The sequence below is a fragment of the Impatiens glandulifera genome, chromosome 4 (genome assembly GCF_907164915.1).
Source record: "Impatiens glandulifera chromosome 4, dImpGla2.1, whole genome shotgun sequence".
Lineage (NCBI taxonomy): Eukaryota > Viridiplantae > Streptophyta > Magnoliopsida > Ericales > Balsaminaceae > Impatiens > Impatiens glandulifera.
In genome coordinates, this window is record NC_061865.1 from 56,371,228 (window position 1) to 56,432,175 (window position 60,948).

Below are 60,948 nucleotides of genomic sequence, written 5' to 3' on the forward strand. Positions count from 1 at the left end.
TTCTTACTTCTCCATGAAATGAGAGATGTGCCAAAAAAGAAACAATAACCAATAATGGATCGATGATTAGTTGGATCACCTGCCCAATCAACATTAGAGGATGCTCGTAACCCTAGAGAAGAAGAGTGAACAAAATGTAGTCCATGAAATAAAGTTCCTCTAATGTATCGTAATATCCGAAGAACGATAAAGAAATGAGTTGTACGAGGTGATGACATAAATTGACTCACGATATGGACAACATATGCAATATCTGGTCGAGTGATAATAAGATATATAAGACTACCAACTAGTTGTCGATAAAGTGTTTCATCACTTAGTGGAGTACCATCAGTAGTAGTCAAATGTTATGTGGAGTCAAAGGGTGTGTTAACAACTTTTGTGTTATTAATACTAACCCGAGATATGAGATCAGTTGCGTACTTAGCTTGTGATAAATAGTAACCGGATTGGTCGGAAGTTATTTCAAGTCCCAAGAAATAACTTAAATGTCCAAGATCTTTCATTTCAAATTCTTGATGTAGAAAATGCTTGAGATCGCGAATTCCATTTGTGTCATCACCAGTAATTATCATGTCATCCACATAAAATAAAAGTAAGGTACAACCTTAATCTATTTTGCGCAAAAAAATGCATGATCATAAGAGCTGGATTTGATACCAAGATTACCAATGGTGTAGCTAAATTTGGCGAACCACTCCATAGGAGTTTGTTTGAGACCATAAAGAGCTTTGCGGAGTCTACAAACTTTATTTAGAGGATGATCATACCCTGGTGGAGGTTGCATATACACTTCTTCTGTTAGTTCACTATTAAGGAATGAATTTTTAACATCCATTTGAAATAGTTTCCATCTTTTGCTAGCAGCTACTACAATGAGGCTACGAACCGAGGTCAATCGAGCGATAGGAGCAAACGTTTTATAATAATCAATACCATATTCTTGAGTATATCCCTTAGCAACAAGATGCGCTTTATATCGTTCAACTGAACCATCTGCTCATGTCTTAATTTTAAAAACTCATTTACAACCAACGACTGACTTATGTGAAGGTAAATCAACAAAGTCCCAAGTTTTTGTATTGATAAATGCTTGCAATTCTTCTGTCATTGTTTGCTGCTATAAATGGTTAGAGTTGGCCTCGCGAAAAGTACGAGGTTCATAGAGAGAGACAATAGCTGAGTACACATGAAAGTTACGAAGACGAACAGAAGGTTGACTTACACGATTAGTACGGCGATGAGGTGGTGGTGGTGATGGTGATATTGGTAGTGGTGGAAAATAAGAAGATTCTTGAATGATATGATCAGATGAGGTATGTGTCGGATTTTGAGATGGAGAAGATGTCGATGTAGGAAATGTAGATGGAGTTGAGTCACATGAGTTGTTAAATGGTCTTACACAAGAAATGTCAAGAAATAGAGGTATGGTGGGATCACGAAAAAAATTGAGTAGGAGGTTCATTGACTCTAAATTTAGATATAGTTGAAAACATCTTATGTTCCTAAAATGATACATGACGAGAGATACAAAGACGTTGAGACAATGGATCCCAACACCTGTATCATTTGTGTTCGATTCCATAACTTAAGAAATAACATAACTGAATTTGAGGTTCTAATTTATTGTATTCATGAGGTTGTAGTAAAACAAAACAAACACATCCAAAAATTTTGAGAGTTTGATAATTCAGAGTTCGATTAAAAAGACGTTCAAAATGAGAGATGTTACCTATAACAGGAGAAGGAATGCAATTGATAGTATAAACAGCGGTGAAGCTGCTTCTCCCCAAAAGTTATCGGGACAAGAAGACGGGATGAGAAGGGCTCGAACAACATTAAGAATGTGTCTATGTTTTCGTTCTGCCCGACCATTTTGTTGAGAAGTTCTAGGACAAGATCTTTGAATAATTGTTTCCTCTTGTGCTAGAAATTATATGAATTTTGTGTCTTTGTATTCCATTACATTATCAGTGTGCAAGATTTTAATTTTGGAGGAAAATTGAGTTTGAATCATATTAGCAAACCGAATGTAATTGAGGACAATTCATACCTATTACACATCAAATAGATCCATGTATAACGAGAAAAATCGTCAATAAATATAACATAATATTTTAAACCACCCATAGTATTATTTGGTGCAGGACCCCAAATATCAGAGTGAATCATATCAAAATGTGCTAAGGAATTAGAATAATTAGGAAAAAAAGGTAAAGCGTGTACTTTAAAAAGCTAATAAGAAACACAATCAAAAGTTTCAGTCTTAATAGGGCCTAAAGAACCACTAGAAATTAAAGAACTCAAACGATCTTTAGAAGGGTGACCTAATCGAGAGTGCCAAATTTGAGAAGTGATAGCTCGAACAAAATATTGTGATGGAAGAGATAGAGAAGTGAATTCAAACAATCGTCCAACCTTACGTCTCGTTCCAATGATTTTATTTGTTTGAGGATCTTGCATAACACAACCATTACTCGAAAAAATTATGTTAAAACCGAGATCACATAATTGTCCAACAGAAATAAGATTTAATGAAAGTTTTGGAACAAAAAATATTTCAGGTAAGGACAATATAAAAGTTTGAGCGGTACCAATAATTTGAACATTCAAAGTAGTATTATCTATAGTATGAACAACATACGGAATAATAGGTTTTCTAGTGGATGTGAGAAAAGTTAATTGAGAAGTCATATGATTACAACATTCTGAATCAAAAACCATGAGGTAGAAGTACCTGGTGTGGTAAATAACACTGAAGAAGATGGGAATGGATAAGATGTTGTACCATGATTTGATTGAAGTTTTTGTAAGAGTGATTGAATGTTTGTAAGAGAAAATTTGGGAAAAGTGTTCTCTAATGAAGTACCCGTGACAGTAGCAACGGTAGAGAATGAAAATTTGGAAAACTTATCCATTAAAATTGAATTAATGTAAACATCAATATTCAGAAATAAATACACAAACCTTGAACGACCATAAAACCTAGAGCCTAAGCTCTGATACCATGTAAGAAGATTAAGAGAAAGAGAATAATAGTGTGCATCTTTATTCAATATAGTAAAGATATTTATACTTAAGTTACATTAACCATATAAGGAAAATATAATATAACATAGAATATGTCATATAAGGAAAATATAATATAATATATTATAGAATATAATATAATATAATAATACATCAATATAATATATTATTATATTATATACTAATATAACAAATCTAAAATGAGTTAAAGACAATGAATGTTAAGTTAAATGTTTTAAATCACAACAAAACTTATACATTAACAAAATTGCCTAAAGAAAAAAATGCAATTGGATGTCGATGAATTTATAAAATAAAATTAAATGCAAATGAAAGTATTGATAAGTACAAAGCTAGATTACCAATTGTTCTTCATTGTGACAACAAAGCTGCAATGCATATAACGCAGAATCTGATATTTCATGAAAGATTAAAGCATATTAACATTGATTGTCATGTGTTAAAAAATAAGTACAAAGAATGTTTTATTTTTTTAACACATATTGCTTCTAATTTACAAAATGCAAATATATTTATCAAAGCACTTGAAGTCAAGCAATTTCAAGAATTGAGATTCAAGTTATTTTTACAAGATTTTTATCTTGAGGATGAGTGAAGAAATAATTGATGAATATTGTTGAGTATAAGTCATTGATTTATAATTGTTAAATATATTGTTTGTAATTTGTTAGATGGTTTATAACAATTAATTAAATACTAAGTTGTTGTTAAAAGCAATTTATTAACTGCTAAGTATTGTTAGAGGTATTGTTAAGAATAGTAAAATAACTGTAATTGAATTGAAAGTTTATGGACCACTTTGTGTAAGTATAAATACATGAATAAAAGAATGAAAAGATTATCAAGTTATTTTTTTTTAACAAGAATCCCAAATTGATAAATTGGTAAGGTTAGAAAATATTATTTGAAATCCTAGATAATCCAAAAAAGAAGTCCCAATTTGGCATTTGGTTTGGTCATTTTAATAAGAGGTTTGATCAATTATATTCTGGTTTTTGTATTATAGAAGTGTTATTAAATGTTGTAACTATTAAAATTTGATTACAAATGTCTTTTATTCCACATTTTTTTTATCCAAAATAAATAAAATTATGTTATTCATTTACTCCATATAATTAGAAAAAAATTCGTCAACAGCAGGGTTCGAACCTGCGCGGGCGAAGCCCAACAGATTTCAAGTCTGTCTCCTTGACCACTCGGACATATTGACTTTTTGAAACAATTTTAACCTTGTACATTAATATACTATTATATATTTAATACCAAAACAATAATTGAATATAGATTTATAAGTATTTTTTTAAATATATTTTATAATTATATATTTTAACTTATCTATCCCCACCACCTTATTATCATTCTCATGGGCTGAAACTTGGTCACCGAATAATCTCTTGTCCCATGTAACACTAGTCTAGATTGTCACAATACTAGTTAGTTAATGTTTTAAAAGATGTAAAAAGAATGAATACTTTTAGAAAGAAAGAGAGCTCGGAGAATATTGCTTGTGTATCACAAGTGTATAAGGTGCTTGGTTTATGACCAAGACTTGTTTATATAAAAGTGGATGGATCATTCTAGATCTTTTTAACATAGGGTTTTCTAAACTCTTTTATAACCTATCGACCTAAGAACTCTTATAGACTTACTCAGAGTTTTACTAACTATATACTTTAGAACTCCTAGAGAATTTTGAAAGTTCTATCATCTAGATAATATTAAAAAATTCTTAGAGAATTTTAGAGAGTTCTATAATATTAGCTTGAATTATTAATCCTTATAAAGTTTTAGAGTTTCACACAAAAAAAAAAAATAAATAAATAAATAAATAAATATTACAAAAATTCTAGAACTTTTTTGAAGAATCTCTTTATTGTGTGCTTAACATATTCACCTATTTGAATGGGCTTGTGATATCATATTCACCTATTGACTCTTATTAAAATAAACTATTAATATTATCTAAATAAACATTTTTATTATATATTACATTTAACTTAAACTTATTAGAATATTAATTTAATTATTTTATTTTAATTGAAAAGAAAAGTATTTAATAAAAAAGATGACACATAATCATTTATAAAAGAATGTCATTCATAATTTATTTTCTTATTAGAACGTTAGTATGATTCTATATTTATTGTTCTTATTTTTATTTTTGGTATTTTTACAAAAATTGAATATGAGATATTAAATCTATATTATATATGACTTTTTTTTTAAAGAAATATAGTAAGTTAAGCATGTTAATGGTAAATGTCAAGAATAACAAATCAATTTAAATCCTAAAAATATCAAATGTATATATATATTTTTTTAAATGAGAGTATATTATCTTATATATGTTAACAAAATACTTGACAACAAGTATAGATTCATTTTTGTAAAAGATTGTACATAGGTAAATAATAAATAATAGTTTGTACATAAAAAAATAAAATAAACTTAAAACACAATTATTTTAATAAGATCAAATTGTAAGGGCTTTTTATTTATGATAAATTAAGATTTCAAAGGCTAGTTATTATTAAAATTATACGAGACTACATTCCATCCTAACCGTTTCAAACGCAATTAACTTATTATTTACGTGATATTTATAAATAAATAAATTAATTAAAATATCAGTAGTCAAAATTCTTAATTTTCTAAAATTTGGTAGAACAAAATATCATTTTTGTATAACTTTACTAATAAATAATCTTATTTATTAAGGTTCAACAAAATATAATTCAAAATCCTAAATAATCCTAAAAATAAAATCCCAATTTGGCATTTGGTTTGGTCATTTTAATAAGAGGTTTGATCAATAATATTCTTATTTTTACATTATAGAAGTCTTATTAAATTTTGTAACTAATATGTATTAAAATTTGATTACAAATGTCTTATTATGCCTCATCCTTTTTCTTTTATTTCACATTTTTTATGATCTAGAATAAATAAAATTATCTTCTTCTTTTCTCAATTTCATTTAGATTATTGAAATAACTACCCATCTAATGCTTGTTTGTGTATTTTTGTTCCCTTTCATTATCCAAATAACATAACATCTTATAAATCTATTTATTTTTTTATTCAATAAAAATATAAAAATAACTTTATAATCTTAATAAAATATCAAATATTAATGATGGTTAGATCACCACAATTTTTAGTATTAAAGTTTAGGTAATTGAATTTAATCCTATTACCTAAATTTTTAATTAGATTATTGATTTTAGGTAAAAAAAAATATTAACAAAAACTAAATTATAACGCGTGTCTGTGGTGGCTATAAATGCGGTGAAAGCCCGACTCCTGGCCGTAGCTGGGTCTTGGCACGTTTCCATCTTCTCACCGGAGAAGTAGATTATCAAAGGAGGAGGATTCGAAGTTCTTGAGCATTCTACACTACAGATCTCGATTTCACGATCATGGTAACCTAAAATTCCCCATTTTTGCCTCTATTTCTACCGATCTGTGCTCGAGAAGCTCTTCTTGTATAAGATCTGCTTCCGATAATTGATTTTGATACGTTTATTGCTGAATTTCGGTGTTATTTATGCGTCTAATGGGAACTAATCGGATCTAGATTATGTGGTCTTTGGTTATTGTGTGAATTAGTAATTAGATGTGTTGTTTCTATCGATTATTTGTTCTATTTGGCTTTGGTGTATGGAAAATTCCAAGTGTTGGGATGATCCATGAAGAGGGTTATTAATAGATTATTTCCCTTGTTTCATTTAACATTGCATGTGGCTGAATTGTTTCAGATTTACTTGAACTTTGAATATTAGATATCTGCATGTTCAAATTGTGTTGCTTAGCTATAAGATCAAAAGAGTCTATTGAGTAAGGATTTCTTTTTGTTTGAAAACTGCAACAATTTTCCCAAATTTGGTTTCTTCAATGTTATTTAATCTCATTTACTTGCCTCTGGATGTTCTTCTGGCTTAATCTCGTAATTTGCAAACTGTTTTCGTGTCTTCAAAGTTGTGTTGTTTAGCTATAAGATCAAAAGATTCTATTAAGTATATGTATGTTGCAAGTTAAATGTGAAGGCTTTCTTCTTGTTTGAAAACTGCAACAATTTCCCAAATTTTGTTTCTGCAATGTTAATGGATCTCATTCTCTAGATTTCCTTCTGACTTTCAAACTTTCAAACTGTTTTTGTTTTTTTTTTCTTTGTAGACTACTTCAAAGCGTCTTGCAGATAGGAAGGTGGAGAAGTTTGACAAGAACATCAAGAGGAGGGGTGCAGTGCCCGAATCAACAAAGAAAGGAAACAATTACCCTGTTGGACCTATTGTTCTTGGATTCTTCGTATTTGTGGTCATTGGATCTTGTAAGTTGTCTCTTTAGCTTGTGAGATCTATACATATTCTACCACTTGTTCAATGCCATATATCTTTAGGAAGATTTTCGATACATTTTAGTTTGCTGTTTAGGGTTGGTTTACAATATGAAGATAATCGAAATTCTTATATAGGTATGTCTTCACTAACTTGAATCATTCCATTTGTTGTTTCCTACACCAGCTTTGTTTCAGATAATCAGGACAGCAACAAGTGGGGGAAAGGCCTAGGATGAACTTCCTTACCCGTTTAGGATTGGAAGACAATGCTAGGTTCATGTTTGCTGAGTGTTTGTTAGGATCTAAGTTATACCACCTGGTACAAAACTAATATGGTAATGTTGTTTTTATTTTAACTTTCATCTTAGAAAACTTTAATCAACTATTGAATGCAATCTTCTCTGTTTTAATCTTCAAGTTACCATGGTTTATATTAGTATGGTGCAATGTTTTTTTCAATGATGTTTTAGTTATTTCAATGATTAATGAAAGTATAAGACTCTAAATAGGTTAGTTGTATAATAAATACAATTTAGTATAAGCTAAAAGGGTGAACTTTGGGATAGAGCTATAAGAAAAAACAATTATATAAAGGAGTTTGATTATGTGAAAATAAGTGCTCCAAAAAAAAATTAGAAACATAATTATGTTTTATTCACTTCTAGGAAGATTTAAATTTGTACCAATTAAATCTACATGGTTGCATGATTTTATTTTATAATAAATTGTGTTAGTAAATATATTTGTGAAGATCCTAAATTTACAGTGAAAATTTAGATAAAAATATTTAAGTATATATCAGTTCTAAATTATAAACATAATTTAACAATAGTAAGTTGGGAAATTTGAGCATGTGACCTTAAAAATAGGGGGAGTGAGGGTGAATAATTTAAATAGCGCTGGTGACTCTTTTTTTTAATGACAATTATACCCTTGCGTAACGCAACTCCAGTTGCGTGACGTAATCGATTTTTTTTTTTTTTTTTTTTTCCAAATTTTTTTTTTCGTCTCGCGGTTGCGTGACGCGGTTGCGTGCCGCGATTGCGTAACGCAACTGGCACATTTTCGTCCAAAAAATTTCATAATTAAAATTTTTTGAAAAATAAAAAATTGCGTCACGCAAGGATGCGTGACGCAATAGGGACATTTTCGTTATTTAATTTACTCACCTATTTAATTTACTCACCAAAAGCAATTCACCCTATTTTTAGGGTCATTTGTTCAAATTTCCTTTTAAGTTTAAAGATTGCAAATAAAATGTAATAATAAACAACATTAAATATTTTGTCCTTCATTTAACATTGATTCAAATCTTAAGTGAAGTTTTACTAAAGTCAAAATATATTATTATGGCTTAACTCTTAACTTATTATTACTTTTAATTTTATATAAGTTTTGCAGAAATAAATTATTTATAATATTTTAATAGTTATTAAAATTTTGTTTGTGATATGATATAATATTTATAATGTTTTTGTTTAGATATTAACATAAAAAAATAAAAAAATAATATATATATTAGTAAGTTTTTTAGTTTATATATATATTTTTTAATTTATACCATTTGCATGATACATTTTATTATATATTGTATTAGTGTAAATGATTAAATTAGTGTTAAAAACTTTATTAATATTAATACATTTCCATTGCTTTTAACTAAATTTTTATATCAATTAAATATTCTAATATTTATAAAGTTTGGTATATGACTTCACTTGGTAGGTGCCTTTTGTGATTTAGCACGACACAATGCGGTGTTGATCATTCATATTTTTTCAGTTTTTTCATATTTGTGTGCCGGCCTTAAAACTTGATTTTTATTTTATTTTTTAAATATAATAACTTAATATATTTTTAATATTTTAATTAATTTTATATAATATATATACATATATTATATATTATATACTTAAAATAACTTGTTTTCTGAGTAAATAAAATATAAGTTTAGTAATTTTAACTTTAACAAATTATTAATTTATATATGTAACCAAAGATATTATATTTTATTGTATTTTATTAAACGATTAAATAATCAAACTTATTAAAATCTTTTAAAAATTTATATTAAATTCATTTGGAAACTAGAGCTAAAATTGAGAAACTCATAAATAATATTTAAATATAGTTTTTATTTTATAAATATGATTAAAATATAATTTATTTTTAAATATATATATATATATATAAACTTTAATACATATTTATTATTATTAAATGTTTAAATACACATCTTTAATTTATTTCATTAACTTATAAGTTATTTACATTAACTTTTAGATTAAATATAAAAATAAACACATTATATAAACAATCAACTTTAATGGCCTCACAGAGCAAAAAGAAACTTAATTCCCAAAAGTGTAAATCCCATTCAAATGAATAATAAATTTTGTATTTATTCAAAATTATCAAACTCGATAAAAGCATTACCAATGTAATATTTAACACCAAATATTCATATATTTAAAAATAAAATTAATGTAAGAAAACCTTAAACTCCACATTAAATATTTAAAAATATTAAATTTTACATAATATCATAACATAAGAATATTTGAGAATAATTTAATAAATAAATTGTGCCAATGTTAAAATTTAATTTAATTAATATTTATATATAATTAAATTTAAAAAATTCTAAAAAACTAACTAACCAATTTAAAGAATGTTGTTTCGTCTTCACTAGTCTCTCTTTTCTCTGTATTTATTTTAATTTAGTCCTCTCTCCCCTTCTCATTAAAGTTATGTATTTATAATTATGATAAATACTCACTACACTTATTATCTATATTAATATATATATATATATATATATAAATAATAAATATTTATATTTATTATATTTTGTTATATTTAATTTATTACAATAAACTTTGGCCTCTTAATTAGACATAACAAGACCACTAGTGAAATTTGACAAACTGTGAGCTTTATTTTAAAAACTAAAAAAAAAAAGTATTTGCTTTTTTATTATAATTTCATCTTTGTTTTTTTAGAGTTTTTACAATAATTTTATTTAAAAAATATATTTAATAATAAAAATATGTTATTTGAGTTAATAGATTTATTATTAAAATATTATTTTATATTTAAAATTTAATTTAATAAAACTAATTTAATAATTAAAATAAATTATTTAATAATGTTATAATAACAAAAATATTGTTTAAAATTTCCAAAAAAAATCCAAAATAAAAACAAATCAAACCAAATTTTAACAAATTACCTTGAAGCTCTCCACTTTAACCTTTTCATCAATCATATTAAGGATTTTAAAAATGTTACTGATTAAATGTGTATTTTAAGGAGGTTTATGTTTCAAATAAGGTTATATATTTTTATAATTATATTATATATACAAATTTAACTAAATAATAAAAATACAATTATTATATTAAGAAAAAAAAGATTTTTTTATGACAAGAACAATACCAATTCCCACTTGTGCCAAAATTGAAAAATAAGAAAAATAGGCACATCACATAATGACCCGCATTGAGTCTTGTTAAGGCACAAAAGGACCTCTAATTAATAGTTGTTATAATTCAGACTTGTTTAATTTAATCACATTAATAATATCTAAATAGAACTAATTTTTCATTTTATTTCTGATATTTATTAAAAGTTGTGATATGTTATATACACTCTAATTTAAGTATGTGGCAGTTCAAATAAAATAATTACTACATTAAACTAATTTTATTACAAATTTATATTGATTTTTAACTTAATTAGTTTTTTATAATCTATCTATACCTTTTAATATAATTATGCATTTTATTTTTAAAAATTAAAAATTTTAATTAAAATTTTATTTTAATCAAATTAGATTTCATTTAATAATTTTGAATTTTTGTAATTTGATATTGTTGATAAATAAAACAAAATTTGTTATATTCAAAATGATTTGTTACCTCATTTGTAAGAGGGAAGGAGAAGAATTTGATGATAAATGTGATTCATTTAAAACTCTTTCTTCATAATAAGTGAGTCTTATATTATGGTGTTTGTTTATTTAATTTGTTATGGGCAATTTAATAAAACATGCACATAGAGGATTAGGAGTATAGGATAATAAGATAAAAAATAAAACAATGGGGTTGATGTCCAAACATTTTATTTCTCTTTAAAATCAAACTATTTTCATTCTAAAATCATTACAGTTAGTATTTTTATAATTCATTTTTATAAGTTAGTTTAGATTGTTAAGTTTAATATGTTTTTTTAATTCATTTTTATAAGTTTAATTTAAATGGTTAAGTATAATATGTTTACCAATATTTATGATGATATTTTGTCTATAGAAAAGGGTAATTATAGTCATAATGATTGTATTGTAACTCGCATGTCTTATCACATATTCATCACATATTTTTTATTGTAATAATGTGATAAATATTTGAATTTTTTTTTTGGAATTTGATTAAGAATGAATCAATTTTGTAAAGGATTTTTGGTGATTACTCAAATGTGGGGATAATTGAGACGGCTAGAGGTAATAACTAAACATATGAGTTTTTATATTGATTAGCTATATATTTTGGAAGAATCAAATGAACATTTAATAACTAATATAAATAAGTAACCATCATTCACATCATTTTATAATGATAATATTATAAGTTAATTTCAGAAAATTCGAGATAATGTCTGATACTTAATTTTTAAATTGTCTGGATTGTTGGGTCGAGAGTTGTGGTTAATTTGGATATATATATGAAAGTAAATGGATACTTGAGTCGGATTGTGGGTTGACCCACCCATAAACTTAAAATTGTTAAAAATATTATAGATATGATTCAAACTTGTAACCTAACAAAAACAAGTACAATCATTTAACCAACTAGGCTAATAATACTTTATATTATAAATTCAACACCAAATTTGATGAACACATTACATTTTAACAATATAAGTTCAACTTTTAAACTAACTAATCTATATATATAATGATGCTTAATTTTTAAAATGTTCGGATTGTCGGGTCGAGAGCTGTGGTTAATTTGAATATATATGTGGGAGTAAATGGATACTTGAGTCGGATTGTGGGTTGACCAGCTCATAAATTTAAAATGGTTAAAAATAAAATAAAAATTGTTATAGGTATTTCTACCGTAATAAATTTTCACGATTTTTTATATTATTACTCATACAAATGCATAATATTAAGTTAATAATTTTTTATTAATTTAAAAACTTTTGAGTAAGTTCTTTGAATAAGTTATCTTTTTGTTTTTTGTGTGCATTTTAATTTACTGCTTTTGTACTAATTTGTATGATATTTTTAATTATTTTTTTCTTGAAATGATTATGAAGGGTCAATTACAGTGAAACTTTATTTTTTAAAAGTTTTGTTTTATTACATGATAGCTTGTGGAGAACCATTCATTTAGATCATAGCATGATGAGACATGATGACTTAGGTTGTATATATTCATTAGGTCAAAAGTTGAACTAAATATAGCTTCTCTTCTTGTTTGAAATCTCTTATATAAATAAATAATTTATTTGAAAATATTTATATAAATCTCAAAAGTTGGGTTAAATTAAGAATGTGTCAAATATATATAAACCCACGTATATACAATTATGCAAAAAAACAAATCAAACCGCCCACACTAATGTTGTCGGGTCACTCTCAAAATAATGCCACCCACATCAATTTCCACTCACTTTTCATTTAATTATATCTTATATATTTCACTGCATACATTTTATCATGTTAAAAATTAGAACAGAATAGTTAAAAATAAAACAATTAATTCTACCTTATATTTCATTACATATATTTTACTATGTTAAAAAAAAAAAAAAATTAAATTGCACCAGACGGGAATTAATCTGGGCCTGTACCGTGACAAGATACTATTCTACCACTAGACCACGGTGCTAATTGATAAATTTTATATACTGTAATGTAATGATCTCTACGTTTTATTACTTAAATTTTGATCTTCAAATCTTCAAATCAATAAATATAAAATAGACGAAAACTCAAATTATGCACATATTTAATTGATATTAATGAAAGACATATAATTATTAAACTTAATAATGAAAAGTTTTGAAATGCATAACAAAATATACAATTTTTATTAAATTTATAACAAATAATAATTTATATTTGTGTAAAAAAAAATAGTAAATTCAAAAATTTAGTGCAATTATAATACACTAAAATCAACATTTATAATTCACAAGTATGCTTAATTATATTATTTAAATAATTTTATAATTAACTTCGTATTTTAAATTTTGTATCAAAAAATAATTTTAATAATATATAGTTACTTACAAATTATTAAAATTAAATTATTTAAAATTAATGTGTTCAAACAAATAATAATATTATATTAACTGTCAAAAACAAAGATTATATCAAATCTATTCCAAAAAAATATCAAACAATATTATAACATCATTAGAATTAAAATAATTTCTCTATGAAGTAACAAAAGAATTAAATAAACCTGTCAAAATATGATTTAAATAAAATAAGAGTTTTTTTTCTATATTACTTGCTAAAAATGTCATAAAATTATGAGTATTCAAAAAATAATGGTATTCAATTTCTCATATACCATTCAAGTAATAATTTAATAATTTATTGTTATTATTCACTAACTAATCACCCTTTTAAATACTTTGTATGAATCTACTTGTCATTTTATATATATATATATATATATATATATATATATATATATATATATATATATATATATATATATATATATATATATATATATATATATATATATATATATATATATATATATTTATTTATTTATTTATTTATTTATTTATTTATGTGGAAACTATAATGTTAGCTGAATTTTAAAATGAATAATATCTAATTTTGTCATTTAAACTATCTCAGTGAATTAATTGATAAAAATAATTAAATAATTAAATATTAAAATATATAAATTTTATGAATCTTATCATTTATTATAATAATTTTATAATTATTAAAGTTAATTTTTTTTATTTAATTTAATATAATATTTATGTTGTATATATAAATGTATTACATTTTTTAATACGTAAAATGTTATATATATATTAATTATATATATTAATTTGATTATTATGCAAATTGAGAAAAGATCCGATGGGAATTGGGATAGAAGATAGATAAACGGAACTCAAAAGGAAAAATAATTATGAATAAAGGTTATATATTTTATTTTTTCCACGTGTTGAATGATTATGAATAAAGGTTATATATTTTGTTTTCCACGTGTCGAATCATTGAGGAGATTGAAGGATCACGGGCTTCTAACAATTAGGTTATTTGAAGATTTTTTTGGGGATTTTGTAAAAAAAAAATATATTGATGAAAAAGTAGTTTGAGTTTTTATTTGTTAAATTAACTAATGTCTTTTTATATTTTAAATATATATTTTGAATAAATTAAAGGTATTTTAGTTGATGACAAAGGTAGTCTCATTTTCAATTCAACTTTCCAAACTAGTCTCATTTGTTTAATCTTTCTCAAGCTAGTCTCTTTTTTTTATAAATGATTCATACAAAATATAAAAATAAAAGTCATTTAAAATAACGATAAAATAATATAAAATGAGTGAAACAAGTACAACAACTTAATAATATAAAACATATTAAAATAATCTTATTTTAAAATTGACGATTTTGTTGAAAACGTCATTTACTACGTCTCGTATAATCTTCTTGGTCACACCTCCCACAAATTATGGTACTTCGTGAATTGTCTATTTCAGTTCGAATTCGTTGACTTTGACCTTGTTTATTTTTCTCCTTTCTCAAATTTTTATTGGGAATGAGATTACCATATTTTTCTCAATCATGTGCTAATGAAAACGTCCAATATGCTTTGTAAATATTTGGTAAATAAAAATTTAGATGAAGATGTTTTAAAATGATAATATATGAAATGTTTTAAAGAAGTCCTAACAAATAATTGGTAAAAAATAACATATATATTAATTATTTATAAAAGTGATTGCTAGTATTTATTATATTATAAAAAAAATAATTTAAATAATTAAGTATATAATATATATTTAATAATAATTTATTATATTAATATATATGTCGAGTTAACTCGAGTTTGAATAGTGAAATAGACTAATTGGGCAAATATTGAACAAATAAGGCTAGTTTGAGAAATTGAATTAAAAATGAAGCTAGTTTGGGAAAGCTCCTCTTATTGGAGCAGGGGATTTCGACCTCAAATATATTATATACAATAAATAGTTGAACGATTTGATCGGAGAATTGATGTTTGATTTCATAGTAAATCATTTGAAAATAATTCAAATACATTTCTCGATTTAAAATATATTTTTTTAGAACTTTGGGTTTTGCTTCTCCTATGAAGTGCGACTTATCACCGTGGGTTAAGCAAATAGCCCGCAAACTTTATTGTTTGACGGACTGATTTGAATTATTTAAAATAAAGTAAATTTGAAGTTATTGGTTGGAATAATCAAATATTATTTTATTTATTTTCATTAATCTCTTAATTTATAATTATATCATTTAATTTATTAATTAAAATATTAAAATATTTTTTTACTCACCATAAACATTTTTTAAATAAATAATATTTCTTTGAAAAAAAATACTTATGAACAAGCTCTCAATCAAACATAATTTGACTTTATCTTTCATAAATCAAATTATTCAATTTAATGAATATATTAAAATATTTTAATTTATTTATTTATTAATTTTATTTTATTATATTATTAATATTTTTATTAATTTATATAAAAATATATATATATATTAAAATAATTCACAAATTATTTTAATAATCCATTAAAAAAATAAAAATAAATAAAACTTAATCATTAGGATGACCTTAGAGGGAGTAGCATACCCAATTAACATAATTAGATTTAAGACCATCTCCAATCCACAAACTCATTCTCAAACCCAAAATGCAGTAAACGTCACATCAATACTAATTCATCTCCAACCCAAAAACTCATTTCCAAACTAAAAAAAATATTTTAAAAATATTCCTTTCTTACACTAATTTTTTAATCTTATAAATATTATCTATATATTTATCAACTTTACATATTTAATCTTAAACTTTTCTTATTCTTTTAATAAAATTAAAATAAAATTAATTATATATCAATAATTCATACCTGACAAAATAATTCAATAATATATTTAAATAAACAAATATACTATATTAAAATTTAAGTTATACAAAATATAACGTAAAATAAAATATATATATATATATATAATTTTAAGTATAATATAATTTAATTATAAATTAAAAAAATATTATAACATTTTATTTTAAAATTAAAAATTAAAGCACCAAATGAAATGTTTTAAATAATTTATATAAACAAGTTTAATAATTAAATTAAAGAGTTTATAAATTTGAAGGACTTATTTAAAAATTTAGAAATCTTTTTTGCGAAATAAACAGTACAACACCAAATATGCGTTTTTATTTTAGAACGAGAGTAAGAAATGGGTATGGGTTTGCATTTTGGGGCCGGTTGGAGAAAAATTAGGTACGAGCTTACGTTTTGGGGGCGGTCGGAGATGGGAAAAAGAGTACTTGCATGATTTAAACATAGGATTTATTTTATTTTTTTTTGTAAAGAGTGACAAAGAGAGGAAATTTGAGAGAGGGAATGACTGTCATCGTATCACTGGTTGGAAAAAGTATAAAGGGTGAGGGGTGAGAAAAAAATTGTTATTTTTTCAGCGAATCAAATTACGCTCACGTCATTCTCTCAAATTTCCTTCCCCAATCATTTTTTTTTCTTAAGAGTAGATGATTTCAATTAAGTTCTAAACTATTTTTCATTAAAGAAGTTACTATGTTGTACAAATATATGAATGTTATTGTTATGGGGTCTATAACTCCAGGAATCACTCCCACGTAACTTAGCACGTGTCGGGATAATACAGAAAATATCGCGGAATGATTCGATGTTCGATGCGTTTCAACCATGGTTTGTGTGTCAGACAGTCTTTATTTTAAAATAAAATGTTATTATAAAATACTTTGGAGCTTTATAAATTAATTAAGTAAAAATAATTAATTTTATTCAAATTTTAATAATTTGATAACCAAATAACAATTTGGTTAAAACCCGGTTTAAAATAATCAAACATAATTAATTTAAAGATTATTTATTTGAAAACAGAGTCGCCAAATGATTTTAGAAAAATCAGTAAAAGGTGTATGTGTACAAATGCATTTTACACTAGAGTTTTTTTATAAGGGGTTCGATGTTTTGTTACATTCGGAAAAGGGCTTTCGCGCCATGTCCTTCGCGCCCGTAATGACAGTTTTATTTTTAAAGCAAGTCTGACCATTACAATATTTATTTATAATATTGATTTTCTTTAATTAGTAGTCCATGAGTCCTAAACAATGATATATTTAGATTACATAAATAATTGTACAAAATTATTTAAAAGGGCGTATATGCGATTGCGTTGATATAAAAACCGAGTAAAAACCTAACAAATATCAAAAAAGTGTTATAATTTAAAAATAAATTTCAAACGGGCTTTAGCCAAAATATTTGTTTAGGAAAATCCTAAAAATCTTTAAATATCATTTTCTAACTTTTCGAGATTATTTTAAAATAGATTTGGGTTCCAAAATTATAAAAATAATTTTGGATTTTGAAAAGTGGAACTAAACAAGCATTGGAGTCCTAGGGTTTGGGTCCGATTTTGCCGATCTGGGCTCGGACGGGCTCAGTCTAGACTAAGGAGGTCTGGACCAGGGCTCGGGAGCATGGGTCCATAGATCTAGAGGGTTTTGTCCCAAACTTGGACTACTCGGTCGAGGGATCGGAGGACTCGGTCCTGGAGTTCAGGAGGCTCAGTCCTGGAGTTCAGGAGGTTCGGTCCTGAACTCAGGCTATTTGATCCTAGGTCTGGGAGGCTCGGTCCAGGTTTAGGTTTTTTGGTCGAGTTTTATTTTTAATAAAATGAATATTTGAAATCGAATTTTAATTCATTTCATTCGAGTTTTTTTTTCCACTAAAAATTTAAAAAAAAAAAAATTTTTTTTTAACATAATAAAAATTATGTTCATTATTTTTATTTTTGGGTATTTTGGGAAATTTTGGAGTATTTATTTAATTGTTTTAAGGCATAAATTATACATAATTTATGTTTAAAATCATAATTAAATAATTTCACCTTTTTTGGGTTTATTTTGGGTAAAATAAAAAAAAAATATTTTAACTTCAAATTATTTTTAAATTTTTATTTAATTTTTCTAACTCTAATTTGATCTTTAATTTATTTTTGAGTTATTTTGAATTTAAAATTTTTAAATATTATATTAATATTATTATAAATAATAATATTATTTGAAAATTAAGGTAAGTCAAATTTTGATGTATTCTAATTTTCGAAAAAATAAATATTGTACATTTTTTTTACTTTCAACGTTATAATATTATATATTTCGAGTTTTATTAGAAGAACACTAAAATATATTTTTATTCATGACCTAACGTTATCAAACCATATTAGAAAATCGCTGTAATCGAAATTATTAAGTTCAACATTTTAATAATATTGATATTCAACTAAATTCAAATGAAAAAACAAAACAAAGAAAAATGTGGGTACACCACAGCCAAGAGATATAGCTGAAGCCACACTTATGACGTAGTCGAAGGTTAGGTTTAATGTCAAAGTCATGTATGCGAGTGTCCGAGTCAAAGCATTGAGGTCTTGAAACATATTTGGAGCAATCGTCACCGAAATACAACACTTGAAGGAGATCTGAATGAATAACCAATGCAAAGATATGGAAGATCAAATTTTTTAACCATTGATAACATATTTGGAATTAAATTGGGTTTTGAAAGACATAGTTTGGGGCTCTTGAATTTTGTTTCTCACAAGTTGAGTTTCAAAAGAAAGACATCGTCAACAATGAATCTCGAGCACAACATACTTCAAGAGAGAATAATCTTCGTCGAAAAAAATTCCTTCAACAAAAAAACAGTTTTCTAATAATAAATTGTAGTGAACTTATAAGAAACAAATGTGACCACAATGTATATAGCTCGTGTGTGAACTTGACGTCTGACGGATTCAAACTTAAGATCTTTCAGGGAGACGAAAGATATTCACCTTTTTTGTGTCGTTAGATTAAAATAGGGATCTTATAATAATAATAATAATATCATAATATATATATATAAATATATATATATATATATATATATATATATATATAATAACATTTTTTTTCAAACTAAAGTCTACAATAATTCACCAACTTGAGCTTGAACTTTGAATAAGAGATTTTGAAATATTAATATTATGTTTTCCAAATTTAAAAAACTCCTAAATATTAAAATACATTGAACAACAAAATAACATTGGGTTGATCAATAAACCAATGAAAAATGTAAAACTATATTAACATTAAATGTTGGAACTAAAAAATAACTAGAGAAAATAAAACATCAATAGAAACATTTAAAATATATATAATAATTATTATTATAGCCTCCATCAATGACTAATGACTAAACTAACAGTTGATTAAGCCAAAAAAAAAAATTAAATTGTATTTAATGTTATTCATTCTTTAAGGCCTTGTTGTCTTTGGCTTCTTTTTTTTTTTTTTAAATTCATCCAAAATCAATTTTTTATTCAATCTATTCTCAACAATCAAATCACTCATTTCATTAATTAAAATACTAAAATACCCTCTATTTTAAATTATTATTTTTTATTTTATTTATATATATCAATGTTCTTTAAGTTTTTTTATTAAAAATAATCACCAACTCCTCAAAATCATTATCCATCATTATTTTTTTTTCTCTCTCTAAATTTTTTTCAAAAACTCAAATCTGCCCAAAATTTTGATAAATAATTCTCTTTATTCTAACATTACATGATAACCAAATTTGAACACACAAAATCATAGCCTAGTCTTTCATTTCTTTCATCAATATCAACAGTTACTCTAGTCAATGAGAAAAGTTTTTAATAATTTATTATTAATTTTTTTTAGATGTTTCTATAAATGTTTTATTTTATTAAATTATCATAAATTTAGAGTTTTTTTTAATTATTGTTTCACCCCAAACATTTAATGTCCCATTAAATTTTACATTTTTCACTAGTTTATTTAGTCTACTTATTGTGATTCCGTTGCTGTTTATTAATCAACCCATTATCATTCCATTATTAAATTTATTTCAAACACTCACCAGTTTATCAAATTTGAAAAACACAACATTATCATTTCAAAATCTCTTATTCAAACTAAAATTAATCATTTTTTATTTTAAGTTTAAGAGAAATATTATCACATATTCTTATATTTATAAGATATTATCATAATAATATTATTATAATAATTTTCTTACAGACTTAATATAATATTTATATATATTAGACCTAATTACATAAACTATTAATTCAATATAACATCTACCTTTTATTCTAACATATAACAAATCAATTTGATGTCCTTTTGGAAATGAGTGGGTAATTTTTACTTTATAAATTGGCGAGGGTCCTAGCACAAAAAAAAAGTGTGGTTTAATAGCTAAACATTATTATTATTTTATCAATTTATTATTTATTTGCTGTAACACGGTTTGCTTTTCTATACGCGGTTTTCACACCCTTTCTTTCTTGAGTCTTAATCTACTCTCATTCTTTTTAGTTTTTGTAGCCTACTTGTGTATTAAGTTTTAAATGAACATTAAATTAATTTTAATTGCTTATAAAGTTGATATATAGATTAGACTTTTAAAAAAGTTACATTAATTTATTTGATAATTTAAACAAAATAAAGTCTATAATACTTTAAACTTGATGATTAGATATATGATGATGCTTAATTTTTAAAGTGTCTGTATTATCGGGTCGAAAGTTGTAGTTAATTTGGATATTTATGTCGAATTATAGGTTGACCCGCCCATAAACTTAAAACGGTTAAAAATAAAATTAAAAATGTTATTTGTATGTTTCGAATTTGCAACCTAACAAAACAAGTACAACCTTTAATCAAGTGTGATTGAGATGTGATTTGCCGATGGATAATAGACCGGTATTATTTGAAAGTGATTAAAAAAATATTAATCAAATATTTGATTGACCAAAGTGTGAGGTCACAATGCTAATTATTAAAAAAATATGAATCAAATATTTGATTGACAAAGTGAAAGTGTAAAGTCACAAGATGAGAAATTCATTCGAAAAAAATATGTGATAAAACATATGAGAAAATAAGTTGTTTTATCGAAGTGAATAAAATGTGGAATGAGAGCATTATATTTTTTATTTTAATAATTTTAAACATTGAAAATATTATTATAATTTTTTTAATTTATTTTATTTTTATTTTTATCCGCACCGAAATTTTTCTAGTTATATCAATTAAACTTCATATTTCAAAGTATATTAATATTGATGGATGAATAAATTTTACAGTTATAAATGGACTTAAAATATTTAATTTTATAAGTTTTATTTTTAATTAATCAACATTCATAACATTTAAATGGTTGAATATTAATTTTTTATTATTAATTTTTTTAATTAATTTAAATATGAGAAATGTATATATATGAATAAAAATAAAAAAGTTTTTTGTATTGTTATAAATTGTTGTTTAGTGTTATATTTCCAATTCAATAATTTTTATTTAATTTACATACTTTATTTATTTTTATTTTTGTCTATTAATTTTTACATTTATTTAGTTAGAAAATTTTATTATAAATTTTATTTTCATGTCTTTAGTTAGACTGTCTCAGATATCAGAGATCGTCATTTTGATAAATCAAATAAATAAAAAAATTATATATATATATGACATAAACTCTAAACCTTAAATCCTATACTTTAAATCTAAATCTTAAATACTAAATTCGAACTCTAAACCTAAAAAATTATATATATTATATTTTATTTTAATATTTAATTCTCTTTTTCTCTTCACTCTTTTTTCTGTGACACAGTAAGTGAGATATTCTCTTGTTCCACTTGGAAGAGCAGATTTTAATTCATCAAAATAGGCTATATATATTTTATTTTAATATTTAATTTTCTCTTTTTCTCTTCACTCTTTTTTCTGTGACACAGTAAGTGAGATATTCTTTTGTTCCACTTGGAAGAGCAGATTTTAATTCATCAAAATAGGCTATATATATTTTATTTTAATATTTAATTTTCTCTTTTTCTCTTCACTCTTTTTTCTGTGACACAGTAAATGAGATATTCTTTTGTTCCACTTGGAAGAGCAGATTTTAATTCATCAAAATAGGCTATATATATTTTATTTTAATATTTAATTTTCTCTTTTTCTCTTCACTCTTTTTTCTGTGACACAGTAAGTGAGATATTCTTTTGTTCCACTTGGAAGAGCAGATTTTAATTCATCAAAATAGGCTATATATATTTTATTTTAATATTTAATTTTCTCTTTTTCTCTTCACTCTTTTTTCTGTGACACAGTAAGTAAGATATTCTCTTGTTCCACCTGGAAGAGCAGATCTTAATTCATCGAAATAGGCTATATATATATATTTTTTTTTTTGACAAATTAAACTTTTTGGATTAAAATATGATACGTGTTGTCTGGTTAGGTAGTTGAATTGCTCACCCACAATATAAAGAGTAGTTTAATTGAATTGCTCTATAACCAATTAAAAGAGAGATAAGAAACTCATATTTTTCTCTTAAAAAGTTTTCTTATAAAAAATGGGAAACATCTTATTTCTCCTTCTTTTTCACACTTGTCATCTTTATCTGCAAGTAAATTTCATATTTATTTGGCGTGATGCTCTATTTAGATGAAACCAACTTACCGGGTCAATTTTTTCTTTAAAAGAATAACACTACCTATAGAATAAAAATTATTTAATTATTTTGTTCTCATATATGATATATTCTACCTCATTTATGTTATTAAGAAAACTAACATGTATCCCATTCAAATGCAGGAGTAATAATATAAAAAAATTGTAAAAAAAATATTATAATAAAAATATTATAAAATTTTTAATTTTATTTTTAACCGTTTTAAGTTTATGGGGAGTGAGGAGTCAACTCATAATCCGACCCAAATATCCATTTACTCACATATATATATCCAAATTAATCACAACTCTCGACCCGGAAATCCGGACACATTAAAAATTAAACATTATATATATATATATATATATATATATATATATATATATATATATATATTTATTTATATTGTAATGTGTTTTTATTTTATTGGAAGTCATTCAATATTAGACATTTTACGCTGAGTTTCATCTTTTTTTTTTATTTTTATTATTATTAATGGTAAATAATCGTGTGTTTATGTGTTATACCTGAGTTATATTATACAGTATGTCTTTAATTTTATTATTATCATTATTTAGTTTTTTTATTTAAAAATATTAGATTTATTTAACTCACTAAGATAGTTTAATCACTAAGATAGTTTAAGTAATAAAAATAATTTTAAAAAGATTAAATGTTACTAATTAAATTAAATTTATAAATATCTCATTTAACATTTATATTAAGTAGTTTTTAAATAGACTCATTATAGTTTTTTATAAGAGAAATGACTGAGGGAGAGAATTTGAGGGAGAAAATGAGAGAGGAAATAATGTGGCCCAATTTGATTAGCCAAAAAAAATAACAAATATTCTCTCTTCTCTCTCCTCACCTTTTATCTTTTTTCAACCAATGATATAGTGACACATCATTCTCTCCCTCATTCCTTCAAATTTTCTCCTATATCGCTCCTCTTTTTATAAATTATTCAATGTAAATCATTTAAATTTATTTTACCAATAAAAAAATAATTAAATAATCTCACCAAAACACCCAAAATATATTTTTTTTATTAGAATAAGACTAAAATATTATGAGAAATGATTTGAGTAACAACATTATAACAAGAGCAAAACTATGTTTCAGAATTTATTGTGCTGAAAAAAAAAATTCTTAAAGAGTATTGATATATATAAATAAAATATAATAATTTTAAATTATGAATGAATGAAATAATTTTTTGGTGAGGATAATTTTAATAACTAGAATAATATTTGGTATCCTTTAATATATATATATATATATATTAATATTAGAGGGAGGATAAACTCAACAAAAATTTCATTGAATCCGACTAACCTGCCATGTTGTCCACGTTCCGAAATGCATTTTTTGGGTTTTGAAACCGTCATTTCGGAACTTGAAATATTCATTTCAAATTCCGAAACACTTATTTAGGGAACAAAATTTTATTTTTTATTCCGAAATGATCGTTTCAGGACTCAAAATGAACATTTTGAGATATTTTTAATTTTATCTCTCCTACTCATATCGCATATCACAGATAAATTTTCATTGAGTTTATCATTTTTCTTTATATTATATTATTTGGAACTTAAAAAAATTCAAAGTATTAAAACCATTTCCGACGCATTGTTTAAAAAAAAGATGTAATTGATTGTGATGAATCAAACCGACAAACCTATACCGGTAGAAAGTAACTTTTTCTTTCTTTCCCTCTCTCTAGCCAAAATTATTTGTATACGTTTCTGGTAGTTTGACCAGGATCTCTATAGCCAATTTTTTTTTTTATTATTTATAATTAATTATGAATTTCATTTGATAAGGTATTTACATCACTCATATTTTTTTTAAGAGAATTTATGTTAACAAAATAAACTTTAATATATTTTACATTAATGAAAACATTTAGATTCTAGAGAAAATGTCTTTGAAAAAACAATCATTGATCTCCATGAGAAGATGGTCTGAAATTTATTTCATTAGCTTAATGACTAACGAAATCGATATCAAACTATTTCTCTTATCTGGAGCTCAATGATGGCTTCTTCAAAGGTCTTTTCTGAAAAATCTAAATATTTTCATTAATGTAAAATCTATTGAGGTTTATTTTGTTAACACTGATTCTTTCAAAACTATGAGTGAGGTAGATACCTTGTCAAATGAAGTTAATGATTAACTATAAATAACAAAAAAATTTGACCTTTAGCGAAACGCGAAGAACTTATTTAGCGAAACGCGAAGCGAGAAGTGAATCTTCCCTAAAACGGAACCCATATGATCATCGACGAGATTATCTGCAAATATCATCATCGACAATAGTAAAACCAATATGAACCAATAAGATGAACAAAAAATATGAACCAATATGAACAATAAGAACAGATTAAATCAATTTAGGGTTTATGTTTGATTAAAGAAATAAATCGTTTGAAATAAAGATAATAGAAATAAGAACATAAATTGATTTAGGGTTTTGAAATGAAGATAATGGAAACATGAACATAAATCGATTTAGGGTTAGGGTTAAGGTTTGAAATGAAGATCATAGAAATAAGAACATAAATATGTATGATGAACATAAATCGATTTAGGGTTAGAGTTTTCTTATCATTGATGTGTTTCGCCGTCGCCCTTAAAAAGTGAACAAGAGTAGAGAAAGAAGAGAGAGAAAGGAAATGAAAAAATTAAGTACTTATACAAAACTTTAATCCATTTCGCGAAATGTAAAATCCCTTCGTACGTGAAAAGAGTATTTTCGTTCAAAAAAATAAAGTGGTTACCAGATCAATTTAAAAATAAGTGCAAATATAGCAATTATTAGGATCATTTCGTCAAATTTCTCTATATCGGATTTTTAATGTTAACAAGTTTAAAATATTCAAACATAGGAATAAATGTCACAAGTTAAATTATATAGAAATATTATCTCATTTAACATTTAATAAAGAATTTTTAAATAGGCTTTTCAAATTATTCAATGTGTAACTCTGACTCATGCTAATTCATTTTACCAATAAAAAAAATCAAATAATCTCCGTCAAAGAACCAGTAAGATGTAAATTATAATATTCCCCAAAGTTGTTTCATCAGAAAATAGGACTAAAGTAGTATGAACAGTATATTCATTATTTATATTTTATAAATATATATATATTTGTATAATAAATAAAATTATTTTACATAATTTTTCATAAAAAATAAAATTAAATAATAAGTTTCATATTTGAAAACTTCAAATTAAGTTTGTTTTCATTTTATATAAAAAATGTGAAAATTAATAAATAAAAAATAATATATATTTTTTTTTAATAAACTTTTAACCTAGTAGAATTCAAATTTGAAACGTTTTAAATACTAATTATAAATCAGGGCATTAAAACAATTTTCGGCTCATTGTTTTTAAAAAATATGTAATTGATTGTGATAAATCAAACCGTTAAAACCTATAACGGTAGGAAATAACTTTTTCTTTCTTTCTCTCTCTCTAGCTAGAATTATTATTTATATACGTTTAACCAAATCAGAATCAATCTAGCCGATTACTCACTTTTCAATCTTCATCCTTTTCTTCAAACAAATGCAACTATGCAAACCGATCATAACGAAATCGACCTCCATGAATGCTCCGGCGATGAACTTGATTCAATCCCTCAAGAACCATCAACGTCCTCTCTCGCCGCCGTCGCCGGCCAACACATGGAGCCACCGCCGCCGTCTCCAAAACATGTTAACCCATTCTGGGTCATACTCAAGGGTATTGTCCTAGCTTTCATTATCTCCCTTTTCTTCCTTATATTAGGCATCGCCACAGCTGCTCTCTTTCACTTCATCGCCGCCGGAGCTCCCTCACACTCCCGTCGTCCCCGCCGCTCTTCTTCTTCATCATCATCATCATCATCAAGTTTTGACTCAGATTATACGGCGGAGGAGCTAATGAGGCTCCTCCCCTGTTTTGAATATTCAGAATCCGACACCACTACTACTACTAAGGATTGCGCAATTTGCTTGGATGGTTTCCATAGCGGAGAGAGAATTCGGAAGCTTCCAAACTGTAACCACACTTTTCATTCTAACTGCGTTGAGAAATGGCTGACAAGAGTATCTAATTGCCCGATTTGTCGACTCCGGTTGAACTTGTTGACCCCAGATGATTAAAAAATGAATCTTTTCTAGAATCAGACATTGTAATTTCCATGTAACAGTAAATACTTAACAAATATGTAGTTGAATGCAATAATATTAGCCATCATTTGTCATCTTCAAAGGTTCCCATTTCTCTTCTCGTCAAAAAGGTTTCAATACGACATGCTATAAGAATGAAGATCAAGAAAGAAAACCCATGTTAGCTTTTTTCAGAATCAATAACAAGAATCTAATCAATTTCAAATTACGTACCTTAACTTGTGTCCTGTTATAAGTGTAAGTAATATGAACTAAGTCATCGCTGTCTTGAATAACAGCTGGATAAGAGAACTCCATGTCTGGTGTCTCCTCCAGTGTTAACAGCTCAGACCAGGAATCTCCGTCGTCCTTTGAAACTGCAACCTTTAGTATGGCTCTCGAGATCGTATTGTACGCGAGTAAGAGACATCCATTTCGAAGCTTTACTCCATCAATTCCTATATATTATGGAAACAAGTCATTGATAAATGATAACTCATATCATTCAATCGATAGTGTTTGTTCAAAACTAGCTAATACCTGAATTTGGATTTGGCAATTCAGTTGGTTTGGCGTAACTCCAGCTCAAACCGCAGTCGTTGGATTCTGACAAGCAAACTCTATCTATTCCGGTGAAGGACCTCAGAAGTAATCGGAAAGTTCCATTTGCGGTTATGTAAGGAACTGGTTGGATTACACTTAGAGGATTATTTTCAATGTAAATTGGTCCATACTTTCTCCAAGTCTTACCAGAATCTTTTGTCATCTAAGATAAAAACAACACGCAGGTAACAGGATTCAGCAAATTGCACAAATTATTTAGGCCTCGTTTGATCTTGGGTTATTTGAAAATAACATTGTTTGGTGCGCACATTCAAATATTGGGTTATTTGAAAATAACATTGTTTGGTGCGCACGTTCAAATATTGGGTTATTTGAGATTAAACAAGGCCTTAAATGCAAAGTGTGAGATTTTTAGGCATGTTACCTCTACCCATGCTCCCCAAGAATTCCAACTCTCAACCGATGATCCACATAGCAATCTTCCATCTTCGAGCAAGATAGGCTGATTGTGTTCAAATAAAATAAATTTGTAAGTAACCGAAAATGATCAAGAAACATTCTACAGTTGGCTCCTATGTCTTGAATGAGGGATAAGAAGTGAAGAAGTCATGAAGAGATCAATCCCCATGTGAAAAGATAATTGTTTTAAATAGTGTTGTTGAAAATGGTACATTTTGATTGTTTCGTGTTTTCACTTTCTTTGCAAAAGACTCATAATATTAATAAAATGGTTTGCAATTTGCCCAAAAATGAAAAATTTATCAAGAGAAACCGATCAAACCTTGTTCTTTATTGGTCCGAGTATGCCAGGAGGAAGTTGTTCTCTTTCTGTCCAAGTTAAACCTTTGTCATATGACCTCTTCATGCACCCACTCCATCTGAACTTATTATTTTCATCCATGAAAGAAGATCAAACAAACAAATTTGCCAATTATTTTAAGAACTAAAAAGACACAAAGAAGAATGAACTTACTTCTGAACCTCCTGCCCAATTTTATAAAATAAAAGCACTTCTTTTGATGGAAGCATGAATAAAACAGGATTCCACATTGGGACATTCAGTTCTTCATCGACAGCAAGAGGATCAAACCACTGACCGTCCTACAACAGTTTCCAACTTCTACAAGTTTAGATATCAATATATCATATAAGTTATATTTGAAGTATCCCCAATTGTGTTAACCTTGTATGTTTGTATCCAGATCTTCACGTCAGGTGCTCCCTCATTCGTACCACCAAAATAAGCTGCCAAGAAATGGTTTTTCCCTACCTTCATAGAACACCCAAAAGAAACATGCATAAGTTGCTAGAACATGATGGACATTTTGAATCATTTACAATGGGTTGTAATGAATCATATATACACATTTTGATTTGATAAGCATTAGTTCTAAATCTCAATAACAAGAAGCATATAACTTTGAAAGAATCCCTGGATATTTACATATTGACCCAATTTGGTTAGATTAGTGGATTATCATCTGAATCCAAATTCAGAAAGAAAATAGGTGTTTCCATTTAGGCCCATTGATGATGAGAGGCTGATAGGTAATGGTAAGTGTACCTCCACAATTGTTGAAGCATGACAACTCTTGAAAGGGGCTGAATTTGCAGGAAATAAGAACTCCTCCCTCAGAATCCCTTCCATGCCTATGTTCTTCTTAACTTGCTGATCTTCACTCAAACTAACTGTACTGCAAATAGATGTCATCAATTAGACTTGACCACATGCCAATGGGCAATTTGGGGTTTTGGGTTTGAGTTGTATGTGAGTTATATTGGAATCAGAAACCATGTAAATTGTAATCAATTTGGTTAGAATTGCTTCATACTATTCAACTCCAGGACTTTTATTATCTGAGCTGAGATTGCTCCCAAGCACAGAAACAGGGTGAAGAACTTCCATAACTAAGAAGAAAATCAGCAAACAGAATAGGGAAATCCCCTTTTGAGCAACTTCACACATCTTCCATACTAACATTGAACTGACAGACTGATAACACAATGAAATCAAATGCTACGTAGATCAGTTTACTCTGCGCATAATTTGCTTGAGTAATTGACCTTATCTTACCTACTCTTTCTGTCTCTCTAAGCCTCAACATCATGTTCAAAATATCTAATTATAGTGTGGGGTATGATTCGTTTGGATTCGCTAGACTATTGAATGCGACATGCAACATAGAGAGAGAGAAGATTGAACTCACTGCCGTTGACGATTTCCTTCACGGTTTAGCAAGGAATTCAGATCTGCTGATGTTAATTTGTAATGGGTTTAGTATCAAAACCCAGGGGAGGAAGAAGAAAGCAGCAGCAAGATCTGGATTTTAACTATTTATCACCAAACTTCGTGGGTTTATTTGAAAACATGTATCATTTCCAAGAAGAAGCCTAAATCAATTATGTTTTCAAATAATTTGTCAAATTTTTTCATTTAACACCCTGCCACGTCAGCTTAACACCTCTTTTAATACTCACTTTTTAACATGTCATACAGCAGCGTGTTATTCAAAGTATTAAAATTATTTTTTCACTTTCTCACTTGCACATCATTTAAATTACTTTTTTTAAACATGTCCTCCGTGCTCCAAGGATCGTATGATTTTCGGGTTGATTGTTGGGTTGGAGCAAGAAAAGTGGTTTGTGTATTCCCATCAACATCCCCTAGAGATATTTGTGTAGAAAATTCGGAAATATCAGTTGAACCACTACTGAAACGTTGTGTGTTTAAATTATTTGGTTGTTCACTGTTTGGATAGTTGGTATGAGCGACATGAAAGTTATTTCCAGAGATAGGTGGATAGCCATAAGGCATATAATGATGGTTATACGGGTATTGCATGCCAAAGTTGGGTGGCATCATATATTGTTGTGGAATATTAGGATGGATTCCGGTATTCATGAAAGAAGTTGTAGTTTTGTGAAGGATCCATGAAAGAGTTTGAAGATTTCAAAAGAAAGGTGATACAAACAAGGATGATAATATGGTAGAAAATTTTTAAAATTTTTTGGTGTCCAAATGACACAAACCAAGTCTCTATTTATAGATCGTGAAAAATAAAAAATATTGATATAATTTTTTTTTTTATTGATCAATTATTATTAAAATGTATTTTTAAAATAAGAAAACTAAAATCAAAAGGTAGATATTATCCTGCCACATGGCAGCCTCTCATTGGGCCAAACAAATGTCAAATTTTGACACCCAAAATTTGACACCCACTTTTGCCCCCTGCTGCCTCCCACCCTCCTCTTTTGACACCCAAATGACACCCTGCTGTGCGGCTGGTCTAAGAGAAGCAAAAATATAAGTATCAAACTAGGCAGAAATAATCTATTTCAAATAATTTGGAATCACAAAATTTTCACTTATTACAAAATAAAAAATTAATAAAAAAATAACATGATGTAAAATTTATCAAAAATAAATTTATATTATTTAATCCCATTTTTAATATCAAATATAAACAAATTCACTTCTTTTTAATCCAAATTTGTATGAGATATTGTACGCGGACGACGGTGGGAGGTGGTTCTTGGTTCCCATTTAGTGTGTTCCACAAAAGTTGTTACTAAACACAAATTCATTTTGTGATTGACGTTCGTGAAAAACTTAACACCTGCGGTCGAATTAATAAATATATGAATATTCCGGATTCTACCTGTCTTATTTGTATGGGAAATGAGGAGTACGTTGATCATCTCTTTGGGTATTGCCCATTTGCTTCATTATTTTAGGGTAAATTCTCCACATCAATGAGTTTCATTAGCTTCCCAAAAAAATAGATGGGTATCAAGGAAATGATAATTATCAAGAGTCAAGACAAAGAGTAATGACTTTAATTCAAATGTTTTCAAGTGTTTATTTGTAAACATTGTTTATCATATTTGGATGGAGAGGAACGCAAGAGCATTTTTAAGGGTTCGAAATGATATAAAGTTTGTTTGGAATTAAATTATCTTTGATGGAAACCCACTCATTTGAACCTGGAGGCGAATTCTAATTTGTGAAAAAAATCGGCTGATTTGTAAAAGATGGAGCATTGCATATGAGAAAGTCACACTTACTTCCGATTTCAAGGCGATTTAAGCTTCGTTGTTTGTGTCTTTCACTTTTGTTTTCATTCGGGTTGTTTTTCTATTTTCATCTTCTTGGTTCAAATATTTGTGGCAAAGATTTGTTAAATCCTGAATTCTTGTAATCTTTTACATTTTTCGAGTTATTTTTTTTATTTAATAACATTATATCGTTTTCTAAAAAAGAAAAATTGTAGTGATAAAATAATTGTTTTTATAGAAATTTATTATTTATAGGGTAACACAATCTCCACTACCATTAGGATGTTTTTCTTATAAAGTCAAAATCGCAAAATTTGATCCTTGTATATGAAATAACAACACTAATCATATATTAATCCAACTAATATTTCATAACGATTTGAATTTTTTAAAGTTAATCTTAATAAGTTAGATTTTTTTTTCAATTTTGGTTTTAAATATGAGAAGAATGATGTTGACAAATATTTTGGGGTTTAGAATTAATGATATTCTGTCAACCATCAACATATTATGGTATGTCGTTGACTGTTAAATTACGATCTAAGGTTTTTTTAGACCCGATTATCACTAAAATGAAATGTAAATTATTTAAATGAAAAAACAAAATAATCTTGAAAGGAGTTCGGCTATTTCTCATTAAGAGTGCATTGTCATATATTTTCACATATATGATATATTTATTTATTCTCCCCAAAAGTGTGGTCATGAAAATTGAGAGAATAATGTGTAAATTTTATAAAAATATTATAATTCATCGTTTTATCATCTAATTAATTATGATCAGATTAAATGTTCTGAAGATTAAGGAAATCTGAATATTCGAGACAATGTATCCTTTAATAAGACTATATTATTGAATCACAATCATTAATAGGAAGATTATAACTCCGAGAGACACTGAATAAATTCTTTAGATTTGCAATATAACATAATAGTCTTCGAGCATCGATGATTATATGTAAATATGATAATGACTAGTTTGGTTCATTCACCAAAATGTCTAATTATCGAGCGGGATGTAGTATTTTGAGGAGAATTTATTCTATGTGATTTTTTTTTTCCGATCAATCCAGATTCATTGTGGGTAGGGGTGAACAAACGAGTAAAATTGATCCGTTTTGTTCGATCCGAATTAAATCCAAATTAAATTAATCCAATTTGTAATCCAAACAATTTTATTAATTAATACGGATCGGATATGGATTGGATTGAATATGAGACAATCCAAACTAATATATTATATATTTTATTTTATAGTTTTTTTTAAATGTGAATTTAAAATTATTTAATAATATTTTTTTATAATTAATTCATTTATTTTATTTGTATTTAATAAAAAATGAAAAAGTGAATTAATTATATTATATATTTTAATTCAAATTATTTTGAATTAATTGGATTATTCAAATTTAAGTTAATCTCCTTTAATATTTTCTTATTTAATTACATAATTTTGATTATTTTTATTCAAATTTTAATATTATAATTAAAAAAAATAAAATTTGACTAAGTTATGGGAAAATAAGTCAAAAATATATTATATTCAATTGAAATTTATAGAAAAATATATTTTATATTTAGATTGTTTGGATAATTTGGATAATCCTAATCTAATCTGAAATTAATCCAATCCAAACTCAATCCAATTCGATCTCAATCCAATCCGAAATATCCAATCCGAATTAGTATTTCTAATTCGGATCGGATTGAATTTCGGATTAATCCACTCAATGCTCACCCCTAATTGTGGGATAAATTTTTTATCAGTTTTTGGGACGATAATTAATGTAGTGTCAAAAATCTAAACATAACATGAGTTTACTTCGTTGTTTCCATTTTAATCATCGGTCTAGTGATTCGCTAGCTGAATTAGATATAGAAAAGATTAAATATTATAGAAATTTTTTCTCGTAATATAGTTTATTTTTGGTAGAACGTAAATAAGTGTTCCCGTTTAAATATGACATTATTCGTTAGTAAAACATATATAATTTCAATGTGGGACATTGTTATAATTTGTTGGCTGAGATAATTTAATATAATTTTTGTTAGGATAATTTTGAGATTCAAAAATTTCATCCAAGATATATTTCTTTTAATCAAACATTATTCACAGTAAAATTCATGATATGTGCATAAAAAATATTGTATTATGCTCAACCGTTGACATATGTATCATGAAAAAATGAAATCAATATTTCACTTACTTTTGAATTGTCGAGGAATGACTAATATCTAGAGTACTTTGTGAAGTATTAATAACATTTATTAAGTGATGACCAAGTATTTTGGTAGTTGTTAGAAAATTTAGATTATTGTGGTTAATATGACATACCTACATATTTGAGTTACCATCCAAATTATTTTTTGATCGAATATCTAGTTGGAGAGAAAATAATCGTTGAACCTTCAATGATTGCAGTGGTTCGATTCGTATAACTCGTAATGACTATTATTATGACATTTTATGAGATTCATTCCGAAAAACTAATAAAACTGGTCGGAAAGTTCATCGTTCTTTTCGAGGACCTATGGTCTCGATAACATATTAGGTAACATTGATGTATTCTAATTTTTTTTAATATCATGATTTTTCTTTATATGATTAAACTATTCTTATCATTTATAATATATCATTTATAATATATATGAATTATTTAAAAATAAAAAATAAGTCTAATAAAATAAAAAATAATATTGATAAAAATAATAAATAAATGTCATTTATGTGTTTTAGGTAAATCATGCATATGATGTTTGTTTTTATTATTTAATTTTTATTGTTAGCATTTAGGGTTTTGGTGTCTAAAATTTTATAATCAGCAAACCAGAAATGAGCCACGTAGCATGTCAGCCAACGGCGAATGCTTTACGAGATCGATCGGTCGCCGGCCCATAGTCTTCTATTCAATTCAACCATAACTTTGGAAGCTCTCTCCTTTCTCAACTTTTAACATCCTCCGCTTCCTTCTTCCTAAATGAGTCTGATTTCAACTGCTAATTGAGTCTCTCATCTTCGTGACCTTCAGTTCTCTGGTTCGTTATCAGCTTTCAGATTTTGTCTGGGTTTTGTGATTGGTCTACTTTGTTATTCGTACTAATTGTCTGCAGCTATTCTTTCGTTGTTTTAACATTACAGAGGATCCAACGAATCATCTTAAGCTCATCTATTAAGAGATGTTACTTAGGGGATTAGCTCGGATTTCAAGAACAAGATTGAATCAGTGTCGATGGACCAACTCATGCGGAGCCAAGCAAGACCAGCTATTGATTTCTTGCAATCACTACTCGTCCTCTAAGAACTCTGCTTTGAAGGTACTCATCAGAGTCCTGTTTGTGTTTTACGCAATTGTTCTGACGATGAATAAATTACATCAGAAGTAGCCAAGTAAATATATTTGTTGTTTTTCTGTTCCTATTTCTTGCTTTTGGTGATGGGTTATGCTTAGTTGTTAGTAGTATCATTTTGCCCACTATGGTCTACAGGATTATTAACTGGAAGCATTACTTTAGTGGTGACTAAAATCCACCATAACATTGGTCATATGCCCTACAAGAGAAAAGCTTATTGTAATAGAATTATTGTGAAGATACCTTATATTGAGCAAAAACCAAGTCTTACGAATTTGTCTGTTTCATTGAAGCGTAGGCTTTTAAGAACTAAAACAGTTGCTTCTCTTTCTTCAGTTTGTTTTGTCATTTTCTTGGCTATTACTTACCCATTGATAGATGATTATTGCAAAGACTATATCACAGGGTTGTCTACTTAATTCGACATTTGAAACCTTAACCTCCCTTGCATAGTATCATCATCTTTTTAACAAGTTCTATTCTAAATAACTTTGGCATGTGAGATGTGACTGTTTATCTATGTATGTATGTGTACTTCTCTCGTAATTTTGTTTACCTTAATATGAGTAAATAATTATTTGGCATGTGAAATGTGTTTACTTATCCATAGCTTGTGTATGCTATTCCTGGATCTTTGTTTTTCTTAATGTGATAAATAATCACTCAGTTCGTTTAGTTTGTATGCAATACATGGATCCTGTTGAACTATTTAGATATGATTGATGGTAAACTCTTGCTAAGGTTATTTCATTAATTTGTTCCACTATTGTAGGATATGGGTCATACAGAAATGTACTCCTCGCGCTTGAGTGCTTTCTATGGCTTTGGACGCCGAATTCATCATTTGAGCAGTTCTATAGAGGAGGTTAAGTATAACTGGAAATCTATTCCATCCGTTGAATGTGTTCCCTTTTTGTCGTTAAACCTTATTTGCTCATACTTAGTTTCTCTCTGTACCTGCTACAACATCGTCATAGGGCCTCTGGTTTACCTAAACATAAGTGCTAAATAACAGTGAGCTAAGAAATCTAGAACATGGCATTCTATTTCTGTTTTTCCTGATTTACATTAGAAGGTATGTAAATTAAGACATGCATCCAGTATTTCGAATTCCATATAGCCAGGATTTTAATAGTCTAATTAATGGGACATGATTAATAAATGTGTGATTGAAATACCTGCATCTTTGGAGCTGTTGAAACTAACATGATTTGACATGGTTTGTTGGCCAACACAGAAGTCATCTAGTCCAGTTGCTGACTAGGAAACTTCATTGGATTCTGGTATCAATTTTATGTTCATGGGTTGCTGTTGTTAGTTGATCTGAAGGTGGAAGGAGAATTAAAATAAAATAATGGACCAAGTAAAATGTGGCCTTAACTGGCAGTTTATCTCTACCTATCTTTTAAATGTCGGAAGCAGTTAATATGAACCAAGAAAAATACGTACCGAGACTTTCAAAATCCTCTTATGAGTCACTAGTTTTTTTGCCGTCTTTGTGCCTTTGTAGAAGTCCTTGGAAAGATTACACCTGAACCTTTTTCCTTACTTTCCATTTTAAGTAGGTGAAAATTTAATTCCTGTGGCCATTTATGTCTTCATTGTGATAATAAAGCATTTACCAAGTGCGGCAGGCATGACAAACAAGTTCTTGATTTAATGAACTAAAACTAGTTTAGGTAAACCAATAAGACAAGGCCTGAATTTAGTTCATGCTTTTTATTGCACTATGAAATTCTGGTGGAAATTTGTATGCTCAATATCTTAAATAAGGGATCTGGATTTAAAAATTTGACTAATTATGATCCCTTCATCGTTATATATTGAGCTATATTCAATCCAGTAGTATTTTTGTCATGTTCTCCCAACTACTTTTGTCTTCTTATACTGAGAAATCTGACAGTTTCTCGCTCTGGTTATGTAGGAGCAATTAGATCCTTTTTCGCTTGTTGAGAATGAACTGTCTATCCTTGCAGATAGGTTGCGATCTATGGTAGTTGCTGAGGTATGATTCTATTTTCTTCAGTTTTCAACTAGACCATTCTAATATTTTCTGACATTTTTTACCCCTTATTTTCTGGTGTAGTAATGGGAAAATATTGTGTTTGAAAAAAATATTTGATGTTTCTATTTTAATTGCGTCTGTTCAGGTTCCAAAACTTGCTTCGGCCGCTGAATATTTCTTCAAGATGGGTGTGGAAGGAAAGAGGTTTAGACCTACGGTGAGTTGACTTTTTTGTTAGTTTAGTTATGCATGTGATGAGCTATATATATATATATATATATTTCTTTTTTCTCTTCTTATTTTTGTTTTGGTGAATTTTGTTGCTTTATTTGTGAGGACTTCAGCATCCATTGCTTTGTGTAATGTTTCTTGAATTGCATTCATGAAGGAATTTTTTCTCCTGTTTTACATATCATTGTTTAAAATATAATTTTCAACTCACACTTTCATGTAAGCATCATTAACAATTTCTTCATTAGGTTATATGGTTATCTTGTCACATTCCATTCAGGGGGAGAGAGTATCTCAATCTCTTTAATTATCAACAAGTCTGGTCTTTTAGACAAGTCAGATTTCTGTCTGCAACAAGTTTATTATTTGTGCTGAAGATTACCAACTATCGTCATACAGGTTCTGTTGTTGATGGCAACAGCTTTGAACATCCATATACCTCAACAAACTTCTGATGTAATTGGTGATGCTACATCAACTGAACTACGTGGGAGACAACAACGTATTGCTGAGATCACGGAAATGATTCATGTTAGTTTTTATTTGTCATGGATTATTTTTCTCTTGATTGTGCTTTAGATTATATGAATTCCCTGCAAGCCTAGGCTTATGAGCTTTTTATTCCCTTTAATTAATTTGAAATTTATTAGGTTCAGAGCTTGAGAACTTGCAAGAAGTGCTGCCAGACAGAAGAGAATCCATATTTTAGTGAAACCATGTCATATTTGTTTGTATAGAGTCCATTCTCCAATGAGATTCATATGGAAGCATGCCAAATGAATTTTTAAACTCAAATTTTTTCCTTTCTAGATAAATTGGAGCTGTAAGCTAGAATTAGTTTTTCTTAAAACTATTTTTCGTTACCTTCTTTCTATAAGCATTATTTATAATCTGGTGAAATTCTATGATGGGTGTAGCATTTCCCAGCATGTTCTTGATATTTGCAATCTTTGGAAAGTATTTGATCCACAAATATTATTAGATGCAGATTTGATTATCTCTATGTTCTTATTTTCTTTATTTGAACTGGTCCAGTATGAAGCTTACTGCCACCGTTTTCTAATATTAATGAAATGTATGGAGAGTATGTGGTAGATTTTTCTCTGATACTGGAAGCATTGTTACGATTATGGAATTGAGGTATAATATTTTGTCTTAGGTGGCAAGTCTTTTGCATGATGATGTATTGGATGACGCTGAGACAAGACGTGGTATTGGATCCTTAAACATTGTAATGGGGAACAAGGTCAGTTTTTTTCCCTATCTTGAAATGGCTTCGTTTCATTTTTTCTTTTATACAAAAACCTGTTATGACGTATCTTTTAGAAGAAAATAGCGGTAAAAGCTGTTAAATTTGTTCATACTATGTCTCACACCTCCAGTGTAACTAATAACTTATCTTATTTCTCTTCAATCCAAAATCAATGTTTAGTGTGACGTCATTGATGTATGTAACTGAAGAAGATATATTAGTTGATCTATCAATTTGAGAAAAGAGGAGATCGAATCATGATTTTCTTTTCTGATAAGAAATCTATTTGTAAACATATTTGGTCTGATTCGTAATTAGCTTCTTAACTCATTGAAATGCAGTTATCTGTATTGGCTGGAGATTTCTTGCTGTCAAGAGCATGTGTGGCACTTGCTTCTTTGAAAAACACTGAGGTAAAATCACCTTTCCTGAATCTCCCACGCCTCCCAAAGGAGCGGTTGTTGAGCTTTAATTGTATTTTTTATTAACAAGCAAAATTTTATCCTAAAATCAAATTTTATGTTTATTTATTTTAAATCTAGGAATCATTGTTCATGCAATTGTTGTTTGTATCGTATGAATTTTCTCGCTCTCACCTTAAAAAATCTTTCTGTCACTTCTTACCCTGCAAACATGTGCTCCTTGCAAAATGCAACTTTTCCACATCCTTCATGTGATACAAAATGCTGAAATCTCACCTCTATTATATCAGAAAATCTAAACTGTAATACCATAAGAGAGATGATTACATATCAGGTGTTTCCTTTCTGTATTAAATGTGATTAGGTGGCAGTGTCCTGTGCTTTATAGCAGTTAACTGCCAGATGAGAGTTTTTAAGAGGGAGAGAGTTTCTAAAGTGTCTGATCTCAGTGTTGCACAAAGTATGGATTTATTTGTTATTCCGACTGTGCATATCCTTTTGTAGGTTGTCTCTTTACTAGCGACAGTTGTGGAGCATTTGGTCACCGGTGAGACCATGCAAATGACAACCACATCTGAGCAACGTTGTAGGTACATGGCTCAACTCTTTTTATTTTATTTTATGCAGTATATGGCTCTGTGATTATAAATCTTACTTCTCTTGTGATGATTGAAATGCAAACTTTGTTGGATAAGAATTTATTCAAGGTAAGCAAGGGTTGTGGTTGACTCAATTGTAGCCTCCCCATTTCCATATCCTGCCCTGCAAAACTCATAACTAATAAATTGATGATGTTCATCTCATAGACTCATACTTGGCAGTTTCCATCAGGTTAAAGAGAGAGAAAAAAAATTTATATACAAGAAAAGTTTTCACAATTTGTCAAGCAATAAATGACAACCACTTAGAATAACACTATTGAAGATTAAAACTTTCTTCAAGGCTCATCATAACATGTTGCAAAATGGTAAAAGTTTCCATAATAGGTCTTCTGTTAACCATTAAAAAGAATTTCCGTTTCAAGTTAAACCTGGTTAATATAAAAGATGAATAGAAATGAACAAAAGCTGGCTAAGAGAAACAAGCTGAAAGTCCAATCTTCATGCATTTTCCATGGGTGATAATACAATTCTCTGGCTTCTGATTCAACAACTAGAGTTGATGTTCATGTCATTTTGCTGTTATGTGGTTATGAGAGTTATCCTGAACCAATATTACCTGTATTGCAGCATGGAGTATTATCTGCAAAAAACATACTATAAGACTGCATCACTTATTTCAAACAGCTGCAAGGCAGTTGCCCTTCTTGCTGGACAAACTGCAGAAGTTTCCACTTTGGCTTTTGAGTATGGTAAAAATCTGGTAAGTAGTGCTTTGCTATAATTACTTCTATCATGCACTCGGATGGATGAACAATTTCTCTATTTTGTATCATCTCTCTTTTAAGATTGTATTGGTGTTTTCATTTTTACTATTTTTTGCGGGTATTGTTGCTTGCCTAGGAAGCTTCACTTGTCCTGCACCGGCAAAAATGTTTTCAATGATCTTATTATAACTTGAAAAATTGGAGACAAACTTGGCTGTATCATTGTAGCTTTGACAACACAGACAACTGAGCCAACATCTGAGGCTCTGAGCCCTTCCCAGCTCTTAACTGTAATTTCAAAAACCATGTCATATATGTAGGGGTGAGCAAATGGGTAAAACCAATCCGTTTTGTCCGATCCGTATTAAATCCAAACTAAGTTTATCCAATCCGTAATCCAAACCATTTTACTAATTAATACGGATACGGATTGGATTGAAAATGGTTTGGATGATCCAAACAAAAAAATATTTATATATATCAACTTGAAATTAGTCAACAATTTTTTTTTTTTTTATTTTTTTTTTAATTTTTTTTTTAAAAAAAATTTGAATTTTTTATTATTATTAAATTTGAATCTGAAAAAAATAATAATAAAAAAAATAAAAATAAAAATTAATTAAAAAATATATTTTTATTTAGATAGTTTGGAAAATTTGGATAATCCTAATCCAATCCGAACTCAATCCGATCCAATCTCAGTCCAATCCGAAATATCCAATCCGAATTAGTATTTAGGGATCGGATTGGATTGGATTTCGGATTAAACCACCCAATGCTCACCCCTACATATATGCCATGATCTGATGATCTACATGATAAAAAAGCTTAGGTTATGTTTAGATGTGTATAATTGAAATTATATTACAATTCCAATTTTATAAGAATTGGAATTGAACAACAATTCAATTCTATTGTTTAGAGAAGTCATATAATTGCTATTCGGAAGTCAGAAGGATGAAATTGAAACTTAAAAAATCATACACATTTAATTTCATTGAAATTCTAATTTCATTCTAATTCCTTGCTTTAAATCATCAAACAAACAAAGGATTTGGACCCCCAATTTTGAGTCTAGTTCCAAGTCCGCCCGAATCAAATATAGCCTTAAGGATTAGCAGGATCAGGTAAACTCGTTTCCAACTCTCTTGCGGAATGTTAAGAATATTATTCTAGGCTTTTGTAGTGATGCTTAAATGGGTAGTGCAACAAGCTTCCTATTTGGTCACACATAAGGGCTCCTTTTTGTTTGCCTGATGATCAAAATTTATATGATCTTCGTGTTGTTTATCTTGATTCAGCATTCTCTTTTAATCTCATTTCATTGGTTATACTATTTTCCCTCCGTTGGAAAAGCTTCAATTTAATTTAGAGAAAACATATAGAGGACTGATTTTGATTCACTTATGGACTATGGTTATTGTCATATGCTTTGCTTCCCTATCCCTCTAGACCAACGGGTTTCAATGTTTCTCTGGTTCACAGGGATTGGCGTTTCAGTTGATCGATGACGTTCTTGATTTCACAGGAACATCAACTTCCCTTGGAAAAGGATCTTTGACAGACATTCATCACGTAAGAACTTATATAGTTTAATCTTGGACAGTGATGATATTGTCCTTGTTCTGAAATATGGATTTTTTTAACATTATGTAAAATTGATTCAAAGTGACTCACATATATCAACAAGGTAAACTGATTCTTACAAAAAAAAAAAAATCACCCGCTTCCAAACAGGCTTTTAGATCATTGTGACTTTGCAAAACATAACAAATATAAAATTTTCCTACTATAATATTATTATGATATAGCCCATATAATGGTAATAATTCCTAAACTTACCATCTCTAATGTTATTATATGGACAAATTAATTTCACAGGGAATTGTGACAGCTCCAGTACTATTTGCTATAGAAGAGTTTCCCCAGCTGCGTGAAGTTGTTGACAGGGGACTCGAAAATCCTGCTGATATTCAACTTGTAAGTATTTGACTTGTAACTTTTATCTCTTCTACTTGCTTGTCCATTTTGTTTCAGTTTCTGAATTTGTATGAGAAACCGCTTATCATTTGGATCCACCTTCTAACAGAATGGTGTTTGAAATATATAATCTTTCTGGGAAAATTAACAAAAGAATATATACATCATAAATTTCATCGGTTGAATACAGTACAATAGTATCCATCTAGCCTTAGTCATCTACATTTCTAACTATGAGTCATGAATGACATCTGATCTGGATTGGACTCTGCTTTCACATTCTACTCTGAATCAACACATTTGGATTCTTTTTCATACCTCATCTCCGCCTTCTCGTGTGGATGAAAATTGAGTAATTTCATTAAGTTGAGCTTCTTTCTAATATTGGATATGGCATACTATGTTTTTGTGTGTGACAAATCAGGCTCTTGAATACCTTGGAAAGAGTAAAGGAATTCAGAGAACAAGAGAATTAGCGAAGAAGCATGCAGATCTTGCTTCTTCTGCAATAGATTCCCTTCCAGAGAGCGATGATGAAGATGTGTTGAGATCGAGGCGGGCACTCATAGATCTTACTCACAGAGTCATTACCAGAACCAAGTGAGTGGATATTATATTACTCACATTGGTTATCTCCACTAGTCGTGTTTTCCTTATTCCTTATTGCTAGCTACTACAAATCACTCTATTTCTTTTTTGACTGGAAAATCGTTTCGTGGTTAAAAGGGGGGAATGTTCCTTTTGATCTCTTTCCGTCCAATTGATTCTTAAGTTATATACTTACCCATTTTAGTTTACAATATAAACTAGACCCACAATTGTATAATTGTAAAGTGGTATTCTTTTTCTAGGGTTTTATTCAACTGCTAATAATTGGATCAAGTTTGATCCTGCTTTTGCTCAGGGTGATTATTGTAATTTTTTAAGTTTTACTCCTTTTTTTTACCCTAGTCCTGATTTACAAAAATATTATTTAAAAAAAAAACAATTCAATATAACATCCCTTCATAGACTTTGGGATACATTCCTAAAAGGGCTGCCATTGTCCACTTCTTATCTTGAAAGAATTAAAGTCCTTTTCCAAAAAATAAAAAATAGGATTATTATTATTTTTTTTATGAACAACTTTCATATTTATTTGTATCTTTGATAATGTATTAATTGGTCTCATGTTAATTAGAAATGATTGTATTAATAACAATATTTGGTTTGATAACGGGTAATAAATCTAAAATTAAATGATAAAAGTAAATATGTGAAATAATAGTAAAGGTTAAAAGTTAAAACAAAAGAAAAACCTTAAACATAGTATCCAGGGCATTGCGTGTACATGTGAAACCTACCCATAATGGCATCGCTGTGGAATCTTTTTAGAAATATATTTGGTTAGGTATGGATAAATAAATAAATATAAAACAATAATGAAATAATCACATGCTAATAAAAACAAGGCATATGATTATAGTATTTTGTATTTTCTTTTTGGATTCATTCATGGCATCCTAATTCCTAAATAAACAATTATGTTTGTTAACTAAGGGTAATAAATCAAAATTTTAAATAAATTTAAATTCGATATTATTAAGTGGATTATACATAAAATTAGGGAGATTCGGGTTCAGATTGACATGTTAACGGATTTGACGATATTAACATGAATCTGACTTGTTTATTTGTATTTGATCCGACCTGATTTAACTTGATGCAATTAATTTAGATATTTATTTTAAATTAAAGTGATATCGATCAAAATGAAGTTAAATCATACTGTTTAAAAAAAATAAAAGTAAAATGAGTGAGTGAGTAGGAAATGAAAACACAAAACCCAATAAAAGAAAATTGTAAACGAATTGGGGATTTATTTTGGATCATTTTAGGTTTACTTGATATCTTTATTAATCAGTTACAAATTCACCTGACCCGAATCTCCTGACCTTAATGATTTTGTTTTCTTGTCTAATTGCATTTATCAAACATAAAATTGTTGCCCCTATTGACTATGTCACTAAGACTAAGTGCTTGTATCAAATTAGACGGTTGAGAACAATATAATAAACTGTTTGGCGGCTACAAAAAGAAATGATTTTTCTAGAGGTACAAACTATTTGACTTCAAAAAAACGTGGCCTTCCCTTATTTGACAATTTTCCAAATCCAATAAAATTAAACTCAATCAAATATATTTTGGCCTATTTAATTGTGCACCAATTCAACAACTCCATTCCATCCATTTTACATATTTTGAAATGATTATAATATAATTAGGTCAATTTGTAAATATTTTATTCATTAAAAAAATATTATAAGTACTTTATGCGTTTAGATTTAAACATAGACAGTTAATTGTCATTCAATATTTTATATCAAAAAGATCATTTGAATATAAATATTTATATTAGAGAGTTTAAATATATAATTTAATTCATACATAAATTAAAAACTTATTCTCATTTTATAATTATAATTTATATCCAAATATTTAACATTAATACTAACAACTCTTATTCAACTCATTTGTTTTTTTTTTATAAATGAAATGTTGTTGGGATCTATCACATATTTTTAACAAATAAATATTATTTTTAATTATAATATAATAAAATACAAACTTAAAACTATTTAAATATATATTTTCTTAAATGATGAGATGATTTTATAAATGGACCCATTCCAAAATCATCAATTATAATTTATTTTTATTAATGTACATTTATATGTTTTTTTTAAATAAAATTAGACTATGTAAGACCTTCTTTAGATTATAATGTAAAATTAAAATGCATAAAGTAATTTGTTTAAATGTCTAAATCAAACACCTAATTAAGAGAAAATAAAATAATTACTTTGTTGCGTAATAATTACATACCATATATGCTATTAAAGTTTAATTTACTTTTGATATATGCTATAAATGAATTTCTAATACAATCAATTCAAAATTAAGTAATAAAATTTTTGTATGTGAAATGAATTTTACCTATCTTTTTAAATATTTTTTTTAAGAATTAATTTCAAAAATTACTCTTAAATAGGCTAATTTTTTTTATTTTTTAAATAAAAAACATCAGTTTCGTAATTAAAGTTACATTTGTCGGATTGTCTGAACTGAAAACTGTAACGCCGGAGAATATATTCTCCGGCAGCCGGTCACATCTCCGGCAGTAAACGTCGTTTTCTTTTATAAGAGAATCACCCCTTCAAACATATTCTTGACTCTTTCTCTCTCTATCTTTCTGTAATTAATTCCTTCTTTATTTTGCTTTCTACTTGAAGATTTGATATTTGTTAATTCACTGATTCCATAAGCTTGCCGCCGGAAAAAGTCACCGTTGTTGTGTTTTCCGAAGCTTTGTATCCATGGATTCAGAAAATACAGACGGAAATAGTTCAAGTGGAAGATCATCGATAATTGATTCAATTAAAGGATTCACACTCGCCGGAGTTGAGATTCAAAAGGATGAACTTCGAAGAAGAATCACGATGCCTCTGTATCTACGTCTCGCTTTACGCCAAGCAGTTGAGTCGAAGAACATATCTCCTCCTGGAGAAGAACATCAACCCTCCGCATGCGCCGACGATGATGAAACTAATCAACCTTGTGAATCTCCGTTGGTTGTCTTCATTAACTCCAACAGCGGTGGCCGGCATGGTCCTAGGTTGAAAAGTCGTCTTCAGGAATTGATGGGTGAAGAACAGGTTCTTACTTTTATCCCTTATCTCAAATGGGTATCCATTTGATTGGTTAATGTAGATGGCAAAATCAAAACTTGGAATTTGGGTTTGAATCTGGATCTTACTTATATTTAGTGAAATGGCAGCAAATGAAGCTGATTTTAACCTTTGAATACTCATGAATGATCTTAATTTGTAAATCTTCAGGTTTTTGATCTTAACTCTGTGAAGCCTCATGAGTTTGTTCAGTATGGATTGGGTTGCCTAGAGAAGTTGGCTAATCTTGGGGATTCTACTGCGAAGATCACTCGTGAGAAGCTGAGAATTGTGGTAAGATTCATGCCTATAAACTGTTTGCAGAAATGCCTGTACATTTTAAAAACTTTGGTAATTTGCAGGTTGCAGGAGGTGATGGCACAGTAGGTTGGGTTTTGGGGTGTCTCGGTGTTCTTGACAAGCAAAAACGCGAGCCAGTTCCTCCAACAGCTATAATTCCACTCGGTACAGGCAATGACCTTTCAAGAACTTTCAGTTGGGTAATGCACTTTTCAAATTATCTACCTGTTTTAAGTTTTTAACATCTATATACTATCGTTTTCTTGAACATTCTTTCAATTTGTCTTAACCAGGGCGGTTCAATCCCTATTAACTGGAAATCTGTAGTGAAGAAGACTCTCGACAATGCCTGCACAGGCAAAGTCTGTCGTTTGGACAGGCAAGTTTCTCATATATGCAAACTTTATGAATATATGTATTCAGGACACAAAAAAGTGTTTTCAAGGAAATTATGGACGTTTTCTCATTCAAATCTAACTCCAGCTTAAGCAACTACAGGTGTTTCCAAACAGATCTTGACTGCTGTTTTTGTGTAGTTGGCAACTTTCGATCTCAATGCCTGTTGAGAAGCTTGTGGATCCGCCTTATTCTCTTAAGTCAGTCGACGAATATTCATTGGATCAGGTAGATATAATTAGTTCTTCTTCAACGTATGTACAACAAGTTTGTTCAATTGTCTTTCTAATTAGGGTTTATTCATGTAGGGACCAGAAATCAATACATTGTTGCCCGAGAAAATGACTCACTACGAAGGAGTATTCTACAATTACTTCAGCATAGGTATACAAATTGAGTTTGAATGATCAATTTGTCATTCTTTTGCTTGGTTTTTTCTTAACTTGTATGTTTATGGTTTGTGTCCGGCAGGAATGGATGCTCAAGTTGCTTATGGCTTCCATCATTTGCGCAATACAAAACCTTACCTAGCACAAGGCCCTATCTCAAACAAGGTCGATTCGATAAGACTTAACCTATCAAGAATAGAGGGATACTTGTATTCTTGTGTCCCACTTTCAAACTTCTAATTATGAAAACTTGCATGACTGAAATTGATCGAAATTCTATTTCCTTTCCCAGGTCATCTACTCCGGTTACAGTTGCAAACAAGGCTGGTTCTTCACACCATGCGCAAACACTCCAAATCTAAGGTCTGAACTTCTTTTCAGTCGAACCATTTCAATGCGATTGGTTGTCTTACACATTTTAGCCGAATTTCTTAAGGGGACTACGAAACATCGTAAAGATATTCATCAAGAAGCTCAACTGCTCAACATGGGAATACATAGAGATCCCTTCTAGGTAAATTATTATATGAATATATTTATCTTTTGGTACGATTGATATTGAATTAGTTGTATATTTTATTTCAGTGTGAGATCAATAGTTGCATTAAATCTTAATAATTATGCAAGTGGAAGAAATCCATGGGGTTATTTAAAGCCAGAGTACATGGAAAAGGTATGTCACATTATGAAACAAGAAATGAAATATGGGATTTTTACGAAACCAATCACTCTTTTTCTACAGAGAGGTTTCATCGAGCCTCGTTCAGACGATGGTCTTCTTGAAATCTTCGGGTTGAAACAAGGATGGCATGCTTCCTTTGTCATGACACAACTTATCAGCGCTGTACACATTGCTCAGGTATTTGACATAGAAATAAGCTTACTTTTCACTTTTTTTAGGTACATGATTGTTGAATTCGCGATGTTTTCATACAAAATAGGCCGCAGCCATAAGATTTGAGTTTGGAGGCGGGGAGCTGAACAAGGGTTATCTGCAAATGGATGGTGAGCCATGGAAGCAGCCATTTCATGAAGATTATTCAACCTTTGTTGATATTAAGAGAGTAGATTTTCAGTCTGTTGTGGTTAAAGGAGACATGGCTTAAGATTGGATTTTCGGTTACTTTGTTGTATTGTTGTGAATATATTCACTAGGCGCGCCACGCCATTTCGTTAATTTGTCGATAGTTAACATGAAATTTGCTTTCCTAGATCAGATGTGAAGATTAGTGCTTCTGGATTTGTTTTTATTTGTAGTGTGATTTAAATGTATGAAGGTTGTATTATTAATTGTTTGTTCATTGTTACATTCATAATCAAATAACATTATTAATTATTGTCCTATTAATGTTGAATTCCTACAATTTAAGTACTAATGACATTTTTCTTGTTTTATTGATTTTTTTTCTTATAAAGTTAACACGACCCCATTAAAAATTGAGAACGATAACTTCTAAATTTACCGTACTAATAAAAATGATAACATTTTCGAATTAAAGTGCCTTTTTCGTACAATAATACAAATCTTTTTGACAACTTGTATTGTTATGTTTAACAGTTATTGGAGAGATTCTATATTCTTTGGCAATGTTATAATCTTATCCATAAAATACTATTTCTGCTTACTTTCTTTAAAATAAATACTATTACTTTTGCTATTTATTTATAAATATAAGTTAAGTGATAAAACAAATAAATATGTAGATAAGAATTTGAATGAAACAAATACTGTTTAAAATCATTGCTTAAACATTGTTTATTATAAATTAATGTTTCATAGTTTATATAAAGTACTTATTTATTACTTATGTAAGAAATAATCATCTAAGAACAAATTTGAAAATTAATAAATATTGTAAGAGCTTATTTATGAGTTATCTTGTTATTCTAATAAAATATTCTGTCTCATCAAAAATTATATTTTAATCTAATTATTTATATTATCTATTAAAACAATGTATTTAACATTTAAATCCACTATTACCATTATTTGTTTCTTGTACTTATTCATTATTAGTTATTTGAATAATTAGTAGATCATTTTTAAAATAAAAAATAAAAAATATGTAATAAATAATAATTATAATTGGATGACGATATTCATTTTACTAAAACAAATTACAAATAATAAGAAGTCAAGATCAAACAAGACCTAATTATATATAACGTACGAAATACAAAAGAATTTGGAAGAATGTGTCTTGGTTGGTGTGATTAGAATTTATATGTTTTGGTGCTGTTCAACGCGTTTTTGTAATTTCTCTTTCTATATATATATATAAATTATAATATAATATTTTAAAGATATTTATTAACATAAAAATAAAAATATAAGAATCATTAATACACAACAAAAAACATGATATTAAATAATAATAATAATAATAATAAATAACCATGTTTAACAATAAGTTATCGAGCTTTCGTAAGTTTTTGAGAGGAACGATTAATTCTCCATAGACTGGATTCATAGATTTTTCCAAAACAAATATCATAAAGCGTTATAATTATGAATGATACGCATCAGACGACCACAATCATTAAAAATTTGTCGATTTCTCTCTAACTATATAATCCAAAAAAAATAATATTTAAAATTGTAACACAAATATACAAATATGTGGCTCTATTATATCAGCCAAAATTACCGTATCAATCCAAACTTCTCAGTAACTACTCAAAAACTTGAACATCACCTAATGAATCTCAATAACACTCCACAAAAGACTTCAGATACTAGTCATTCCACGACAATGCAATAATAAGTAAATTTTTTATTCAACCTCCTCGTAACACATACGACTTACCATAATACAACATTTTTTCATGCACATATGATTCGTAAAAATTCCATCGTGAATAGCTCCATCCAAATAACGAGATTTTGGATAAAATCTTCGACACTCAAAATTTCTCTTAACAAAAATTATATTTAATCATTTTAGCGAACAAATTGTAGCAATATCTCACATGAAAATTATCCATGTCTTGTCAACGCATAACGTATTGTTCAGATATGGACACTTGTTTGCATTCTACCAAAAATAACTCTATTATTTGAAAACTCTCCATAAATTTTAATCTCATTTTATATCTAATTCGGCTAGCAAAATCACTAAACATGTCTTTAATTGTGACATTTCTACATATAGCAATGTAAACAAACTCATGATACGTTGCAACTAGACTTTTAACATTACACTAAATATAATCTAAAAAATTGAGATTGAAAATCAATCCCCCACAATGAATCTGAATTGTTCACGAAACTTTTCCACATATAAAAAATTCTCCTCTAAATGCTACACACCGCTGAATAATTAGACATTTTGGTAAACCAATTAGACAAATTTAACCATATTTACATCTTATCATTGATGCTCAAAGACTATTCAGCTCAATTACAAATTAACTCACAATTTCGATAGAAAAACCTTATTAAAGGAAACATGATCTCAAATACCCATACCTCTTGTTGGGGTGTCCGACCCATTAAGTTTAGACTAATAATATAGTATACTAACTATTATATATATTATTTATACTTTACAATAAAAAAAACTATTTTTATTCAACTACTTTCTCTTCTTTTTCTAAATATTTAGGTTTAGGTATTTTTACCATGAGTACAAATACATTTTATACGTATATGTCATTTTTAATGATGACGATGTTCTTGAATGTTTAGGTAATCTATTAGCTAGATTGTAAACTTTATTTTGTAATAATTTTGTGTAACCAATTATAAACGATAGTATAGTGGATCGTTTAATCGGCTTAAGAGTTCTGTGAATTTTACTTTTGTTAAGGGTTTTTCACGCTCAAGCTCGCGTCTCTTTATTTATGTTATTTGTTTAGTTGAATGTAACTTGATATGTTATAAACAAAACACTAAAACAAAAAAAAATATTTTCCGCATTATACTATTTTAATCAACACCACTTTGATTTTTAAAACATTTAACATTATCACAATTAACTATATGACAAAACGATAAATTATAAAATCTCATATAAATTTAAACATTATTATCTCAATTTCACCGCCACACCCTTGAAGAAAATGAATAAATACATCATATATATGAGCATAAATGACAACACCTTTCGAGAATTATTAGTTGACAACCTTTCGAGATTATTTTGATATTCATCTAGATATATTAGATTTCATTTTAATGATAATCGGGTCACAAGATACATTTGATCGTTTATAATATAATTTTTTAAATTATTTAAATTTAAAATACAATATTAATATAATATGTTTCATTTTTAAATTAACTTTTTCATTTTTTAAGTTCATAAAAACAAAATTTTAATTAGGTAATTTTTAAATAATATTTTTTTCACATTTTTTAAATATTAATGTAATATTATATAAATAAGAAGAATGTTGTTTTAGTTTAATCACAATTATTTACTTATTTTTAGTAAAACCTTTAACCATCTACAATATCCAAATATTAAAAATAGTCTTATTTTTTTATATACTTTAAATTTTAATAATTCAACCGACTAAATTAATTTTTTCTTTTCATCCGAACTAAATGTTAAATTTATAATTCAAATTGATAAAATTTTATTTGGGCTAAACTCTGATAAAAAAAAATCAAACTGTGATTGTTTAAAAATAAATCCATTCAAAAAAAATATATATATTTAAATATCGGAGCCTAGCACTGAACACAACCAATATCTTATTTTTTTAATTATTTAAAACACTCAATTTTATTAATTAAAATACATTTATATTTTTATAAAATTTAAAAACAAAAGGATATATAATAATTTAACCAATTATAAACTTAAAATATCAATTTTTTCAGCATTTTGTTTTTAAAAAATGCTATAAAATCTCAATTAACCCAATATCTAAATTTAGATAAAAATGAAAAAAATTTGAAATTCCCTATTCACAAAAAAACATACCAATTTTTGATACATCACAAAAACATTACTTTTGATCATGATTGCCCCTATTCACCTTTAAAGACTGTTTGGGTTGGATAGAAAATTGTGTGATACACTACTCAACGGATAGAAGTAAAAAACACGTTCTCTAATGGTAAGCCAGAATAGCAAAATTACTACTACAAATAATGGTTTCAAATACCTCAAATCCTATAATTAGTTTTTTTCATTCTCAAATCATTTTTAAAACCCAATGCTTAAAACGAGTCATCGAAGTAGCCTAGATCAACAAGAGATTGTGTAAGGTGGCCTCATGGTCGGCCCTAGGGTTGTGAGGCTAGCTAAGTGGTCGCCCCTGTGGCACCTAAAATCAGAAAAAATAAAATAGAGAACTAAATTATTTTCTAAAATTTAATGTATAATAAATGCGGATTAATTTGGCTATCATGCTTGTTCAACATTGTTTGTTTTTGTCACATTTTTCTAATTTTACATTTGTTACTATATAGGTGAACTGAATTACAATTGTAACAAATAAATTTGAATAGAGGATGCTTCTTCTTTGATTGGAAACAAAAAAAAATTGCCTCTTTATGATATTTGTTATTTGTTTCAACTTGTTTGATGTTTTTATATTGTTAATGTTATCATGTACGTTTACATGCCTAATTTTCCACATGCTTGATATTTTTTATTATTATTTGGAGATCATTCACTAATATTTGTAGTATATTTTATTTTAATAAAATAAGATGAAATTTAAATATATCATTCTTTCAATATAATTCACTTTTCTTTTATTTTTCACGCCAATCATAAATATATTTAAGCACACCTAATTCCAAATTCTGTAACAATCACTTAATTTGTTACATTTTTGTAATCTGCTTAAATAAATGTTACACAATTTACTAACCCATGAACAAAGATTAGTTCATCCTGAAAAAAAAAAAATATTTTTTTTTTATAAATGTTAAATTACCTTTAATTTCTTTAATTTCTTAAATTTTTTAATTTTATATATTTTTTTTATCTAATATTTCTAAAAAAGAAAAACTTACCTTTATACACTCTCTCTTTCTATCACAATTTTTACGTTATTTTTTTAAACCTATTACAATTTTTTTTCTAGTCCTCAAAAACTCGAATTTCTTAATCCATTTATAATCAATTTGAGAATCTTGCCCAAGATGATGTATAAATAAAAAGAAATAAATAAAATGTTAAGATGCATAGAAAACGTGGGACACCAAAACCAGCCAGCCAGACTGTAAAAAATGAATCTCTTAATTTCCCGTGAAGCTTTTGGAAGAATACACCCTTTAAAGACTGCTGCTTGGCGTGACAATTTACAAATGACGATCACCGGAGCTGAAACTTTCCGGCCAACCCTTTCATCCCCCACCTGGAAATGGAACTCCCCTATTCCATACCTCTTCGGGGGTTTGGCGGCGATGGTGGGCATAATTGCCTTGGCCCTTCTCATCCTCACTTGTTTCTACTGGACTCTTTCCGGTCATTTTGGCGGCGGCGGCGGCAATGAATATGAAGGAGACGATTACTCCGGCGACGACGGGGATTTGGAGTTGGATGATAAGAGAAAGCGAGTGATGATTCCTCCTCCGGTGACCTTGGAGGAGAAGATTCTGGTTATTATGGCCGGGGAAGAGAAACCCACATTCTTGGCCACGCCGACTACTGCCCGCCGGTGATTGGCTGAAAACCGATCACATGTAGGCAGGCAGGCTGTAGCTATCTAGGCCTCTTTTAATTTTTATTTTTTTAATTGAATTTATGAGAGTGATATTTTTATTTTACATGCATGGTTAATTAATTGATACTTTTTGTTATCACTAAATATAATAGTAATGAAACTAAATTTATTTAAACCTAATTAATTACTAATTGCTCTCCTCAAGAGGTTTATATGAACAATTATATATACACTTCATTATTCACCATTGCTATTTAAGAATCCTTAGATAAGATTCTAATTAATTGGACTCACATGGTCTTGATTTTTGTATACCACAATCAATTAGTATAGTATAAAAAAAACTGATTTATCAGTAACTTTAATAGTATTATTAAAATATTTAACTAACTAGACTATAAAACCCTCACTATTTTCTTTGTAATAACCTTAGATGTATATATGGTGCTCCAATATTGAGTCTACACTTTGGTGAGGGTTAACTCTTTGGTGGACATATTACAATGCATTCCTTAATATAGGTGAAATTATAATTTTATCTTAATTATGGTTTGTGTTGGTTTTGTATTCATATTTTATTAATTGAATATTAAAAAGAATCGAATTCGTGACTTTTTGGTCTCTTAATCCGACTCTTATCACTGTACTACTTTGGTGAAGTCCTTATATTTTATTAGAGTTTATATTGTAATGAGTTTTAAGCCTTTATTGAGCTTAAGAGTAGTAGTTTAGTCTTTTTGACTTTTGATGTACTCTTATAAATTGAGACATTGTAACCTAGAGTTACTTGAATCATTATTCTATGGAAAATCAATACAATGGACGACTCCCCAAGGATGTAGATATTGTTGGCCGAACCTCGTTATATTTTGTGTTATTTATTATTTTTTTTTACCAATTTATATTTATATATCTTCTTTTATCGTGTGTTTATATTATATATCTTTTGGGAAATCGATGTAGTTTTTATTTTATTTTTTAATCATTTTAAAAATAATATAAATATATATATATATATATATATTTAATGTTAAAATGAATAAAAAATAAAATTGATTAATTATTTCACATAAAAAATTAAAAAAACGTGAGAGTAATATTGCAACTTCACAATAAGTTCAACATTTTAACTAACTAAACTAATAATATACTTTATATTTTAATTCAGCTTTAAAATTGATAAACACATTTATAATCATTTAACTTTAATATTTTAAATTTATTTATAAATTTTAACTTTTTTTATATATATTTTCTAATAATATAATAATAATAATAATAATAATAATAATGGTTAATTTCAAAGTGTCTGGATACTTGAGTCGGGGTCGTGGGTTGACCTGCTCACCCATAAACTTGAAAAATTAAGATATACACAAATTTTAAATTTACAACTTCATAATATAAATTCAACATTTTAACTAACTAAACTAATAACACTTTATATTTAAAATTCAACATTTTAACTAACTAAATTAATAACATTTTATATTTAAAATTCAATATTAAAATTAATGAAAGTATAATATTTTTTATAATTTCAACATTTTAAACAAATAAAATAATAATATTTTAAATTCTTTTATATAATTTAATTTTGAAAGTATATAGGCTCCAACTTGGGTTGGTAAACTCAACTTGGGTTATTTTTAACAAACGAACTGAACTTATAGAGATGTTTTTTTAACGGGAACCAACTTCTGTTTCTTGTGTCCTATCACCTATGTGGCATTTATATATTTATTTTTATATTACCATGTCATTATTTTTTTTCTACATAATTTATATTATCAATCCCCTTCTGCAAACCACATTTTCAAATATCAACCCGACTAGGAGCTATTAGCAGCAACTCTGCGCTCTTCGTGGTTAACCAGATTGCATATTTCAACTGGTATAACACCGAAAAGATCTAAAACTTGCAGGGAAGAAATGTTGGTTAACCAGTAAGGAAAAACGTTTTCTATCTAATTTTTGTGAATCTCCAATATCTCTAGCTTGCTAGAACAACGAGTCTAATGGATTGACCAAACCGATGAAGTTATTAAATACGAAGAATTACAAAGAAGAGACGTGGGGATCGAACCGATAAATTCGTTATTAGAAAGCGAAATAACATGGAGATAAATTGTGCGTAACAGATCACATCCAGATAGAGTGCTAGGGATTGATCCGTTCTATTAGAATGTAACATAATTTATAGCTGGTCAATTAGAATTGACGGAGATCATCATCCAAAGTTAGGGATCGAACTGTGTACTTTATTTTAAATTGCACAGTTCAATTGGAATTGTGCGTAACATAATTTGGATTTAATGATGAATGAGTCAATAATAAAATTTTAAAGTAATCTGCAATTTAAAAATGATTCATATATAGTATTAGTTGCACATTAAGTTCATAGTTCAAAATATTCTTAGTTTTTTGAATTAGAAATGCATATTATGAGTGTATCATAATTTGATTAAAAAAATATTTTAAAAATATTTTAAATTTTTTGTTTATATGATAAAGTTTGCTTCATAGTCAAAGAAGCAATAAGGATTAAAGGAGTTGTTGATATTATTACAAAAATTTAAATAGAGTATTTAAAATTTCAATTAACATATACTTATTACTTATTTAATTTTAAGAATTATTTTTATATTTAAAAATATATTATTTTATTCTAACAATAATTACTAAGTAAACTAATTAGAATAACTTATATGTTAAGAATCGAGTTTAAAAAATCAATTGTTACATATTTAATTCCTACTAAAAATATCATAAATTGAAGTATATATATTTTGATTATGAGACTATGCTAATTTTTTAATTTAAGAAGAAAGTATGAGAAATATAAATTTTAAGGTTTGTAAGATGTTTTTGTGTGTTTTTAATTATTTTAATTTTGTACGACTATTTATGTTCGAAATAATTTATAAATTTTATTTTTTATGTATCTCATTCTTTATTTTGTTTTATAACTATAATCGTCCACATGGTATATTATCTAGTTTATATAGTACAACTCCGTCCATAGTATCTCATTTCCTTCAAACCAACGGTTACTCAAATCAATTTCACTTTTCCTCCCTTTTTATTTTCCTGTAAGCGCTTTCATTTTACTCTGATTGATTCAAGACAGGCCGACCCTAGATAAGTCCAACAAACTCACGAGCTAGGACAGTTTACACATAGAGCAACTTATTTATTTTAAAAAATAAAATTTTAAATAATTTCACAATAAAAGGCTATCTCATCACACAAAAATTTAAGATAAAAAGAATTATTTTTCTAGAAAAAAAGATAAAATTACTTAAAAAGGCATCATGGCTTAGTCGCCAGAAACCCATTCATATGGCCTTGCCCTTCCCTTGTGTTTGATCAAGAACTTTCAATTGACCACCTCTTTAGTAAGTGAAAAAATCATTTGATTGTAGTGTTTCGACCGAACAGATGTTTTTAACATAAAAGTGTATAGCTTAGTAGTTTATGATAAAAAAAAAATATAATTTTTATTTGATTATGGTTTTTAATTTCATAAAAACAGTTTGTTTAATAATATTTTTAACTGAGATTAGTACAGATAAAATTTATTTTTGGCGTTTTTTTACATAAGAATGGGGCAACCTAATTATCGGGACGACACTAATTCAGGGATATGATCCTATGTTACGGGATCTGTGAGAAGGAAAAACGTAATTTAAAAAAATTACTCTAACTTTCAATGTGAGGGGACAGGAATTCCCGAAACTGGCAACCCTCCACTAATTCAAGTTGGAATAAACAATCAATCACTTATTCATAAATCTCAGTTCATTTAATTTAATTTAATTTTAGCTAGCTAACCCCATAACGTATGAGAGAAATAAAAAATAAAACCCACCACCGGCCACGGCACCGGTCCCGGTCAACGGCGGTCAGTCAAACCAATAATTTACCCTTAACGGTATTAATTAAAATATTAAAATAATTTTAATTTATTTTATTAAAATTAAATTAGAACAATTATCAAAAATAAATAACAAGGGCCCCAATAGGTCAACTGTTTATATCCATGATCGAAGAAGAAGGGAACAACGGAAATAAAGAGCTAAAAATAGAAGAAATTAAACATATCACGAGTTTGGAATATCTTTATTATTATTTTTATTCAAAAAACTATATTTTTATTACATCTACATAAAAAAATATAACTAAAAATAAGAAGAAATTAAATATACAATCAAATATTTTTAATTTGAAAGAATTCTCTTAATTGCAGGGACGAAATCTATTCTTGTCTCGTTCGGGTTCGAAAAATTCTTGTGCAATACTATTTATATCATATTCTCTAATTATTTATTATATATAATATATGGGGTAATATATTGAATATTTATATTATTATAAATAAATAAACTTAAAACTTTTTTAAAATATAATAAATAAATAAATATATCGGTAATTATATATATATATATATATATATATTTAATTGTGTTTATAGTATTCGGAGTAAAATCAGAGTGAGATTGAGACGAGTCGGGACGGGAGAGACAAATAACATTTCCGCCCCACTTCGGTCAACTACTGGTTAAACCGAAAAAAAATGCTCTAAACAGGACAATTCAGATTAGTTATCACAGACTACGTCACCAGAATGATCGAAACTAAGTCGTTTCAAATTGATTAAGATTTTAGTAGTATCTTGTACCTCATATAGTAAGAGGATTGGAGATCAAGATTGAACTAAAACATTATGTTTTTATGATTTGAATTATTAAAATTAAATTGAATATATATAATGGAGTAACATTGAAAGTTAGATGAGCTATATATCATGTGATAGTGATAGTTTATTGTACCAATTATAGACACTCTACTCAGTCTTATATATATATATATATATGTGAAGGATCAGGGATTACATTAACAATTACAATCCTAAGTACATTACATCATAAAATGGACACGGAGCTTCACGTGGCTGTTCTTGCGTTCCCGTTCGGCATACACGCCGCTCCCCTCCTAGCGTTTGTCCGGCGTCTGGCCGAGGCTGCGCCAAACGTAACCTTCTCCTTCCACAGCACCGCCACTTCAAACGCGAGACTATTCTCATCGGAACCCAATAACAGAATCAAGTCGTTTGATGTCTCTGATGGAGTACCGAAAGATTACGTTTTTTCCGGAGGGAAACAGGAGTGCATGAATATGTTCTTCTCCGCGGCCTATACAAGCTTCTCGGAAGCTATTACGGCTGCGGAAAAAGAAATAGGGATTAAAGTAAGTTGCTTGATAACAGATGCTTTTCTGGGGTTTTCTGCAGATTTGGCCGCGGAAACTGGCGTTCCTTGGGTTCCTTATTGGACGTCCGCGGCGTGCGCTCTCTCGACGCATTTTCGCACGGATTTGATTAGAGAAAGGATTGGTAAAGAAGTGGGTAATGTTAACGTCGACGAATCGTTGAATTTCATCCCTGGAATGTCGAAAGTAAAGATTGATGATTTACCAGAAGGGATTATATCAGGTGACTTGACCATTCCGTTTTTCGAATTGCTCCGGGAAATGGGGTTGAAGCTTCCGAACGCAGCCGCAGTCGTCGTGAATACCTTCGAAGAGTTGGAGCCTGAGGTTACGTTTGATCTCAAATCCAACCTAAAAAAATTCCTCTGCGTCGGGCCGGCCAACCTTGTCCAACCCATTGTCAATTTATCCGACGAGAGCGGATGTCTTCAATGGTTGGACGGTTTTGGGCCTGCATCAGTCTGCTACACAGTGTTTGGTCCCATAGTTAGGCTCTCGCCGGAGGAGATAGTTGCATTGGCGGAAGCGTTGGAGGAAACCCAATTCCCGTTTCTCTGGTTAATCAAGGACGAAGCGAAACGGTTCTTACCAAAAGGGTTTCTGGAAAGGACAAAGGAAAAAGGGAAACTTGTTTCGTGGGCGCCGCAAGAGCAAGTTCTCAACCATGCATCGGTCGGAGCGTTCTTGACGCATTGTGTGTGGAGCTCGATAAATGAGGGGATAGTTGGCGGGGTGCCCTTAATTTGTAGGCCATTCATTGGGGACCAGAATCTGAACAGCAGGATGGTGGAGAGTGTTTGGGAAATCGGATTGAAGATTCCGACCGGAAAAATTACAAAAGGTGGCGCGGTCGCTGCGTTGAAGAGGGTTTTGTCGTCGGAAGATGGCGTTCAAATGCGAGAGAACGCTCGACGCTTAAGGGAAGTGGCTATTAAGGCTGTTGAGCCAGATGGGAGTTCAACTGCAAATTTCAAAAGTGTAGTGAAGATTATCACTAATAATGATAATTAGAGGACATGTTTGATTCAATAATTATTTCATAAATGTTGAGGATGTGAGATCTTAAGTATAATGCTAGCTTGTATTAGCTGCAAATTACTTGAGATGTTTTCTATAAAGTATTTTTGATGAAATAATGTTTTATATAGGTTTATTATCATCTATTTAAAAAAAAAAAAAAGTCTTTTTAACTAAGTTTAATTTTTAAATATTTGTTGTCTTAAGTCAATATTACTTTTAAGGCCTGATTTTATTTATTTTTTATTTTTATCCTAAAATTAAATTATCATTTCATTCATTATTTCAATTATATATTATAATATATTCACTCTTTTATTTATTTAAAACTCAAAATTATCTTTTATTAAATTATATAAAATTAATTTATATTTCATTATAGAAAGAGAAAAAAAATGATATTTTTGTCTTTTTACCTTAAAAACTAGTTTTTACTTGATTAAAAATCAGAAAAAAACAAATAACTAAATATCATCTTATGGTCAACGTGACTTTTATCAATCAGGTTCAATATTAAATGATATTTGTTTAACAAAAAAAAAAGGATCATACAAAAAAATGTAGGTTTGATTATATAAATTCAGATATTTAAAATATATGATCTGATTTAAACAATATACATAGAA

At 28.0% G+C, this 60,948-nt stretch overlaps 6 protein-coding genes and 1 non-coding gene across 10 annotated transcripts; 5 read left to right on the forward strand and 2 right to left on the reverse strand.

The window, feature by feature from the left end:
- Positions 1-4,179: 4,179 nt before the first annotated feature.
- Positions 4,180-4,261, reverse strand: TRNAS-UGA. Its single transcript has one exon. It is a non-coding gene; the product is annotated as a tRNA-Ser (tRNA).
- A 2,056-nt stretch (positions 4,262-6,317) lies between these two features.
- Positions 6,318-7,831, forward strand: LOC124936335 (probable stress-associated endoplasmic reticulum protein). Its single transcript, XM_047476828.1, has 3 exons — positions 6,318-6,473; positions 7,228-7,381; positions 7,575-7,831. The coding sequence occupies exons 1-3, from the start codon at positions 6,471-6,473 to the stop codon at positions 7,619-7,621; spliced, it is 204 nt and encodes a 67-aa protein (XP_047332784.1). The 5' UTR covers positions 6,318-6,470; the 3' UTR covers positions 7,622-7,831.
- An 18,927-nt stretch (positions 7,832-26,758) lies between these two features.
- LOC124933681 (RING-H2 finger protein ATL56-like) lies at positions 26,759-27,379 on the forward strand. The gene has a single exon (XM_047474123.1). It carries the CDS (start codon positions 26,810-26,812, stop codon positions 27,377-27,379), a length of 570 nt encoding a protein of 189 aa, XP_047330079.1. The 5' UTR covers positions 26,759-26,809.
- On the reverse strand, positions 27,372-30,300 carry LOC124933680. Of its 3 annotated transcripts, none has more exons than XM_047474121.1 (9): positions 30,157-30,300; positions 29,514-29,643; positions 29,133-29,219; positions 28,923-29,050; positions 28,731-28,827; positions 28,374-28,451; positions 27,926-28,151; positions 27,620-27,843; positions 27,372-27,532 (listed from the first exon to the last, which is right to left on the reverse strand). In XM_047474121.1, the coding sequence occupies exons 2-9, from the start codon at positions 29,595-29,597 to the stop codon at positions 27,509-27,511; spliced, it is 948 nt and encodes a 315-aa protein (XP_047330077.1). In that variant the 5' UTR covers positions 29,598-29,643; positions 30,157-30,300; the 3' UTR covers positions 27,372-27,508. The 3 variants fall into 3 exon arrangements, with proteins under 3 accessions (XP_047330077.1, XP_047330076.1, XP_047330078.1); XM_047474120.1 differs by lacking the exon at positions 30,157-30,300 and adding an exon at positions 29,782-30,013; XM_047474122.1 differs by lacking the exon at positions 30,157-30,300 and adding an exon at positions 29,782-30,011 and having other exon boundaries at positions 29,514-29,638.
- A 4,513-nt stretch (positions 30,301-34,813) lies between these two features.
- LOC124933679 (solanesyl diphosphate synthase 3, chloroplastic/mitochondrial-like) lies at positions 34,814-43,547 on the forward strand. Of its 2 annotated transcripts, XM_047474118.1 has the most exons (13): positions 34,814-35,044; positions 35,148-35,323; positions 36,132-36,224; positions 37,284-37,364; positions 37,510-37,581; positions 37,995-38,126; positions 38,755-38,841; positions 39,189-39,260; positions 39,774-39,859; positions 40,499-40,631; positions 42,121-42,210; positions 42,517-42,615; positions 43,040-43,547. In XM_047474118.1, exons 2-13 carry the CDS (start codon positions 35,186-35,188, stop codon positions 43,217-43,219), a joined length of 1,263 nt encoding a protein of 420 aa, XP_047330074.1. In that variant the 5' UTR covers positions 34,814-35,044; positions 35,148-35,185; the 3' UTR covers positions 43,220-43,547. The 2 variants fall into 2 exon arrangements, with proteins under 2 accessions (XP_047330074.1, XP_047330075.1); XM_047474119.1 differs by having other exon boundaries at positions 34,814-35,323.
- A 2,177-nt stretch (positions 43,548-45,724) lies between these two features.
- Positions 45,725-48,708, forward strand: LOC124934043 (diacylglycerol kinase 7-like). Its single transcript, XM_047474505.1, has 12 exons — positions 45,725-46,310; positions 46,494-46,616; positions 46,685-46,822; positions 46,916-47,001; positions 47,159-47,246; positions 47,327-47,402; positions 47,490-47,572; positions 47,700-47,770; positions 47,844-47,921; positions 47,993-48,080; positions 48,150-48,266; positions 48,349-48,708. The coding sequence occupies exons 1-12, from the start codon at positions 45,972-45,974 to the stop codon at positions 48,511-48,513; spliced, it is 1,452 nt and encodes a 483-aa protein (XP_047330461.1). The 5' UTR covers positions 45,725-45,971; the 3' UTR covers positions 48,514-48,708.
- A 10,258-nt stretch (positions 48,709-58,966) lies between these two features.
- On the forward strand, positions 58,967-60,316 carry LOC124935480 (anthocyanidin 3-O-glucosyltransferase 7-like). The gene has a single exon (XM_047475911.1). The coding sequence runs from the start codon at positions 58,967-58,969 to the stop codon at positions 60,314-60,316; it is 1,350 nt and encodes a 449-aa protein (XP_047331867.1).
- Positions 60,317-60,948: the final 632 nt, after the last annotated feature.

Bases quoted from the DNA above. Each gene is read 5' to 3' on its own strand.
- LOC124934043 (XM_047474505.1), top strand. From the start codon at position 45,972: ATGGATTCAGAAAATACAGACGGAAATAGTTCAAGTGGAAGATCATCG. The intron at 46,823-46,915 runs GTAATGCACTTT...TGTCTTAACCAG, and splicing joins TTTCAAGAACTTTCAGTTGG to GGCGGTTCAATCCCTATTAA. The intron at 47,573-47,699 runs GTCGATTCGATA...TTCCTTTCCCAG, and splicing joins AAGGCCCTATCTCAAACAAG to GTCATCTACTCCGGTTACAG.
- LOC124933681 (XM_047474123.1), top strand. From the start codon at position 26,810: ATGCAAACCGATCATAACGAAATCGACCTCCATGAATGCTCCGGCGAT.
- LOC124936335 (XM_047476828.1), top strand. The intron at 7,382-7,574 runs GTAAGTTGTCTC...TTCCTACACCAG, and splicing joins ATTTGTGGTCATTGGATCTT to CTTTGTTTCAGATAATCAGG.
- LOC124933679 (XM_047474119.1), top strand. From the start codon at position 35,186: ATGTTACTTAGGGGATTAGCTCGGATTTCAAGAACAAGATTGAATCAG. The intron at 36,225-37,283 runs GTTAAGTATAAC...CTGGTTATGTAG, and splicing joins TGAGCAGTTCTATAGAGGAG to GAGCAATTAGATCCTTTTTC. The intron at 39,860-40,498 runs GTACATGGCTCA...CCTGTATTGCAG, and splicing joins ACATCTGAGCAACGTTGTAG to CATGGAGTATTATCTGCAAA.
- LOC124933680 (XM_047474120.1), bottom strand. From the start codon at position 29,930: ATGTTAGTATGGAAGATGTGTGAAGTTGCTCAAAAGGGGATTTCCCTA. The intron at 28,452-28,730 runs GTTTGATCGGTT...GAACACAATCAG, and splicing joins TCGGACCAATAAAGAACAAG to CCTATCTTGCTCGAAGATGG. The intron at 27,844-27,925 runs GTATTAGCTAGT...CATAATATATAG, and splicing joins ATTGCCAAATCCAAATTCAG to GAATTGATGGAGTAAAGCTT.
- LOC124935480 (XM_047475911.1), top strand. From the start codon at position 58,967: ATGGACACGGAGCTTCACGTGGCTGTTCTTGCGTTCCCGTTCGGCATA.